This window comes from Dermacentor silvarum, unplaced genomic scaffold, assembly GCF_013339745.2.
Source record: "Dermacentor silvarum isolate Dsil-2018 unplaced genomic scaffold, BIME_Dsil_1.4 Seq478, whole genome shotgun sequence".
NCBI classification, from domain to species: domain Eukaryota; kingdom Metazoa; phylum Arthropoda; class Arachnida; order Ixodida; family Ixodidae; genus Dermacentor; species Dermacentor silvarum.
This window is the reverse complement of record NW_023606298.1, coordinates 710-72,798: the sequence shown is the minus strand read 5'-3', so window position 1 is coordinate 72,798 and position 72,089 is coordinate 710. Positions and strand designations below refer to the sequence as shown.

At 49.3% G+C, this 72,089-nt stretch overlaps 1 protein-coding gene and 1 non-coding gene across 2 annotated transcripts; both read left to right on the top strand.

Annotated features, from left to right (window-relative positions):
• Positions 1-42,088: 42,088 nt before the first annotated feature.
• Positions 42,089-69,744, top strand: LOC125941852 (uncharacterized; the record flags this gene model as incomplete). Its single annotated transcript, XM_049659714.1, has 4 exons — positions 42,089-42,139; positions 45,140-45,271; positions 64,964-65,056; positions 69,368-69,744. Coding segments are annotated over exons 1-4 (605 nt in total), but the record flags the coding sequence as incomplete, so codon positions are not given.
• LOC119435134 (U2 spliceosomal RNA) lies at positions 56,821-57,002 on the top strand. Its single transcript, XR_005188766.1, has one exon. It is a non-coding gene; the product is annotated as a U2 spliceosomal RNA (small nuclear RNA).
• Positions 69,745-72,089: the final 2,345 nt, after the last annotated feature.

Here is a 72,089-nt window from a genome sequence, read left to right as displayed (position 1 = left end):
CCCTGGACTTGTCAGCTTGCGTTAAGCGTAGATATGGCAGAGAATACGTAATTCTGCTCAGCACGAAAGCCTGAACAAGTCTGAGAGTTTCGGCCTCCTTCATGCCCGCGTGCCCGTTAGTAATCCTGTTTATGAGTCTTATTGTTTGTAGTGTCGCCTTCTCCAACCTGTTTAGCGTTTCAGCGTTCCGTCCTTTGTTTTGAATATAAAGCCCCAGGATCCTAATCGTAGGGACTTCTGGGATCGGATTCGCTCCTACTAAGATTGTGATCTTTGATTGGGGGCTGCGAGCACCCCGAGTGCCGCGCTGCTCTCGAAGTAGAAGTAATTCTGATTTCTGTGGCGAGCATTCCAGTCCTCTAGGTCTGGCGTAGTCTTCAACTATTTGCACTGCCTGCTGCAGGGTTTCTTCTATGTGCGCGTCGTTCCCTTTGGATACCCATAGGGTGATGTCATCAGCATAGATGCTGTGTTTGAGATCTGGGATCTGGGACAGTAGAGGAGGTAATCCTCTCATCGCCAGATTAAATAGAAAAGGCGACAAAACCGATACTTGAGGCATCCCTCGACTTCCTAAGTGAATGGTGTTCAAGCGCAGATCATCAAAGTTAATCTCCGCTGTCCTGTTCTGTAAAAAGTCTCTGACATATGAGTAAGTGCGCGGCCCCACGCCTAGCTGATGTAGCGATTGAAGAATAGCTGTATGCGTAATGTTATCGAAGGCTTTTGTCAAGCCTAACCCCAATATCGCCTTAGTGCCCGCCGCAGAAATTCGATCCAGCACGTCATGCCGAATACGCAGCATGGCGTCCTGAGTCGACTACCCCGGGCGGAACCCGATGAGGGTAGGGGGAAGCAGGTTGTTCTCTTCGACAAAGTTGCGGAGTCTATTAAGAACAACATGCTCCATTAGCTTTCCTAAACAGGAGGTAAGCGAAATTGGGCGGAGGTTCTCTAAACATAAGGTTTTGCCTGGTTTGGGTATGAAAATAATCCTTGCATGTTTCCATTGCTGTGGGAGCACGCTCTTCTCCCAACATTTGTTCATGTATTCCGTTATAGCCTTAATGGAGGTATCGTCTAAATATTGAAGAGCTTTATTGGTGATTTGATCTGCTCCTGGAGCAGATTTGGCTTTTAACTGAAGCGCCGCGGCCCTCACTTCCGCCTCAAGGATGGGAGCATCCATGGTGGGGGTTTCGGGACCTGTGTAGTCGGGGTGAACTTTGGACGGGTGGGAAGCTATGTATGTTTTTGGAGGGCTTGTAATAGATCATCATTGCTGCCCTGAAATTGATGAGCTAAGCGAAGGAGCTTTTCTCGTTGAGCCGATTTACATGTGGCCGGTTTTGGAAGGTAGCGTAGGAGCTGCCAGGTACGAGAGAGGCTAAGCTGCCCTCGCATGTCGTCGCAAATTTGATTCCACTGTTGGGAAGTCAGCTTTTGGGCATATGTAGCTATTTGTTGGTCCAACTCTGCTACCCTAATCCTCAGTTTCTTATTTGGTCGCTGATTGCGCCATCTGTTGTGAATGCTGCTGCGAGCCTGCCATAAATGGAGAAGATGGGAATCCACCACCCCCAATCCGGCAGACTCGGGGACCTCCTCCGTGACAGCGGAGATGTCTCCAATTAGTGTCGAGGTCCATTCGTCTAGAATATCTATATGAGCTGGAGCGTTTTGGTCTCTGTATGCACGGAATCTGTCCCAATTAGTGAGGCGGCATTTCTTGCCTACAGGTTTGGCTGGGCCTGCTTGTATCTGTGATTGAATGATGCAATAGTCACTACTTAGGGTTTCATTTAAATTTTGCCATTGCCATTGTGGAATGTTGAGAACAAAGGTCTTTCTGTCTGTAGACACTGCTGCATGAATAATAGGCGTCATTATGAACAAAATGTGCTGACACAACTTATCCTTTCTGTCCTATTAGTCATTCATTCTCTCTCTCTCTCATCTGTGATGTGTGTGGTGGGGTGGGGGGTTGTCGGCGTCTTCATCGTCAATGCACGCAGCGATGTTTCCCTTAGCTTAGCATATCGTAGCCAGACATGTTCCTATTCACTGTTAAGCTATCAGCGTGCTCTTACTGGGTGTTATAATTAGAGAACGCAAAAGGCTTGAGTATACATACCAAAGGGTCTTGGCCTTCCAGAGAAATCGTTAATAATGTCACCGGAACTCGGTTCCGGTTCCGGTGATATAGTGTCGACATCACTGTGACACATAGCGGTCCGCGTATACGCAAAGCTCGATTGGCGGCCCTATACCTTTGGATGTTCCTGTTCAAAAAATGTCGGTGCTACATCGCCGACAGCGCTTCTGACGGCCAAAGCAGCTATTGTAACCGCGGCGACCAACAAAGAGCGAAAATGCGAGGCAGGTGCGTCATTGAAGACGCGCATGATCAGACGTGACCTATCTCAAGCCACGTGTTATCCGTAAATGCCGCCCGTGCAGTCCCGAGCGCGACGTTCCGGCGTTCTTGACAAGCGTGTTGTTCACAAGGCACAAAGATTGGTGGGTACACTATGACATGGACAACGACGTTGTCCAGCCCCTCCAATCGGGAGCGAAGGAGTGCCCCCGGCGCACAGGTGGTATGGGATACGGGGAAATTTTATTTGTCGATGCGACTCGATATACACATGGAAAAATTTGCAGAACCCAGACATATACAGCTTTGGTGTAAAAAAAAAAGTCACAGGCCTGCGCGGCACACGCAGCACAGTCACAGCGTAAGCTGGTGGAGCGGCTCAAGAGTAGCTCCAATTTCGGCACCACGCACACCAGGGTCTTCGCGAGAAAGTCTCTTCGCCTCGTTTTGACGAGAACGATCTGAACTGTCCGGCCGGCGTCAACGGCTAGCTGCGGCTTCTAATGCTCTCTGCACAGCAGTCTGCTGAGTCCGATGATGCCTGGTTGTAGCCGCGCACGTGGCTGTACGATTCGCTTCTGCGGCAGCGGTTCGTACCTTGCGAGGAGACGCCATAACGTGTACCGAAGAGGTAGCCAGAATACGCGGCGCACATCTCACATCGGAATCGCGTTTATTGCTCGCCTCGTCTGAATTGCATCTCGTCGTCTGCGCCTGTGCATGCGGCTTTTGCAGGCGTCTCAACTAGATGGCGCCACCATACTGGCGGAGGCGCCGGATCGCGTTTATCTTTTTTTTATTGCACGCCTTGTCTGAATCACCTCTCGTCGTCTGCGCCTGCCCACGATGCGTTTGCAGGCGCCTTACCTAGATGGCGCCACCATACTGGCGGAGGCTCGGGTCGTCTGCGCCTGTGTGCGTGCTTGGGGAGCATTTATAGAGCATTTTTCCACTGCCCGATAGCGAGCGCTTGCGTGGCTCAGTGGTACAGTATCCGGCTCCCACGCAGCGGGAGCGGGCTCGATCTCGGCGGGAACCGGGTACTTTTTTCGCATTTCCGGCAATAGCGGTTACGGTCCCCAACGGCGGAGGCGGCAGCGGCGGCGGACACCATCGCGAACCGAAGCGGCTATTGGAATGAGCCCATAATAGCTTACGCTGTAAAACAACGCATCAGCAGGCGTATACCACGGTTTCTTTGTTTCTAAGGATTATAACTTTTTCAAGCGAAGCTTGAACTGCCTCACAAGTGTCAGTGCCGTTGAAGATGGGACCGCAAAAAAAAACCGTCTCGCTCAAGCGAAGGAAAACGGTGGGAAAGGCTAAGAATAGACCGCGAGTAAAACGTGTGCTCCCATAACACGTGACGGGAGCATCCAATCAGGAATGGGCGCGCACCGGGGGGAAGGGCAAGGGAAGAAAAGGGCCTCGCGCGCGTTGCGTCGGGTCTCCTTTTCAGTGCATGGCGCTGAGCCGTGCTCCCTCAAGGGCTGCAGAAGATAGCGCCAACATTTCATTTTCCCATAACGAACCACTTAGTAGTTCAGTGCACGCTCGGCAAACGAATGGGAAGGCTTGCGTTGTTGGGTCGGCGGCGGAACAGGCCGCTTCGACGAGAAACGCCGTCAACGTCGCCGGGAGCCGGCTCGCGCTCGCCGTGCGGATACTGCGTTCAAGGCAGCCCAAGCACAGGCTCGGTTACCGCGGCAGGTAGCGGATCCTACGCTAACAGCCCATCTTACCAAAGCAAAGTGTCAATCAATGGCAGTGAACCTCGAGGCCAGGGAACGCTACACCCAAATTTGAAGGTACGACAATCTTCGCGTGCCCCCCACTGGGCCAGTTCCCGGTAGGGGAAGGGCCGACGAATTTTTTCATCCAATACTGAGCTTATATAAAGAACAGTTTCCAACTACTGCGTTAATAAACATCGAACCATTTTTAAGTGGAACGCAGTCACTGCAGAATGCCCCACTACCCTCCAGAGTGTTGCACCTGATGTCCTAAATAGAGCATAGTAGATCCGCATATGTAATAATTTCATGAATGATCTTGAATAAAACGAACACATCGGTACGACTACGTCTGCAGCAAAGTGGCGGAAATGGAGGATAAGTATTCACATTTAAAAACTTGTTAGTACGCGAGGTCTGAAAACGACGTTTATACATAATCACGAACTTTTTGTGCATGCGCTCGATTGGGCGCGAACTGGAGTCACGGCACGCAGCACTCCATATGGTCCTGTGTACCGCGACAATATATTTGAATTTATTGGCAACTTTCATACTGGATATCTCCTTAAATATTTTGATGTCAACGTAAAGAAAGAGACAGGTAGACTCAAGTCCAGCTGACATCTACGTAAAGGGAAGCATTCTTGGTGTGTTTGGCTCATGAAACACGTGTGTGCATCTATAAAGTGTTGTTTTTGAAGTACGTACAAATACTAGTGTTAAAGAGCAGCATGTTATACAAAGAAATGATTTCGTTTTCTGTGAATTATATACAGCCTGGATATTATATACACATTTTACATGCAGTACATCATATATATTATTTGTTTTAAGTTTTCAGTGGTACCCGCCGTGGTGGCTCAGTCGCTATAGCGGTTGCGCTGCTGAGCACGAGATCGCGGGATCGAATCCCGGCCGCGGCGGCCGCATTTGATGGAGGCGAAATGCAAAAACGCCCGTGTGCTAGCGTTGTATAGTGCACGTTAAAGAACCCCAGGTGGTCGAAATTCATCCGGAGCCTTCCACTGCGGCATGCCTCATAATCAGAACTGGTTTTGGCACGTAAAATCCCAGAAAGAAAGAAGAGGGAATAAGTTTTCAGTGGTAATCAATGGTATGGCGTTGCACTCGTGGTGTTTCTGACGCGTCGGTTTCTTGTAGTGCAACTACGATAGAAACGCGCCAAGCCTCTTAACGCCTGGGTTGCCCGCGAGAAAGGCTGTCCTATGCCACTTGTCGACGCATGCTTCCGTGCCGTAATGGCTTCAATATCAGGCTAGAGATCATGTGTTTGAATCCTGCTGTCGGACAATCTTATAATTGTTTATTTATTTAAAACAGCGTGTTTTTTAATGATCAGTTTGCAAAGTCATACAATCATCTGAAGCCACAGAGACACAGTTTAGGCTAATCCGTATACTGTAACCATAATTCCCATGCTGGCTGAATCACCCTGCTTGACGCTCCCGTATACAATAGCGTCAATGTTCTCTTTAGGAATTATTTTATGAAACTCAATGCGTGAAACGGTAAACTACTTCTTAGCTGCACCTTTCCTAGATGGCGCCATCCCGTTGGAGGTAAGATACGTACGAAAAACGTTCGTCACGCTTCGGCAACGCGGGTTGCGCGCAAGCGTACGGACAACATGCACAGCGAGTAGCGCGCAGCGTCAAAGCACGAACGGAAAGGGCGCGAACGCGGGTGACGTCAAGATCACCGCGGCTTACCGACACCTCCTACTTTTGGGCTTACTCGGGAACATCCCCATTAGATTCGATGGCAGTCGGGCAAGGTAGCATGGATCCAACTTGACAGTCCTTGTGCTATCCAGCAGGCATTGACGCGTCGATTCTATTCTCCACATCCAGACGCCTTCCTAATCCGGCGTTCGCTTCCCTCGCGGCGACAAACACAATTTTGCTGATTTGACAGACGGGGCATCTACGCGTGCGCGTAAAAGTGCCTGGAACTCGGCAAAAAAGCTTCACTTTAAAAATAAAGAACTCTGGATTGCTGAAGGAACCTCACTGATGAAGATTAGGAAGAGAAGCGGACCTAACATTAAACCTTTGAGCGCACCACTACATACTATTGACAAGATATTATTGGTCATTCACGCTAGTGATGCAGAAACCATCGAGGAGCTACACATGCAGCTTCCCCGCTGTAGTGGGCAAGCTTCTCGAGTAGTAGGGGTTGATTGATTCTGTCAAAGGTTTTGCTGTGGTTGCCGTACACAGCATCAAGTTGCCCGCTTCGCGCGACGGGCGTGAAAACCTGCATCATAAAGCTGACAAGGCTATATATATAGTGGTAGTTGAACAGCCAGAAAGACCCCAATGCTGATTTGGAAAGGCACCGTCTTTCAGACTGAACAACAATACACTATGAAAAGTTAATTCAAAATGATTGGAAATGGCAGAGAGAAGAAAAATCAGTCGAAAGTTTGCGAAATCCATAGACTTTTGCGCCGGATTTACAGGCTAGAAAATCGCGAGTGGTTATCCAAGCACGCGATAGAGTGGAATTATTCAAATAGGGCTTTGGTAATGGCGTCATGGATGGCATCTGGGGCGCCGGATCACGGCCGGTCTGGAGTGCGTTTCTCGCGTTAGGCGCGTGCCCTAGACCAGCCGTGGCGCAACAAAGATAGCCTCAGACGCCTGAGGCATTCGGTGACGAGATTCTCGTCGAAGAGTATCGAGCTGGAAAGTCCAGCAATAGAGTGCGGCTGTCATGGAACGGTATATTGACTCTTTCCGCGGCTATCCCGTGGGCGCTGTCATGTTTGATCACGTGGTGGCGCGTCCATTGCTTGCCTCAACTAGAGTGTACTAGACAATGGTCAAGTGGGCCGAACGGCGCTCTCCCGCTGAGGCACCACGTGTGGAAAAATTGTGCGAGGGCGCTGCGAGCGAACTGGATTTAGGGTGCCTCGATGCCAGCGCCGCCGTTCAGGGTGGAAACAACCCCGCTGGCGCCGCCATATGTGAATCACACGAGCTCAGACTCAGCTACGCTTGCGTTCATAAATAGTTTTACTCGCGGCGCGCTTCCAAGTGCTTTGCCTTGATGAGGATTTCTTTATCGGTATCGCATCTGCACATCTTTATAACCAATAGTCGTTAACTCGTCGAAGGTCGAAGACGTAAATGTATGGCGCCGGGAACATGCCCCCCCCCCCCCAAAAAAAAATTATGGGGTTTTACGTGCCAAAACCAGTTCTGATTATGAGGCACGCCGTAGTGGGGGACTCCGGAAATTTGGACCACCTGGGGTTCTTTAACGTGCACCTAAATCTAAGTACACGGGTGTTTTCGCATTGAACATGCCCCAAGTTGCCTAATTCAATCACATTTAATATGCCGTGTGTATGTTTGAAATACGCACTATTTTTTTGGCGCTTCGATGCTTGGTATAAAGGTTTTGCGACCCCCTGTGTGTGGAAGTTTTTCTTTTTCGTTGTTGTATTATGGTTTACACGTCACGCCTCCTTTACCGTAGCCAGCGACTCGCGCACGGCGGTTAGTTTCCCTTGCGTTGCGCGTGCTCTTCGCGTTCGTTGCAATTATTTCACAATATCTACGCGCAATTTTGCTTTTTTTGCCCACAAAACTGAGTGCTGACAGGATTAAGCTGGTGTAAAAATAACTGCGATGTGAAAATAAGGTTTAGTTAGTGCTGTAGAGAAACATGTAACGTAACTTGTCTGTGTCAGTCTTGCGTAGTACACATAAGAAACCAAACGATGCACAAAATACATTTACTTAGTAATGTCTAGTACAGTCAATCATGAAAAAGATATCTACATAAAATTGCCGTGTGTTTTTACCAGTGTCTTCTAAATGTAACTGGTATCTCTGTCACATGAAGCTACGTAAGAAAATTTTATTATTTGATATCGTGTCATTTTACGCGCGCTTCTTGTTGGTGTATATTGATCAAGGACAATGACCGAAGAAAACAAAACATTAGAGTGAAATAAACCAGGTTTATTAACTGCATGGCGCGAAGAATGACCAATGCATTTCTAGGTAATTAAATGAAAGGGTACATAGACACATATATTCACGATATATGTGTACTGTGTGGCGCCTGAAGGTTGTGTTGAAAGACGAGATAAAAAAATAGTTCGCAAAGTAGGCTCGACACACACAATGCGGGATAGAGAGAGTTTTTTTTTTTTATTTATTCATTACGTGGGGGGGGGGGGGGGGGGTAGAGCACTGCACGGGCTCGGGCTTTCTGCGAGTTATTCTCGGGCTTCTCAACTCTGGAAAACATGTATTTTTCGGTCTCGGGCCGGGTTCGGGCCGGTTTCGAGTCGGGCTCGGGCCGGGCTCGGGCTTAAGGTAAAGGGGTGGCGGGCCGGGCCGGGCGGGTAACGTAGATTATTTCCGGGCCCGGGCCGGGCCCGGGTCTCGCCATAAAAGTTTTGATCGGGCTCGGGCGGGCCGCCCAATGTAAAAACGGGCCCGGGCCGCGCCCGGGCCGCAGAAATCGGCCCGTGCAGTGCTCTAGGGGGGGGGGGGGGATTTCAAGTGAGTACATCAACCTTATTACACACAATATAAATCAAAAACAAGAATACAAACAAGAAAACGCAACCGCGGGTAATATTAATCAAGATATCCAGCCAGAATACACCAGCTACCATCGAATACGTCGCATCAGCCAAACACATCGATGTCGAGCACAGAACATTTTATAAATAACCATTAGAACACTGATAACTACATTGAAAAAATAAACAACACTGCATACATATCGCGTACAAAAACCGTAAATGAAACTAAGACAGTCAAATACAGATTAGCAATGTTTTTCACTTCGAAAATATAGTCCATGATGATGTAGGGCTGTTGACTTTAACAGACGGCGCCCATCCTGTCGATTTCCCTCGTACTGGTCCTCTTCAAAGTGTTTCTAAGTACAAGTAAAATAACAAAAGTAATTATTAATATGAAAAGTTGCCTTGTAAATACAGAGAACCCATTACAGTGCTTAAAAATAAATTTTCGCAGAAGTAATGCTGTATTACCTCGCTTCACACACTTCACACTTCGCACAGGCTACAACAGACACCATGCCAGAAAGCGCCGAAACATTTTGGTACCATGATGCCCCTTAACTCTACTACACCTGGGCATACCGTGCACAGGCATTTAAAGACCGTCACAGTACCCACTACGATCGGGAATGAGCACGAATGACCATCGGCTTACGAGCACCACGCTACAAATATATTCGTCTAAAAAATCACCTATATAACGTAACAACCTGAGATCCGCAAGATATCTGCTGAGAAATCAGAGAAAATCACAATGCTTCGCTTGCCACGTACACAACAGCCGCTCTCCCCAGAAGAAGCACTGCGTTCTTTAGTCCCAAATAACTAGTAGTGAAAAAAGAAACTGAGAAAAAAAAGAAACAAGACACACACGATGTGTGCTTCCCGTGATAAAGTAAAATAAATGGTTTCCATGACGATTTGTAGCTAATGTAAGACTATTTCGCGGTGAAGCATTTTCGTCAGTCCTTAAAATAAGGGTACTACTGGCATAGACTGCGCCGATCAAAACGGCAAAAGCCTATGCGACGCGCGCTCGCAAACCATAGGCTACTCAGACAGCATCGGTGCAGTGCTTAGTTCGTGAGCGAACGTAGGTACGTGAGCGAGGATCAGAGAATACTTTCTTATTTAAATGAAAAACACGGTGCGATAGTCTAAACTTTCTTGACACTTACCTCGCAAATGTAGGAGCTATCCGTTGCCTTGGAGTGGTACCGCTTTACTTGCGCTTCCCATCTCTTCCTTCGCTCTGGGTCCCGGGGGAAGCGTAAACCAAGACCTTTACGCGTCGATCCGGTGCACTTGGGAACACAACAGCCCGTCATGTCGACTCGATGCACGATTGACAAGCTTGTCATTCATGCGGCTGAACATTGTCCAGCAAGTAGAAGCGTCAGCGAAGCATCCGGGCCCACTGTGTCTCGAACTAAGCACCGGCACCAAGCAATCGCAACCGCTCGCTGTGATTCAAGATGGCGTCGCAGCGAGAAAGTGGTGGCGCGGGGGCGGTCAAAGGTTGGCACCACCCTGAATGGTGGCGCTGGCATCGAGGCACCATAGCTGGATTGGGGCGAAGACGCGCTCCGCGACATATTCAACGCACTTTCGCTGCGGGCGCCGACGCCTATTACGCATAGTACGCGCTTAAAATAGTGCTTTATTCCAACTGCAAATTTATGTTTACACCATTTTGCCAAACATATATATTTGAGGCATGGATTATACAACGCGACGTCTTCAATTTTACTGTCGTTGTCAAGCGCGTCTCGTCTGCTAGCGAGCGCTGGCGGACGCCCAGTTTTTCTCGCAGAACGCCTCTGCAATACATTTTTTTAATGTTTTAGTTACTTCGGTGCGCCCATGACCCTTGACGGCCGGTACCAAATGTAGTTTTAGCTAGGTGAACTGCTGTTTTAACAGTGTCTTCTAAATGTAACTGGTATCTCTGCAACATGAAGCTACGTAAGAAAATTTTATTATTTGATATCGTGTCATTTTACGCGCGCTTCTTGTTGGTGTATATTGATCAAGGACAATGACCGAAGAAAACAACATTAGCGTGAAATAAACCAGGTTTATTAACTGCATGGCGCGAAGAATGACCAATGCATTTCTAGGTAATTAAATGAAAGGGAACATAGACACATATATTCACGATATATATGTAAGGGAAAAAATATCAAATATTCTAAATGCACTTATTGAAAAAGTCAGAGCTCCCGTCCGGAATAAGCGCACATTTAGGCAGTAAAAACACAGTTATTGGTGAATACTGCACATAAAACATAAAACTCTCATTCACAAAAATAATAATCATAGCAAACAAAAACACCGCCTATATATATATATATATATATATATATATATATATATATATGCAAGTGTTATTGATATACTGTACGACGCCGAATAGTCGTTTCCATTCGTATGTAACTCATTACAGCACTATTGAAGTCTCAAAGGTGACTGACCGATGCAAGTGAGGACTATTATTCCGAATGATTGTGCTGCCGGAGAGTCGTGGCTGTTGCGCAAAGGCGCAGTTCCTGAGAGAATTAACGGACGGGTGTTAATAAGTCCTGCTTAACAAGTTCTTAGCCATAATTCAATATAAACGCCCCGTTTTGTGGCATGCTGCAAATCTGCTAACTTGATTCAGACAAGGAAAACTTTTTTTGACAGTCTCATCATGTTTGCAACCCATTAAAACTGCGTGCACCATGTGGTACCACACTTATCTTCTTCAACGAAAGCAACAAATGTGCACATATCTTTACGTGTATGTGAGGCATGCCGTTCCTTTAATTGTTTCATTATGATCGTTATGATAGTGCACCGGGTAACTGAAAGCAGCCGTTTATAACATACAATCTGCTCATTTGGACGGGCATACATTTGGTAACGTCATTACATTTATGTATGAAATATAGAATAAGAGTAACATGTTCTTCTAGGAAATCAGACTCGAGAATAATTTGTTTTGTTTACACCCCTATAAAAAAGCCGAAGAACGCAGCCACCTGCTTTTTTTTTTATTTAACCAAATTCTTGGGTTTTACGTGGCAAAACCACGATATGATTATGAGTCATCCGGTTTAGTTTTCACCACCTGGTGTTTCAACGCGCACCTAAATAGAAGTACACGAGTCTTTTTCCATTTCGTTCCCATCGAATTCCGCGACCGGAATTGAACCCGCGAGCTGCAGTTTAGCAGCGCAACGCCGTATCCACTATATAGGCACTAATTAGGCTACCGCGCAGGCTTTCTTTCTTTTCTTTTTTGAAGTATCGACTGAAAAAAAATTCCGCGTACGGCTTACGGTCAAATATTAGCATATAGAATGACTAACTAAAACCGTTTTTTGCGCTCGAGGTCCGACCGCAATAAATCACCCCGTACCAGTTACTCCACATTCTGTTACGCGAGGAAAGCGGAAACTTGAATGGAATGTTGCGCGGCACCTTACTCTTTTTTTATCTATAACAATGCTTCCCGTAAATCTGATTACAAGGCGCCGGATGGGGCAGATATGCTTTACTTGTTTAAAGCGGCAAGCAGGAAGGTTACATATGCTTCTTCGTTTGCGTTTCGCAAGACCTACTGATGGAAAACTATATGTGCAACAATACACACGAGAGATACATGCTGCTTGAAGAACGAGAAAAACATTTTTTCTCCAAAGGGAACCGTGCATTAATATAGTATAGAATGAAAGCCGACACTAGGCCGCAATGCACGCGCAATCACCGAGCGGAATTCAAAAAATAAAATAAAAAAGAGAAAGAAAGGCATTTACTCTTAAGGCATAAATGCATGCCATATGCAATTATGAACACCATTTGAACGGTCTGAACGCAAATACCAGCGCGCGAAGTAGTACGAATGACACTGCCGAGCAGTATACCGCCAGCAGTTTCCAACGGAGCCACCTTGATGCGGCCCAATCCACTTCGATCGCAGCGCCGCCACAGTATTTTTCCACGTCGGGCGCCTCACTGCAAAGCATGCGCCGCCCCAGCCACTCTCACCACTCAACCGTATTCCAGTATACACTCTACCTCAACTGCCTCCGTGTTTACAATGGATGTATATGACGCCGGTGCGGCTTAGCAAACCTCTGTTTCGGGAGATATCGTAGACGGTGACTGGGTGGACGACACGCAGTTTTGGCCACAGCTTCAGAGAACATGCAAAAGCGCTTTCTGAGCTGATTAAGCTATGTCCAAACGGCGCGAGCACCGCATATGGTTCGTGTTCTAAAAGCTGGGCTAAATATGTATTCCAAGCTATCCAAACTTTCCGCTCATGAATTGAATCAGGATTAGTGTGTTTTCCTGTTCGTTCTTTATTTGGCAAATATTTTGAAGCAGCCGCTTGTCACCGTTTCCGACTCAGTGAAGTTCCTCGGTGCGATCACTATCTGATTATTTTCTGCCTAATAGCTCGCGGGTGTCCTCAGTTCCGATAGATTTGTTCTTACTGCGCACGAAGCTTGAAACGTAGCTGTTTTCTACATGGCAATATCTTGTAGCAAAGATGCATTATCGCTAGTAACTCGTTTACTCTTGCGGACCGTCACGAAACATTCAGCTTCGATCGCCGGTACACTATCGGTGTACTCCGTAATTTATTCTGCGTATATAGTGCGCATATATTCAAGTGTGCGTCCGTTGACACGTTGGTGATAGAGTGGGCGTAATTAGGTTTCTGTACCAGTTGGGTTAGATGTGTGTAGATACTGTGCGCGAAACTCACTATGACAGGAAGCGCTGCTACTCTCTTTGTCATTGTTTAACGAGCGGTACTCACTAATGCCGACGTTCCGGGGCTTTCTTTGAAGGTAAGCGATACAACGCTGGCGCATCAGCAAATTTCTGTATCCTCGAGGAAAGCAGTATTTCTCGAACAGCCGGTAACACGTAAGGGCAGTTGCAGGAGCGGTCCGCGAACTTGGCCACGCATATTCATTCCATTCCTTAATATGCAGGTCACTATTTTTGCAGCCAACTACTGCACACGTCTTCAATCCACATGATTCAATTCAGCATCATTGGAGCACAGTGTATCAGCGAAAACTCAGTTGCATTTCCCACAGCTGATCGCACAGAAGCAAGGTAGAAGCGGTAATGGTTTCGTATTCGTGCGCTGTCTCTGAGGCCACAGGCGGCGCGACGCCGAAACCGCCATCTCGTTTCTCTAGAACTCGTTCTCCGCGAAAAGGGTCAATATGCAGAGGAGAAATGGGCAGTGAAAAATCAGCCTGTGCTTGCACTTCTCTACCACAGGAGTCGAGGGGGCGTATACGCTCTACACGTTTGCTCGAGGGCATACGAAAGTGTCTCGAAAAGCCCACCGGTCGGTTAGAAGCACTGTTTTCCAATGATTCAATGTGAGCCTTGTGATCCCGCTTATACAGGCGATTTCAGAGGGACCACAATAGGCGGAATTCTCCAATCCATTTGTTAGGCTCGAGACTTATAGCTTTTCTGTGGGAACAGTGTTCACGCTTTATAGCATTTTACATTAGAATTTTACATTATCTGGGCTTGCACTGGGGAATGTAGCCATGCATATACCATTCAGAACGATCTCGGTAAACCCATGGACCTGTCCGTCCGCGTCACATGTAATATTCACGAGAGACCAATCAACTCAACAAAAAAAAATTTAGTAGGCCAGCATAGTCACTAGACTTGGAAGCAAAGCGGGGAAATTATTTTTACCGGCTAAACCGCTATGGCGTAAGGCCGTCAACTTCTCAGGGTGAATTAGGTAAATGTCAGAGCGCGATACTGTTGCATTCTGCCCCTTTGACAGGTATACAAGATGAAAACATCACCGAGACAGTTCTCAGTTAAATTATGTTTCTGAAGAGAGGTAAAATCCCGGAAATCCAGCAACGACCAGCATTTGATTGGCTGTGACATTGTATAGCGTGAATACGTGTAGTTGCCCCACTGGATACTAGGTGCGTAAAGTCATCAAGAATGAGTTGTTGGTGCTCGAAATGCATGAATCACAATATGTTCAATAGATGCGATGACGTCATCAAACATGACAGGAGGGTAGTTAGGCTGTACAGAAATTGGAGTACCTAGCGTTCTCTCACTCCGGGCACGTTACCCGCTTACAGCACCAGATACTGGCGCAACGTGACCTATAGATCTAGAGCTGGTTTGCATGTGGTTGCGTCGTGGCTATCTCGGGATCGCTCGGTGACGATAGCAGCTAGTGAGTCATCATTTCTGGCTCCTCGAGTATAGACGTAATAACAGGTGTCAATCTATGGTCGGTATGGTTTTGACGGCAAGGAAAAGAAAACCCAACGACCACAAGCAAGTTACGGAGGAAAAAGTCCACAGTGTTATATTGCATTTCGAATGTGGTACAGCGTTCAAAATATTTAAAGGGGCCCTGAAACAATTTCAAACATAGTAAAAAAACGTTGCTGATCTGTAGAAGAGGCTCCTGTGAATCACATGAGCTATATGTTATTGCACTGTATGCAGCAGGGAATTTGCGATATCGAGTGAAAAAGTTCGCAATTTCGCCCGAAAGGCGAAAGCATCGATTGTGACAGCAAAATTAGTAGGCTGCTATACGAATGTAAGGATAGTAGTTTTATTGGCCGAATAAACTCGGAAACAGCCAGTTTACTACTGAATTAACAAGCATGGTATCAGCGCGCACAAGCAAACATGAGCACATCACACTCGATGACCGCGGACACTCGCTGTCAAAAACGCTGGCGTGAGCAAGCGCGGTTGTAGCAGCAGCGACCGAAAATGACCTTTATGCTGTCTATCGCTTCAACGGAACTGAGTGGCGAATACAGCTAGCGCTCACAAAGGTATGAGCCGTCGGCAGAATCGCTTTCAGGATACGCGCGCGCAAAGTACGCATTGCTGGCGGAGTAGAAACCGCGCCCACTCCTTCCCCCTGCTGTCTCCCCAGCTTTCCTCCTTTCGCGCGCGAGATTGAAGCCGCGATCGCCTGTTCCCGTGGCTCCCGGTTGTGAAATACGCAGTTGCTGCCGTAAGCACCACGCTGCCGTCCCCTCCCATCCTCACGGCCTTTCGCGCGACGAAAGACTTCGCGTTTGCTCTCTGCCTTCCCCCTCACGCGCGCCAGATTACACCAATCGTAGGGCTTCCATTCGCGCGATTTCACTCGCACATGCAGCATACGGCGCGCGGCGAGGACTTTATCGCCGTTGGACTTTATACGGAAACTCACTGGCGACGGCGCCAACAACGGGCAGAAATGCTGCCTGGAGTGCTCCATATAGTTTCTATCGCAACTAAAACTATTCGAAATCCACTTGCCCTTCGCCTTCGCAATGTCGTCATCGCAAGAAGCGAAGCCCACAACAGCTATTGGCTGATTTCGTGACCGCTTAAAATAAAGGAAGCCGTATGTCTGCAATCTCAAAAATAAAAAAAAGCAATTCCTTTTTGCATTACCGGTCTACACACGACACTTGCGCGTAGCTGAGTGTCGTGCAACGAGCCCTCACGCCAGAGAGAAGCTCAACTTTTGGGCGGAGCCTTGCCACCTCCCCTGTGCAGAGTTGCTGTATAGGCTCCGTTTCTGCCTAAAGGGAGCCTGTACAGTAACTCTGCCCCTGTGTAGCTTTCAGCGCGCTGGTGGAGACAACAATTGAAATGAATTGAATTGAATTTACCACATCACGAAAGTGATGTACATAGGGGGTGGGGATGGCACGATAAAAGCTGCATAACGGCAGCTTGACTGGTCCCACCTCCCCGTGAACAACAGGCAACAACATGGCAACATATTTATTATACACACTTCTGGCAATTAAAAAAAATGTACATGCTGCTAGAGCAAAAAAAATGTCACAGTTTCGCCCTAAGGGCGAAGCAATGAATGCGATAGCAACACAGCAATGTCATACGAAGTAAGGTGAGCGGCTTTGGTAGCAATATGAATTGTAGTAAACATGAGCTGATTATGTAAGCAGGTGTGCTACGGCGTAAGTAGACCGACATGAAGAGAGACTCGATGACCACGAGAAGGCACGTGTGAAATGGTGGTGTTGATGAGAAGCGCTTCCCGTGGGCAGCGCGTGTGAAGGGACACACCTGTAGCGCTGCACTGCCGATCCGGGCAGCATTGCATGTGTAGCGTGCGTTGGAAAATGTGGCCCGACTATTACTAACTGAATGAACAAGCGTGGTGTGAGCGCGCACAAACAGACATGAATAGATCACACTGAATGACTGCAGACAACGACTGTCAAAACGCTGGCAGCAAGCGCCTACGCCGCAGCGGCGAAGTTACGTGCGGTCTATCGCTTCAACGGAAACTGAGCGGCGAATGCGCATAAAGGTCAGAGCCGTGGGGAGATAAGAGACGGTGCGGGTGGAGCGACCAGCGCGGTTGTTGGCAGAAGTGCGCCCCCCCCCCCCGCTCCCTCCGGCGCTGGCTTCCCGCTTCCTTGCTTGCGCGTGGGAGATTGAGTGCGTTCGCTCTCCGTGATAGCGCGCGTCCCCGCACGCTTCCGCTCGGGCATACGGCGCGCGGCGAAGATCTTATCTATAGGGTACCTCACGGCGACGGCGACGGCGACGACGACGGCAGAAATCCGGTTGAAGTGTCCATATAATTGCTATCGCAATAAAATGTCACAACTTTGTAAAGGTAAAGAAATTCTCTTCAGGTGCCACACAAGAACAGTTAACATTCACAGAAGTATTTGCAGAAATGTGTATTTGGATACATGACGCATATTTCATCATTTATTTTGTATTTGCTAAGTGTTGAGAGAAAACACCAGTCAGCCTCTAGAGTCTGTAAAGGAGTACGTTTATCTAGGTCAATTAGTCACAGGGGACCCTGATCATGAGAAGGAAATTTACAGAAGAATAAAATTAGGTTGGAGTGCATACGGCAGGCATCGCTAAATCTTCACTGTGAGCTTACACTGTCGTTGAAAAGAAAAGTGTACAATCATGGCTTTCTACCGGTGCTAATTATGGGGCAGAAAACTTGGAGGTTAACAAAGAAGCTCGAGAACAAGTATGACCGCCAAGAGAGCGATGGAACGAAAAATGTTCGGCTAACGTGAAGAGCAGAAGAGAGCGGTGTGGATCAGAGAGCAAACGGGGATAGCCAATATTATAATTGACATTAGGAGAGAAAAAACTGTCAGCCCTTCCACTGGGGTGGAGATGGAAGACCAGCAAAGCTGTACAATGGTGGGAATTATGTATTTCCAATTATGACTATTAAGATGTGATGGTGTAATTGGTTAGTTGAACTATTAAGAATGAGAAATATATATGATCCGCTGTTTTTCATTTATTTAGGTGACCACATGGGACCATGGCCTTATGGTCGTCGCTACTGTACACTGCCATAGGGTTACGGCAAAGGTTGCACGTTCTTCATAAACACGTCACCAACGCCGGGCGCGTTCGGTGCGAACAGCGGGCAAAACGCCGCCGCAGTCGACAACAGTTCTGCGCATTGCTGGTGCGGCTACATGTCCAAGTTATACAGATCCTCAGAATTTTGAAATGACAGCCCATAAACAAATGTCATGAAACAAAACACAGGCAGCGCAGTGCCGTTTATTGTCCAATATCTTCTCAGACTGAAATAATTAAAAGTGCGAAACAAACGCCCGGTCGCAAGATACGCATTTGGTGCCGCAGCTAAACGTTGCCTCCACTCCCTCCATTCCCGTCCCCCCACAGCCTTTTCGCGCGACGGAAGAAGTCGCGTTTGCTCTCCACCGTTCGTTCACTCGCACATACAGCATATGGCCAATGAGAGTTTTTTTTTTCCTACACGCGGAGACGACCATCGGAGACTGAGCCCTTAACAGATTCGCTGTAAAATGGAGCTGGGCAGGCCACGTGATGCGTAGGATTGATAAGCCGTGGACCATTAGAGTTACAGAGTGATACCAAGAGAAGGGAAGCCGACCAGTCGAGGCGACGGCAAAAACCATGTGGGGTGACGAATTTGGGAAATTTGCAAGCGCAAGTTGGAATCAGCTAGAGCAAGAGAAGGGTAATTGGAGATCGCAAAGAGATGCCTTCGTCCTGTAGTGGATATACGAAATTGGAGGGCGCTTAAGCGTTGCCTTTAAGAGTAGAACGCGATAGCGTTATCGGGACCCGTTCGCATCGCATCGTTCGCATACGGCAAGTAGGCTTCATTCACTTCAACACTGAACGTGGGAAAGACAACGTGAGAAAGTCAGAAATCCGGCGTTGGCGGGCGATGTCGGCGAGTGGCGGAGAAAATCATCCCCAACCACGCTGACTGCGCAGGCCCTCCACGTGCTACAAGGTTTTGGTGAATAAAAATTGAATTTCTCACAGTGAAATCCGTCAGAAAAAATGGTAAAGTATGACTTTACCCTTTGGCGTCGGATTCGCTGTTGGATTGTTTACCAATCGGCGCCGGAGTTTAATTTGAATGTATGAGAAAACCTAATTCTGCTACGAGGAAACTCTAACACAAACCCCTTTGCCAGTGTTTCTACCAGGCCTACAGCCACACGTTCGGAATGGAAATGATAACCAGATGGCGCTCGCATCCTAGGCAGGTCCAATTGGGACTTCTCCTGCTAATTCGTTTTGGACACGCGCGCGCGTCGGGGCAATATCAAACAATAAATAAAATAATAAGAAAGGTGCTAGGGCCTGCACATTTCAAATAAGACCATTTATATTTCCCCTGGAAAACGTCTTTCCAGCAATGCACTTCTGTTTAATAGTGAAGCCGACTTTAAGTGGATCGGTGTAAGTTTGGTTTTTGTAAGCTGGCTTTCCCACGTTCAGTGTTGCAGTGAATGAAGCCTACTTGCCGTATGCGAACGATGCGATGCGAACGGGTCTCGATAACGCTATCGCGTTCTACTCTTTCAAAGGCGAAGCTTAAGCGTCCTCCAATTTTCTCCGCCACTCGTCGACATCGCACGCTGACGCCGATTGCCAACGCCGGATTTTCCTCGACACGGGGCCCTTAACGCTATCGCGGTAAAATAGGCTGATGATGAAGCCGGACTCCAGCCGCGTTAGCCGGAATTCCTGGCACCGGCCGGGGAACGAGACCCCCGCTATCTCGTTGATGCGCTCCACCGCGGCGAAAGCGAGTCGGCGTAGCTTGGCGCTCGCGTACGGCGCCACCACGGTGTACGGGGTGGCGCACGGGCAGACGCGGCAGTTTGGACAGTGTCAGCAAGATACCGTGCATGTCGCAGACCGTGATAAGCCGCCGCTGGTTGACCTCGAGGTTGGCCGCAGCGTCCGGAGGATGACGCGGGAAGTGATCGGGGGGCACCTGCAGGCAGAACGGTGTCTTGTCCTCCTCGCAGTCTATCTCGGTCTGACGGCAGGGCCCATAGCGCAGCCAGTGGTCGGCGACCATGAGGAACGCTGTGTCGTCTAAGCAACGCTGTGACGAACGCTGTGTCGTTGTTTAGGCTGCGCAGCATAGAGTCGAGGACCTTGTCCTTGTAACCCACCAAGTTCATGTCGTCGTGAGACATTAGGCCTAGCCAGAGAAAAGCAAAAATCTTCTGCCCCTTAATCGACAGAATCTCCGTGGTGTACCTGCGAGCCAGCGCAAGCTATACCTGCTACAAAAGTTCAGGACAGATGGCGACAGTTCTGGTAGATCTTAACATAGCCCAGGAGGCTCTAAAGCACGACCTGCATGTGAATGAAATAACATCGGGATATTTTATTACGCTATAGCAATTATATAGACACTCCAGGAGCATTTTTGCCGCTGCCGGCGTCGTCGACGTGAGGTTCCGTATGAATTTCAAAGGCGATAACACCGTCGCCGCACACCCTTCGCTGTATGTGCGAGTAGAAAGCGTGCGAGGGAAGCCGACTATCACGACCCATCTCGCCTGCACGAAAGGGAGCACACCTTCTTCCGTCACGCGCGAGCCACCCAACGTTGCGAGGCATCGGGGGGAAGGAGAGCGACATTCTACTCAACGCCTCCTAGATGGCACAAGGCCTGTGCACTTCTAACCATGACGTTATGCTACCTTGGCCGACTGCCATAGAATCTAATGGGGATGCTTCCGAGTAAGTCGCGGTGATTTTGACGTCACTGTTTTCGTCACACCGGGCTTGACAGTGGAAATTGCGGTCCAAGTAGCATGACGTCATAAAGCAGAGTGAACAGGCCTGCTATCTAGGAAGCGTTGTTCTACTCCAGCTGCAACTACGTATGTGGCGGCTGCGCGTGCTCACGCGGCCATATGTTGAGAGCGATCTCCATTGGATGCAGAGTCCAGCTGCGTCGGCGGCTCATAGCTTTGTGCGTGCTGTGTGTTCTCGGCGCTTAGTGAAAAAAACCGAAGCGTGAACAACCCGAAGGTCACTTCGCTCGCTGCTGCTGCACGTTTCCTCACGCCAGCATTTTGACAGCGAGTATCCGCAGTCATTGAGTGTGATGTGGTCATGTTTGCTATCCGCGCTGACCATAGGGTTTTTCACTATATTACCTAGAGGGAAAACTGGCGCTGCTTCGCTGTGGTATCCATGGGAATGCCGGTATATTGTGCCTTCGGATTGGCATCGTTCTTGGAGAGCCAGAACGCCTTGAAGACGCGTTGGCTGGCACCGTTCTGTCTGTCACAATGATTCATTTCCTGCTAAAACAGCACGTAAAAACTGCTTTAGCTTTATTACTACACAAAACATCTTTTGTTTAATTTTGAGGACTTAACTATTGGATGCACAATTATATGAAACGTAAAAAGTATCAGCTGGCCGCTAAAGTTGGAGGGCAGACGACAAGATTATCGCTTGCTTTGGAACAACTTGTCGTCTGTTCTTGCTTTTCTTTGCTTGATCCTGCATTGTAGGTGAGTAAACTTTATTGAGAGATGTAATATGGGTGAATGAAAGCCTTTTATGTAGATTTCACTTTAACAACGCATTATTTGTGTAGCCATGTCCACGTTTTAGACGAAGCCTCGTTCAACACTAGCCAACACAAGCCTCGCAGACACATATCCCATCATTCCCATTAGGGCACGGCGCCCTTTAAAAAACTCGCTTAGACGGTGGCGCCAGTTTACCCTCTAGGTGTTATAGTGAGAAACTCTATGGCGCTGACACCATGCTTATTAATATAGTTAGCAAGCGGATGTTTATCAATTCATACGGGCGATAAAAGTGCTATCCTTACTTCATATGGCTCGCTGCTAGTTTGCTATCTCAATAGATGCTTCATCTTTCGGGCGAAACTGCGACTTTTTTAGTCAATCTTTTTCTTTCACAAAAGTGTTTTATGCCGGGGTCCGCGATGAACTTTCTGTAACGAATGTAACGGATGTGACGTTCGACGCCAATGAGAGAGAGAGAGAAATAAACTTTTATTTTCCGAAACGGTAATCCGAGTCAGGACCCGGTTCACCCTAGGTGGGAGGATTCCTTATTCCAGGAACCCTCTGGCTTGGGCTGCCTCCTTGGCCCGGGCGACAAGACTGCGTTGATCGTCCAGGTCGTCAGAGGAAAGCTTCGCCTCCCACGTTTCAGTGGTGGTAGAGAAGTGCGCTGAGTTGGGTTGCTCCTCGTGTCTTGTGTCGTCTTGTTGAGCTTGTGAGCTGGGGTCTGGGGATGTGTTACGCAGTGGGCAATCCTGGACCATGTGTTGCAGGGTGTCTGGGACGTCACAGTGGGTGCATGTGTATGAGTACTCTGTAGGATATAGTCTGTGCATGATTATTCCGTGTACATAGGTGTTTGTCTGTAGGCGGCGGAGGATGACTTGTTCCTCTTTGCTCAGCTTCTTGTGTGGTGATGGATACGTTCTTCTGCTGAGTCGTTGGTGTTGCAGATCGACAATGAGTAAAATATGTTTTGTTGACAGGGATGGCGCCGCCATCTAGGAGCGGTGAAGCGAAGTACTGCTTCGTGGCACTAACGAGCGCCGACAGGGAGCGCTTCGGCAGTTACAGCTTAGAACAAAGAAAATTCTCTTTGGATGGCGTGAAAGCAAGATGAATCTCATCTACAAAGGCAAAGCAGATAAGGATAAGACGAGCTCGTACAGGCCAGTTACAGTAACGTCGGGGATATATAGAATGGCAATGCAAGCCATAAAATTAGAATTGTCGAAGTGAGTGGAGAAAAACGATGTATTGGGGGAACTACAGAGTGGGTTCAGGCCAGGAAGACGCTTAGATTTATAATAAAATAATCAATTTATAATCGTTTAGATTTACAATTAAAAGATTAGGCCGGTTGCCTAAGGACCAAAACATACCGGAACAAATATTCAGAACTAGATGAGGCATGTGTATGCTGCAGTAAAGATCCTAATGGAATGCCACGGTATACACCCAGCGAGAACCGTAGGTAACGTGCAACTCCCAGAAGCGCTTGGGTTTAAAGTGGAAGGAAACATCAACAGATCAGCCGTGACTTGCATGTGAATATCTGTGGGAATGCAGCCACAAATCTAGGCCAGAGAAATCTAGGCCAGAGGTTTAGCACAGAGAAATCAGGAATTACGATCTTTAATGAAGAGACGAGTAACTTCGTGGTGTCAATTAAACAGCAAGTAATACCCATAGTGAAGCAATATAAGTACCTCAGCGTACAAATAAACGAAGGAAATAATTACTCAAGCAACCACCAAGATAATCTGAAAGTAAAGGGGAAGCGGAATGGCAGCAATAATGAAACACAGAGCACTGTGGGGCCACAATAAGTATGAGGTGGTGCGTGGAATCTGGAAAGGAGTAATGGTGCCAGCGCAAACATTCGCAAATGCCACTCTATGCTTAAAATCGGATATATTGTCGGGTTTGGAAGTTAACCAAAGATCAGTAGGCCGGTTGGCTTTGGGAGCCCACGGTAAAACCACAAATGAGGCAGTGCAGGGTGACATGGGTTGGGCCTCTTTTGAAGTCAGAGAAGCACAGAGAAAAATTAGTTTTGAAGAAAGGCTCAGGAACATGGATGAAAATAAATGGGCGGCTAAAGTGCACAAGCATCTCTACATGAAAAGCGTGGACACAGAATAAAGGGAGGGGTCAAGGAAGTTGGCAACCAAGTACAGGATAATCGAAACTGTAAATAGACAACCAGGAGTCATCAGAAAGAAAGTGAGAGAAATAGAGACCATGAATTGGATGTAAAGAATGGAAACAAAAAGGACAATGGAGATTTACAAGAATGAGAAGAAAGAAATTAGAAGGGACAATTTGTACAATAACACAAAGGGCAGTGCCTTCCTATTTGAGGCTCAAGCCGGTTGCCTAAGGACCAAAACATACCGGAACAAATATTCAGAACTAGATGAGGCATGTGTATGCTGCAGTAAAGATCCAGAGACCGCTCAGCACATCCTAATGGAATGCGACGGGATACACCCAGCGAGAACCGTAGGTAACGTGCAACTCCCAGAAGCGCTTGGGTTTAAAGTGGAAGGAAACATCAACAGATCAGCCGTAGAGATAAGCAAGAGACGATTAGAGTACTGGTGGGAAAAAAGCAGGGAAATGATGGATACGACCTGATCTCTTACAATCATCGGTAGCGGTAGAAGGTAAATTTTTGAAAAAGAAAAATAATGAAAGGTATACAAAAATGCTAGATAAAGAACATGTATAGTATACCTGATTAAATCAAGCAGGCTAGGTGACTATTTGTCGCCGCCCCGTTTCAAAGGGGATGCCAATAAATCATCATCATCATCATCGCACTGGAAGCTTTCCGCACGTGGTTTGTCTTTCGCGTCGGATTAGCCTGTGGCGCCTTGTCGCCTACGGAGTGGAGCTTCAACATGCATCAGCAGTGCTTACACGCCACCCACTGCTTCGCTTGCGATGGCAAGAGCTAAGAACACTGCTGCGCTAAGCGGCGCAGAAAGGCAACGGCGTCGATGGGCGAATCTCGCTTTGGTCCGGTGAGATACAGACAGCGTGAAGCAGAATGCCTTCGCGCGTTCGCGGTGCACGCTGCGAACTCTGCCACTCGCATTTCTAAAGCTGAGCGCGTCGCAGCTCGACTGGCTGCCTAAGACACTACGGAGTCGGACCAAAATGCTCGACCTTCGCCGAAGCGACTCGGCAGCTAGACGCCGCGCGCCAAGCAAACCTGCAACACGGTCACCGACCCGCAAGTTGTGCGCCTTTCGCTGTAGCGGACCGTGAGTTCACGAAGCAAACATGCAACAGCTCCTGTGAAGACGCGTTTCACTTTCGTATTCTACCGATTCCTGTGGAAGAGGGATCAACCATACTTTTAGGGGCGAAGCACCTTAGGGCCGAGTCTTGTCCCTCGTAGTTGTCCGTTGTCCGTAGCTCTGGTTTGCATGTATACTGTGTATACCAGAGCAAGTGCATGTGTACTCGCCTGACCACCACAGCGGCAGGTAAACGTATCCTCGAAGAGCTGGGTTACCCTCCTGTAGTATCTTCGAGGGTCAGTACCCCGATCCCTAGGTGCATTCGAGACAAGTTCAAAGTGGCCCCCGTGCCTCGAAACGTCCATCCCGTCCACAACGAGGGCAGCCGCAAGGCGAGAGCAGTAGCAATTCTCAAACAGATCAAGCAACAAGGCATCAGAGCACGCTTCGTCGACGCCGCGGAGTACAGCGATGGAAACACCATTGCCGTCGTCGTGGTCGACACCAGCGGCAAGCTTTCCAATAGCGCTTCAATTCGCACTTGAGACCCCGAAGTCGCCGAGCAAGCCGCCATCGCCCTCGCCCTTCTAGACGGTCGTGGGTCTGAGATCTATAGCGATTCCAAAACGGCAGTTAGGGCTTTTCAGAAGGGTCACATCACCGAGCAAGCTGCTCGTCTTCTTAGCGTCTCCAATCCGGATGCTCTCACGCATCATTCGATTCACTGATTTCCCGCTCACGTAGGGTCGGACGAGGGTGCTCCCCCGAACCTCAATGAGTCTGCTCACGAGGTTGCGCGCGACCTCACCAACCGCGCTTCCTCTGTAAAGAGAGCCGACACCCCTCCCCTCTACGGCCACAGGGATGCACCCGCTACTCACAACGAGGTTACAAAATTCTTCTACATGTCTAGAAGGGTCTTTCAACCCCCTCGCCCCAAATTGAATAGGGCGCAAGCTGTTTCGCTTAGACTTTTACAGACCGGCACATATCCGTGTCTGGCCGTTCTGCACGAAGTTTACGCTGACGTATATCGCCACGATGAATGCCCGTCCTCCGGGCAGACCTCCACTCTAGCACACATGCTCTGGGAGTGCGGGTCGAGATAACCCAAGTTCAGCAAGGATGAGTGGGACTCGCTTCTGCGTAGCCCCGCTCTAGACAAGCAAATCCTGGCTGTCCGGCGTGCCCGCGACCGGGCCGGTGGGCTAGACCTGCCGGTCCCAACGTGGGACTAGCCGGGTGTGTACTATATATATATATATATATTGTAAAGGAGAAAGACACAGAGACAGCACCCGTTCCTGGGCCGGCTGTTCTCTATTCTGCTTCGTCCTCCTCTTCCCCTTGTTCGCGACCTAGCGCCCGGTGTCGGAGCGCCCGAGCCCAACTGCATGTCTTCATCTTTACACTCGGCCACGCTGCTGAAGATAGCTCTGGTGGTTGTGAATGCGCGCTGATGTTGGAAAATCATTGTATAGTCGTCGTCGGAAGTAGTCGTCGTCAAGACCGTCCAGAGCGCAACCAGCTCCTCGGGAGTTCGGCACTGACTGTTGCGCTCTGGTCGCGGGTCTTGTCGTCGATTGTCCTGCCATTTAGCGTTGTCGGTTTCGGGCAGGGTTGGGGATATTCCCTTGGAGGGTGCTCCTTTGATTTTTGCGGGTGGTGCTGCCGGTCTTCCCCTCTTCTCCTCAGGCTTTCGGGGACTGTCACAGGGGTAGCTTGGGAGGCTGTCCGCGGGTGGTGGTGCTCTGGGTGGCTGGAGGGCATGGTCGGAGCCATTCTGGGGCGGCGCTTCGTTGCGGTGGCCGCTGTGCCTTGGGCGCCGCGCTGACCCTGTGGGACCACCTTGACGCCTGTGTGGATGCTGCGCTTGACGGCGACGGCACCGGCGGGTGCGGCGGAGGCGTTCCTGGAGGTGGGCGACCATGGTAGTGGATGGCTCTGGTCAATGGCCACTGTCGCTTGCCTGAACAACGGGTCGTGATCTCTGGTGGCGGGAGTCGGGGTTGAGGTATTGCCACCGCCACTGTTGCTGGAACCATGGGGTGTTAGGATTGGTTGCTGCTGGGTACTGGAGGATACCGGGGCGCTGCGGCTGCTCCCCTGGTGCGGTGGTGGCTTCGGGCGGCGGGCGTCCTGCGGTGGGGCCTGCCTTGTGGCGCCTCCCTTGTGGCCTGGTGTGGCTGACACTCCCGGGTGCGAGGGCGATGGTGGCACCGGGTGGAGTGGACCTGCGCGCAGCTGCTGCTGCGGCCCGAAGAGGGTGATTGCGGGACTCTGGGCCAGTCGTTTCGGGCCCTGGTCGGGTTCTCGCTGCTTGACTCGTGGGCCTAACGTCGTCTCGTAGACGGGCTGGCGGGCCATCTCGTCGGTGGACGGCACCCCCTTTGCGGCAGGGGTGGCGTGTGCCGGAGTGGGGCTTTTGTTGCGTTGCTCCTCGTCCCTCAGCAGCAGCAGCAGCAGATCCACAGCGGATGGGTCCGTGTCCCAAGGGTCGCAGCACTGCGCATTTCCCGCGTTGTCCCCACATGCTTCTACTTCCGACGCCGCTGCGGATACAGCTTCATCCGCTGTCTTGTAGGCCTCGCCGCCGGGCCCGCCATGGATGGCGGAGGACGCCGACGTGGAGCTGTTCGAACGGGAGGCCTGAGACCGATGCGGTGGCGGCTGAGGTCTCGACCAGCCGCCGCTGCTGCCAAACCATTGGTTCTCGGTCGCGATCTTCGACGACGACGAGCCGCAGCTGATGCTCGGGAATGTAGGGGCAGCACAGGCATAAGGGAGCGGGCGGCCACCAGATGGCTCTATTGGAAGCGGGATACTAGCGGAAACGGTGGTCATCATGCGATTCTCGTCGTCTGGGGGAAAGCAGATGGCGACCCCCGGTGAGCCGGCGTCTGCGGTGAGGCAGCCTGCGGGCCACTCTGTTGACGCGTGGCTGGGCACACCTGCCGCAGCATCGAAGCAGTGGCTCGCCGGAGTACCGTGCGCAGAATTTCGCTGGTCGGACCCACAGCAGGCAGAAGGTAGCTGGCCGAAAGCAGCTATCAGCGCTGCGCTCCATTCAGGCCAGGACCGCTTTTTGATACCTTCGTAGTTTTCCCACGCCTTTGCGGCACCTCGAAGTCACCCCGCGGCAACCAGCCATGTCGTGTTGTCGGGCCAGGCATGGCATGCGCCGAGCGCATTGGCTGCTTGCAGCCACAGAATGGGGTCATTCTCAAATCCATAGAACTCCGGTAGTTCCGAGGCAGCCGGTGATGGAAAGGCTGCTAGACTAAAACCGGAAGTGGCTGAAACGATGTCGTCCAGCTGCACAGCGGCGAGATGGCTCGCATGACGTCGGATAAGCTGCCGGTTGAGCCGTCCACTGAACCAGCGGTGGAAACCGCGCACACTGAAGCGGCGGCAGCGGCCGCAGTACTCGGGCCAGCCGGACCAGTGGCCAAGGGAGCGTGAACAGCATCCGTTGAAGCCAGGACTGGTGGCGGCCGCGGTACTCACTGCAGCCGGAAGCATGGCCAGGGGAGCGCGATCGGCATCCCTTCGCTTAGTTGTCGATGATCTCGTGGGGCAGAGATCCAAGGCATAGGAAGCGTTGACGGCGTTCCCTGGCCGCAGGAGGCACCCACGACGGCGAGGATCCATGTCCAATGCAGCGTGAACGGCATGCCTTGGGGGATTGGAGGTCCGGGTAGTCCCAGATGTGGCATCCATGACAAGGGAAGCGTTGACGGCATTCCCTCGCCAGACGGACCCTGGACGGCGAGATGCCGGAGGACGAAAGGCCTCTGCAGTACGGTGCTGAAGGCTGGAGCGCCTGAAGACGGGGCTTTCGTCGGCGGCGCCATTGTAAAGGAGAGACACAGAGAGAGCACCCGTTCCTGGGCCGGCTGTTGATGATAATGATGATGATACCTCAGCACATGGCTCGTACCCACTCCGGGGGTACGAGCCAACGTTCAGGTGCGCAATTCTTGGACAACCAAGAATTGCGCACCTGAACTTTTAGATATGGTTGTTGAAACTACTGTTACAGTGCAATTTAATAATCAGAACAGACAGAATAATTTTCCTATAATGCACTTTTTATAATATAAATGTCATGCTATATCTCTAATTGTAAAAGTATGGAGTTAAAATTTTATTCGTTTTGTTGATTGAATGAAACCACTGTTCTCTATTCTGCTTGGTCCTCCTCTTCCCCTTGTTCGCGACCTAGCGCCCGGCGTCCGAGCGCCCGAGCCCCACTGCATGTCTTCATCTTTACAATATATATATATATATATATATATATATATATATATATATTATATTGTTACGATGGGGTGCGTTTATTTAACATATGAATTGATGATAAGGGGCCGCGCCGACACCGAGCCGCTACCAAGGCAAGCGCACTTCGTTCTCCTCTTCCTCCGTCCTTGCCGTAGCTTTTGCGTAACACTCCTCCCTTCACAGACGAAGCCCGCGGGCGAGTAACTGTTACGTCCACTCGGAGTCACGTGGATGACAGCGTTTCAGGCGAGCGACATGAACAAGCTGCGTCTTCTTAGACCGGTAGCCATTGGACACGAGACGAGCAATCGAGTAGGTTACATCACTTAGGCGATCGGTGATGACGAAAGGCCCGGTGTAACGAGCCAGAAACTTCTGGCACAGGCCGCGCTTGCAAAGTGGTGTCCAAAGCCATACAATGTCCCCTTTGTCGTATGACACATTCTTATGTCTTGAATCGTACCGGATCTTGGAGTGGTCCTGGGATGCCAACGTACGGAGCTGAGCTATGCGGCGTGCTTCCTCAGCGCGGCAGAGAGTCTGGGCAATAGAAGAGTCCGCATGAGGAGTAAAGGTAGAATGGTGTCAAGGAAGCTGCGGGGTGGTCTAACATAAAGAAGATAGAAAGGGCTGTAGCCTGTAGCTTCATGTTTTGCGGTGTTGTAGACGTATGTGATAAAAGGCAAGATGTCATTCCAATTTTTGTGCCTGGAATCCACGTACATCGAAAGCATGTTGGTCAAAGTTCTGTTAGTGCGCTCGACGAGACCATTTGTCTGTGGGTGATACGGGGTCACCTGTCGAAAGTGGCAAGCACAGAGACGCAACAGCTCTTCGACTACGTCGGCCGCGAACTGGCGACCGCGATCACTCACAATAACACGAGGGGGTCCATGACGGAGTATAACGGAGGATAGGAGGAAGCTCGAAACATCAAGATCCGTGACCGTTGGCATCGCTGCGGTTTCAGCATAACGCGTCAGATGGTCGACGCAGACTATAATCCAACGGTTGTCGAATGTTGAGCACGGGAATGGGCCGAGAAGATCCACTCCAACAATTTCGAAAGGAGATGATGGTGGCGCTACAGGGTGAAGGAGTCCGACCGGAGCAGTATTAGGGCGCTTGAATTGCTGGAACTTGTTACAACTGGCCACATACTTCTCTATATCCCGTCGCATATTGGTCCAGCAGAATCGGTCCTGAATGCGGTGGTATGTTCTGGTGAAACCCAGGTGCCCAGCGGTCGAGTCGTCGTGCATAGCACGGAGCACGTGGGTTCTTAAATTTTTAGGGACCACTAAGAGGAGGCGGGCACCATCAGCCGCATAATTCTTCTTGTAGAGCAGGCCATTTTGGATGACAAAGCCATTGTTACCTGTTGGCTGAGCAGCTGAGGCGAAGAGGGCATCCAGGCTGCGGTCGTCACGCTGCTTTTCCCGGAAGGTGGCCAGGTCAGGAAAAAGAATGTCGTCGATGGCGGCCAGAAACTCATCGAAATTGTCGGCGTCACATTCACTTGTTGGTGGAGGGAGCCTCGAAAGACAATCAGCGCCCGCATGATGTCTGCCACTCTTGTAACGGACTGCAAAGTCATATTCTTGTAAACGTAGCGCCCATCGAGCAAGACGGCCAGACGGGTCGCGGATACCAACCAACCAACATAGTGAATGGTGGTCCGTAACGATCGTGAAGCGGCGCCCGTAGAGATATGGCCGGAACTTCTGGACTGCAAAGACGACGGCGAGACACTTTTGCTCAGTCACGGTGTAATTTTGTTCGGCCTTGCTCAACGAATGGCTGGCGAAGGCAATGGCATGCTCGGCGTCACCAAAGCGCTGCACGAGGACGGCGCCGAGGCCGATTCCACTCGCGTCGGTGTGCAATTCTGTAGCGGCAGAGGGGTCAAAATGACGAAGTATGGGTCCAGAAGAGAGCAGGAACTTCAGTTGACGAAACGAGGAATCGCAATCTGCTGTCCAAGTGAAAGGGTTATCCTTGCGCAGCAATGAAGTCAGGGGGTAGGCAGTATCGGCAAAGTTGGGCACAAAACATCGGAAGTACGAGCAAAGACCCAAGAAGCTCCTCAGCTCGCGTTGTGACTGCGGTTGTTTAAAGCCGCTAACTGCAGCGACCTTCTGTGGGTCTGGTCGTACCCCATGCTTGTCCACCAGATGTCCAAGTACTAGCGCCTCTCGTTGACCAAAGTGACATTTCTTTGAATTGAGTGTAAGGGCAGCTTGTTCAAGGCACGTCAGAACAACGTCCAGTCGATGGTTGTGCTCTGCAAAGGTGCGGCCAAAGTGTTACGCAAAAGCTACGGCAAGGACGGAAGAAGAGGAGAACGAAGTGCGCTTGTCTTGGTAGCGGCTCGGTGTCGGCGCGGCCCCTGTGTCAATCCTGTGGCGCGCCCGCGTAGTTGGAACGCGAACTTTGTTAGCATTCTGCGCGAAATCAAATAATGACACATGTTTGCTAAGGACGCTGACCAGGGCTTGACGCTTCTCTGAAGACAGTGACTTGTTGATCATTTTGAGAAAAGGCAACGAGTCTTCAGGGACACCGGGGCCAGCCCTGTGCTCTGGGGATTCATGTGACGTGTCATCAGTTAAAGCGCCTATGCTGAGACTGGTATCCACTTCAAAAGAGGCGAGTCGCATACCGCTGGGTAGCACAACAGACTGGGAGGCTAAATTTGACACCCACAATGTAGTCGTTCCGCAGGCCACAGAGAGGACGCATCGAGGTACGAGCACACTTTTCTTCACTGCCATCGAAAGCACAGGCTCAACAATTGCATCAAATGTGTCGGCGTCGACACCGCAAGCAGCACCCGAACTCTGGATAAGGAACGTGCCGGTAAGACTGCATCTTCAATGACGGCGAGAGTGCATGAACAGGTAGCAGGTTGGTCGGCAAGAGAAGAGAGGAACAGCTCGCCAGTACCGCAGTCAACAGTGGCACCACACTGTTGTAGGAAATCGAGGCCAAGAATTACGTTGGGTGGATTGAGCAAGTACGGCAAATTCGGCTTGATACACCTTATCGGAGAAATAAACGTTCGCGGTGCACACTCCAATTGGTCGGAGCAACTCTCCACTCACAGCACGAAATGCATTAGCGTTATCCCAGCGGAACATCCACTTTACGGCCTAGTCGGGTTTTGAAAGCCAGACTGATAACGGAGACACTCGCTCCCGTGTCCACTAAGGCCAACGTAGCAACATTGTCCACTAAAACATGAATCTTGTTATGACGCATGGTGACTGGCGGAGGCATAGGGGCGTGTAGCTCATGATGACTGGCGAGCTCACCTCCATTGGTCGCGCCGGCTAGTTTCCCGGCGGCGGTGACGTGAGACGTCGTGGCGGAGATGAAGACCTGCGCTGGCGGCGTGAAGGCGGTGGCGTCAAGCTCCGCACAGAAGCTGGAGAGTCACTACGGTAATTCGCCTGGTGGTTTGTCCTGCTATCGGAGTCAGAAGGCCAGCGTGTGCCGCCGCCGTGCCGATTGCTACGCCGATAAAACGTGCGTGGTCGCTCATACGACGGTGGTGACATGCGTGGGCGATGAGGACAAAATCTGGCGACGTGACCGCGAATACCGCATTGGAAGCAGATGGGACGCTCATGGGACGCACTTAAATTGTCATTAGCAGGATAACTGGCACGGTCATCCCACTCTTGAGAAACTGCAGGTGCTCTGGGTGAGTATCAGTCGTGGAACTTATAACTGGGATACGCGTTCAGAGTAGGGTTTGGCGCTCTTGAACGAGGAGCGAAGTTGTTGGCGTCTATGGAGGCGGCAGTGACGGACGTCTCACCGAAGTCGCAGTGAGAAAGGGGCTCTCGAATCCGCGGAGTAGAGAGGGAAGCCGCCTCACGTCGGTCAAGCTCTTCGCGCGCCACTTGCCGAATAACTGACGCAAGGTCGGATGGAGTTGGGACCAGGTCAACACTGGCGACGTTAGTTACATTGGCCAGGCGGCCGAACTTCGGTGTGATACGCCGAGCTTTGAAGGCTTCAAACGTGCGGCAGTGTCGAATGACGTCGCTTACGGAGTCCAGACTGTCTTTGCCGATGAGGAACTGGTACACGTCCTCGGCGATCCCTTTTAGAAGATGACCAACTTTGTCCTCTTCTGTCATCTGAGGGTCCAGGGCCTTGCACAATTTCAGCACTTCCTCGATGTACGTCGTGCATGTTTCGCCGGGAACTTGGGCTCGCTGCATTAGGGTTTGTTCCGCACGCTTCTTTTTAGCTGCCGGATCTCCGAAGCACTTCTTGATTTCATCTACGAACCGTTCCCACGTCGTCATGCTTTCTTCGTGGTTTTCAAACCAAACTGACGCGGTTCCCTTGAGGAAGAAGGCAACGTTGTTAAGCTGGGCGGTGGCATTCCAGCCATTGAACCGACTTGCGCGTTGGTAAAAGCTGAGCCATCCGTCCACGTCTTCCCTGACTTTTCCGGCGAAGGTTCGTGGTTCGATGTAGGGCTGCCATTGGGAGCTGGAAGACGGCGGCGGGTTTTCGCCGTCGGAAGCCATCTCTGGTGGCAGACAGGCAATTCGGCGACTTCGGCGAAGCTCCACGGATTGCACTTCTGCGGGCGGTTCGTCGTCGTTATTCGCGGACGCCGTTGTTGTACCCAGCACCGTCCACCAAAACTGTTACGATGGGGTGCGTTTATTTAACAGATGAATTGATGATAAGGGGCCGCGCCGACACCGAGCCGCTACCAAGACAAGCGCACTTCGCTCTCCTCTTCCTCCGTCCTTGCCGTAGCTTTTGCGTAACAATATACGTCATTGCCGCGTGTCAAGTGCGGCAATGACGACGACGTAAAAAGACATATCGCTACTTATGAAAAACATAAGCAAGAAGAAGAGAGCAGTGACTAGCGCGCGGTATTAAAAACCGTCCGTTTTGTTACTGCCTCTGCCGACAAGTGCGTTTTCGTTTGTCCCTCGAGCTTCCGACGTCGCTGACACTGGTGGAGGTGCTGGGTACCTGATGCTCGGGACGCCTGCTCGACCCGTACACGCAGTTCCGAGAATCAACCTCTCGTCATTACTCCAGTGCACCGATTCAGCCGCCACCTGTTAGGCCTGACCCTCGAATTCACCAGCGTTCAGCTCCGACCACATGGAAACTCCTACATCGGCGAATCTGCGCCTTCACATATGACGACAAGCCCTTCCCAGGTGACTCTTCAGCATCCTCGCGTTCCGAAGATCTTTCGTGGCGATGCACTTGAAGACGTTGCGGACTGGCTTGCTCAGTATGTGAGAGGTGCTAACGTCAATGAATGGAGCGCAGAACAAACACTTAGGCACGCTTATTTCGCACTAGAAGACAGTGCGCGCACGTGGTTCCAGAACCGGGAAGTGCGCTTCCAAACGTGGAACTACTTTCGACGCCAACTCCCGGATACGTTCTCCTGTTCCGACCGGCGGGATTACGCGCAACAGCTAATCGAAGCGCGCTTTCAGAAATCCAACGAAAGCATCGCTATGTATGCTGAGGATATATGACCCGTCTATTTCGCCGAGCTGACCCCGATATGCCCGAGACTAAGAAAGTGCGCCATCTCATGCGCGGAATTAAGGAACAATTGTTTGCAGGCCTGGTACGAAACCCACTAACCACGGTAGACGAATTCATCAAGGCGGCCACTATAATCGAGCGAGCACTTCAGCAACGATGCCGCCACATTGACCGCCTGTCCAATACCACACCGATGAGCGCCGCCGCTCAGAATGCCGCCATGAGCAAAAGCTCACTGCCAGAGCTGATTTGCAGAATACTGCGTGAGGAACTACAAGCCCTGGTTGCTCCTTCTAACGAGCCAGCAGTTTGCTTCTGTTGCCGAAGTCGTCCGCCAGGAGCTGCGGCAAGCCTTTTCATCGCCCGCGCCGTGCCCCGAATCACGCCCGTTGAGCTATGCCGATGTCGCTCGTCGTCCTCCCCCTCCACCGCCGACCACGCCGTTCCATTCGCGACCTGTTACCACTCCATCGTGGCAGCGGGAGCCTGGGAGACGACCACCAATTCGCCGAACTGACTTGTGGCGTACTGCCGACCGTCGGCCACTCTGCTTCTACTGTGGGGAACTGGGCCACATTGCCCGTTACTGCCCTCATCGAGACGTCGCGTTTGGAGGCTCCCAACCGTCCCCCAACCGTCCCCAACCGTCCCAGTTTCGCAGACGTCGCCAGAGGCCGTTCCCCCAGTCCTCACCGGGGAAACTAACGGCCGCGACCTCCGGGGGGAAGGTTGCCAACTGTCGAGACGCCGAAAAGACCCCCCAACCGCCGCAACAAGACGACATGACGACGACGTGCAATGCCGACGAATGTGTTCGCGCCGACCTCAGCCTTTTTGTTGACGAATATCCCGTAACAGCCCTTGTGGACACCGGTGCTGATTTCTCGATTATGCGTCAAGAGCTGATTGACCGCCTTAAATAGGTGAAAACACCATGGACAAGGCCATACATAAGAAGTGCCGGGGGTCAGCTAATGACGCCAACGGGTAAATGTACCGCCAGACTCCGCATCGGTGATTCCACCTTTGTTGCGACGTTCGTTATTCTCCCCGAGTGCTGCAAAGAACTCATCTTGGGGATGGATTTTCTGCGGGATTATGGAGCTATTATAAACATCCCGGAGCGTTTGGTCATTTTTTCAGTTAACCCAGATGTAGACTGCAACTATATAGACAGCACGGGCGTTTACGGCTAGCTGAGGACGTGACGATGCGCCGCGAACGTGCTGCCCTTGTGTCTGTTTTACCGAGAGTCCTTACCACGTTATGTGATAAGCGGAACAAATCAGCGTATTATGCTCACACAAGGCGTTTCGATTGCAACGGGGCTTCTGGCTTTAATCGTGGGCATTGCAGCAGTGCTCCTTACGAACTTTAGCAACGAACGCCGCCACGTCCCGAAGGCACTGCAGTGCGTTCTGTGATGATATAGTACAAGTAAAGGACTGCTTCGCTGTGTACGACCAAGGCAATGAGTGACAAGACCATCCGGCCCCGACAACATTGATCGGTCGACGTTTGCTCGACCCTGTTGCCCACTGAGAGGGAGCGCCTACTGGAACTAATTCAGCAGTTGTAGGATTGCTTTCGTATACGTCCAAGGTCAAGCAAACACCACTGACCAAAGCATCGGATAATTACGGACGATGCCACGAGACCAATTCGACATAACCCTAACCGTGTGGCCCGAAGGAACGCGAAGGAAATACAAAGCACGTGAAGAAAATGCTCGAGGATGATGTGATACAGGCCTTCGAAGCAGTCCTTGAGCGTCTCCTGTGGGGTTGGTCCAAGAAAAAAGACGGCAGTTTACAGCTTCTGCTATTGACTACCGCAAGTTAAATCATGTAACAAAGAACGACGTGTATCCGTTACCGCGCATCGACGAATTCACTCGACAGGTTACGCCACGCACGTTATTTTTCCTCCATGGACCTACGCAGCGGGTATGGCAAATAGAAGTCGACGAGCGAGATCGAGAGAAAACTGCCTTCGTGACGCCCGACGGTCTCTACGAATTTAAGGTGCTACCTTTCGGTTGTGTACAGCGCCAGCCACTTTTCAGCGTCTAATGGACACCGTACTTTTAGGTCTAAAGTGGCAAACGTGCTTGATATACCTAGACGATGTGATCGTTTTTTTTCGGCTACATTTGAAAGCATCTAAGCCGGCTACAGGCTGTTCTCCAAGCCGTATGCTCTGCTGGCCTCACGTTAAAGCCTGAAAAGTGTCATTTTGGCTTTAACGAACTCCAATTCCTGGGCCACGTTCGTCAGTAGCGAAGGTGTCCGGCATGACCCAGACAAAATAGACGCTGTTACAAGATTCCCCACACAATCTAACAGGAAAGGCAGTGAACGCTTCTTGGGCCTGGGCGCCTATATTATCGCCGGTTTATTGCGGACTTTTCACGTATTGCCTCACCGTTGACGCGTACTAACACGAGAGGATGTTCCCTTTGTTTGGGGCGACCGCGAGCCAAATGGCATTTTAACGAATTACGTCAGCGTCCTGCAAATGGCCCCAGTTCTGGCACACTTTGACCAGGACGCCCCGACAGCACTTCATACCTGACGCGAGCAATGTAGGTCTGGGTGCCGTGCTGCGTGCAATGGCAAGACGGCTCCGAGAAAGCTGATAGCCTACGCCAGCAGAACACTTTCGCGATCAGAAGAAAACTGTCCACTACGGAGAAAGAATGCCTCGCCGTTGTGTGAGCTGTTATTAAATTTCGCCCTTATTTGTACGGTGGCTCATTCACTCGTCGTCATTGACCACCATTCTCTTGGTTGGCTACTAATTTAAAAGACCCCTGTGGTCTATTGGCGCGCCGGAGCCTCAGGCTTCAGGAGTTCAACATGACCGTCGTATACAGGTCAGAGGAAAAAGCATACCGACGCCGACTGCCTCTCTTGGTCACCTATACAGCTTTCTGTCAACGAGGATCAGGACACAGACGCTGCATGCTTGGGAGTCGCCGATACATTTACCATTTCTCAGCAGCAGCGGGACGACCCAGAACGGCTTCCGCTTATTCATTTCTTGGAAGGCCGAGGCAAAGACGTGCCTCGACTGCTTGTACGCAGTCTGGAGTCATTTTGTTTGAAGGACAATGTTCTCTTTAAGAAGAACTTTTCTCCGACGGGCAGCACCTACTTACTGGTCGTGCCTGCTTCGCTTCGCAATCAAGTTCTCACCGCGTGTCATGATGAGGCCACCTCAGGTCATCTGGGCTCCACCCGAACATTGTCCCGACTGCGGCGGAAGTATTATTGGCCGAAGCTCCCCCAGCCGATGTTAAACATCATGTACGCACTTGTCCTGACTGCCAAAGACGCAAAGAACCACCCGACAAGCCAGCTGGTCTCCTACATCCTGTAGAGGTACCGGGAACGCCCTTTTCCAAAATGAGCATGGATTTTCTTGGACCGTTTCCAACTTCAACTACAGGGAACAGGTGGATTATTGTCGCCACTGACTACCTTACCCGTTATGCGGAGACAAAAGCTACCCAGCGCGGAACAGCATCTGAAGCAGCTCGATTTTTCGTCGAAAACGTCGTGCTTATGCACGGTGCCCAAGCGGTTGTAATTACTGACAGAGCAACCGCGTTCACGGCGTACCTTTTAGAAGCAGTTCTCAAACTCAGCGGCACAGCCCACCGGAAAATGACAGCCTATCATCCCCAGACGAATGGACTCACGGAGCGCTTGAACAAGACACTCGCAGACATGCTTTGCATGTATGTCGACGTGGACCATAAGAACTGGGACGAGATTTTGCCTTATGTAACCTTCGCATATAACACAGCTCAACAGGAAACGACTCGTATGACACCATTCAGCTTGGACACGGTCGCGAAGCCACAACAACTTTGGATGCAATGCTGCCCCACGAGTGCGACGATATCCATGCAGATGCTGAAGAATTTGGTCAACGTGCCGAAGAAGCCAGGCAGCTTGCACGTGTACGCATCCACCACCAGCAAGACCAGGACGCAATGCGGTACAATCGTCAGCACAAATTCGTCGCCTACACACCCGGTGAGAGAGTGTGGGTTTGGATACCCATTCGGCGTAGGGGACTTTCTGAAAAACTACTCAGGCGATATTTTGGTCCATACACAGTTATCCGACGACTGAACGACATGAATTACGAGGTCATGCCCGATGGTGAAACTTGTTCGCGGCGCCGCAAGAAACCCCCCGAAGTGGTGCATGTGGTGCGCATGAAGCCGTACTTTTCCAAGTGACTCGCGTTCTAGTGTCTTGTACATGCCTACGCTCAAGTTGCGCATCAGGACGATGCTTCGCTTGGGAGGGAGACAAATGCCGCGTGTCTAGTGCGGCAATGACGACGACGTAAAAAGACATATCGCCACTTATGAAAAACATAAGCAAGAAGAAGAAGAAGGAGTGACTAGCGCGCGGTATTAAAAATCCGTCCGTCATTGTTACTGCCTCTGCCGACAAGTGCGTTTCGTTTGTCCCTTGAGCTTCCGACGTCGCGACAATATTGTAAAGGCGTTTATTGCACGCAGGCGTTAGGGCCAACCGTTGGATCAGTTCAAGGAACCGCGAGCGCGAGCGCGTAGTCGAGCGATGCGCTGGAGAGACTGACCCACTAGACAGCGCTGGTAAGGATGCCCCACTACATCGTCCGTCTTGTTCACTACAATATATATATATATATATATATATATATATATATATATATATATATATATATATATATATACAGTATATGTACGCCAAGCTCCAGCTTCCGGTTCCGCTTCCGCTAGAACGCTTCCGGCATTTTGCCCGAATGATCCCCCGGTGCTTCGCCCACTCATCATCATTCACTTCGTGGATATGCGGTGTTTTTTTTTTATTTAGCCATTCGGTATGTGCCAGTGGGTCTACGCAAAATCTTGGCCAATCCTCCATAATGGGTATGTGCCACGCTGACACAAGAGGTACAGAATAGTTGAATGTAGTAATACGTTTGTCCTCAATTCAATTCAATTCCGGGGTATTACGTGCCAAAACAACGATATGATTACGAGGCACGCCGAGGTGAGGGTCTCCGGAATAATTTTTGACCAGCTGGGATTCTTTAACGTGGACTCTTTGCACGGTACGGGGGTGTTTTTGCATTTCGCCCCATGGAAATGCAGTCGCCGTGGCCCGGATTCGATCTCACTTTCTGGGGCTTAGCAGTGCAGCGCCACCGTCGCTACGCCACCTTACTTCCCCGTGCATGATGATGATGATGATGGCGATGACCTTAACGTCTTTGGCACATAACCCCTCACGGGGATTGGCCAAGAGTCGGGCAGATTTTGCACATATGTGCTAAGTGAATAAATTCATAAATATATAATTTTGATGAATGCCCTTGCCAACGCCATTCTTCCCTCGACAAAACGTAATACGTCACCTTCACCCTCGCTCAATAGCGCCGTAGAGATCTCACACTGTGCGTCAGCCTGATTTCGTGTTTCACGGCCACTTTTTTCTTTTTATCCGTATTATGTTCCAGTGGCCACGGGTGTTTGCAGCCTGCGCTTGTGAAAGGTGTGCTGCCTAAAGAGAAACATTGCATGAGAATGAAGTTGTGGCATTTGTGGTGCATGTACAAAAGATGAAAGAAAACACAGTTGTACGCATCGCCGTTTTGAACCTGTACGTTGGATCTGCCTAATCTATTTATTTATTCTCCTTTGTCTTTCAGTAAAGGGCGTAGCATTTGTCCGCACTCATTTATAGCTTGCTGATTTGATTCACTCGGCCTCTGGCCCACCGCCATTCTGCAGTTGCCGCCCGGAGCCGGGAAAAAGACGAAGATGTTCCTCGCGGCGTGCCAGGCTCGGGGCGCGAGATTTCGGGAACATCACTGCTGCGCTTGGCTCTGCATCCCCGCTGCTGCTGCTGCCGCCGTCTCTGTGAGTGTTTCTCGCCTCGCTGTTGTCTGCGCAGTCGTCGGCGCACGTCGTCGCTGCCCTAGCGGTCTCGTGTCCCTGTGCTGGGCCGAGCCATGCGCGTCTCTTTTACTTCGCTCATAAGCGGACAGCAGTGTGTGCGCGCCGTAAGGGCAAACCAGAGGCCCGTATTCGCGGAGAGCTTCTACGATACAATCGTTTGTGAGAGAAAACTTCAACCGATTCTGATGCAGCACTATGTGAATTCGGCCTCGGTTTCTCAACAGCAGGCACTTGAGCGAAGCGGCAAATCTGCGGAAGGCGAGAGAACAAGACCCTTAGTTCCCCCCAAGTTTCCAGCTTAGCAAATCGCTAGCGACGGTTGCCTTCCGTTACGAGTACCTCAAGATGCACGTTGCTTCTTGAACGAAAGATGTGATCGTAAGTGGCAGCAGTGCTTGCATACTGTACCCAGCCGACCGCATTACGTGTGCCCTCCGAGTTAGTAAATATATTGCACATCCGTCGCTATAGCACTTCGGAATACGAAAGCGTCGCGTTTTATTTCTTATTTATTCCTCCCGTCTCTCGAACAATTATACGATACCCGAACTGCGGCGAAGGAGAGCTGCTGCCGTTTTTTTTTTTTTTTTTTGTATTGAGGCAGTGGGACAGAAAGTAAGAGAGGGATAGACGAGAGATGCCCCGACTTGACCCACTAGTGTGTCGTAGGTAGAACTAGAAAGCCGAACAGAAAACGGAGGATTAAAAAATATATTTTTGAAGGAATAAATAAAGCAATGTTGGAGAAGTAGTGGGAAATGTGGGAAGGGCAGGTAGGATATGACGCTGTCGCATCATTACGCGAATTAAAGTACACGGCCGCGTAGATTGCTCGAAGTGGTTGTTTCAGCATTTTTTCGCCTGAGTTGGTCGCTCTGCGAATTCATTGAGCGCTGGTCCAACGCGCCATGCCACGCGCCTAGGCATTAGTGCAGCCAACACAAGGCACGCTGTTACCGAGCAACATTAAGCAAATATAGGATTTCCCGCTGCTACTTTATAAATAGGTGTAAATATAAAATTTAAAAAATTGAACCGGTGTGCATAAAAACAGAATTGTGCATTCGCTCGTAACGGGGTGTTCTTGTGCATGAAAGTGCCTTACTATATTAACTAACCTCTTACTAGTTCTTGATTTCTTATTACTCATCGGGCGTAATGACATGGTATGCACAATCTGTATGGGCCAGCGCATGGCATATAATGCCGAAATACGTAATTCGCGAGGACAGTCATATAGTGCAGGCGCATTATATCATTCTATCACTTCGTACAAGTATATAAGTGCGTGCATCATTCACAGTACTCTGAGTTGGCTCCTACCTATGGGAGTAAATTGATCACCGTGTGAACGGTGCATGGCAAAACGCGTTGGAGCAGCCATAGTTATTGCTTAAATTCTTGCGACCCGGCCATGTTTATCCCACTCCGACGCCTTATCACCTTTTCCTCCCAACAGCGCTGTGCAGAAAGAAGAAGCCTTCCAAATTCCCCTAAGGCCGGCTTTCAAGCAATGGTAAGTTGAGCACCAAGCCTTTTCCTCGTTTTTTCCCCAGTGTTATCTCTAAATATAGTGGAAATTCGGTAGATACAGAAAATATTTTTCATTGATCATCTGCCTTTCCGCTTAGGATAGTACTGGCTCAATCGTCTAAGCTATTCGCACAAACACGTCATATACGACGTGTTTGTGCGAATAGCTTAGACGATTGAGCCAGTACTACCCTAAGCGGAAAGGATATATATATTAGACATACCCAGACGTGGGTTCGTGTCCCACCTGCGGCCAGTTTTTTCCTCCACCGACATTTTCATATATCTATAGTTTGCACATTTCAATTGAATAAACAATTCACCCTATGCTTTCCTTGTTTTGCTTGTCTGTGGCCCTCATGTGCTTGTGAATTACTAAACAAGCCGGGCCCCTCGGTTCCCCTTCTTCTCGTTCATTATATCATCATTATCATCAGGATCTTATTTTTTGTTTACTGTCCACTGCAAGACGAAAGCCTCTCTCAGCGACCCCCAATTACCCCTGTCTGGCGCCAGCTGATTATAAGCGTCTGCAAATGTCCTAATTTCATCACCTCACCTAATTTTCCGCCATCCTCGACTGCACGTCCCTTCCCTTGGTACCCATCCTACCCTACGCACAAAAGTCAATGGAACGCCTATGTATTTCGTCCCACACTTTGGTAAATATCTCGAAACTGATGTGATCCTGGAAATTCATTTCAAGTGGATGCGTCTTGCAAGCTCACCGGATACAATTCGTAAATTGCAATATGTCGTAATTAACTAAGGAGTTCATTAGTCAATTTTGTTAATTAGTTGAATATGTGATTCGATTTGTCGTGCCGTCATTTGTCGTGCCGTCATATGCCGTCATAATCTGGGATCACGTTACTAAAACTAACACTGCTAAATTAGAGAGAGTTCGAAAGAAAGCGGTACAGTTTATTTATAACTCATATGGCCGTTCATCTATCACTCATCAACTGAATCAAAGTGGTTCGCTTCCAGTCTCTCATAGAAACCGCATCTGTAGTTTAAAGTTCTTTTTTCAATTACTCAAAGGTCAATAGAATCTTAACACATCCAACATTATATCGTACTCCTCTATAAGACAAGACAACGGCACGATTTTACAGTCACACCATTAAACGCTTGAAATAACTCCTATAAGTAGTCTTATTTCCCCAGAACGATTACAGATTGGAATATTCTTACTAATGATGCAGTATCACAAACGTCACTACAAATTTTTGGAAGCTATTTTTAATTTCTTAACATCGTTTGTACTACATTATATCCTTGTGTTGCATTTGTGTCTGATATTTTTTCATTTCTTTTCCTTGATCTTGACTTATGATTTATTTATGAATTTATTTGATTTCTTTTGGAATTATGTTTGCTGTTTCCAACGGCTCTTTACTTTAAGGTCTTTTATAAGATCGCAGTATCAATAAATAAAATAAATAAAAAATAAGAATCCAATAATTACCACAATACTTGTAACTCGTGTATTTGAATGAAGTAACTTTACTTGTAGCACGCGCAAAGCAAAACCCCCAAACTGCACTGACATATATGTTTGCGCGCTGGAGTTTTGTACCGACAGGCAGACGACGCATTAATCACGCCGGACAAGATGCGGACAAAACTCGCCAGCGCACCTCTAGTCGTACATGCATGCGTATTTTTTCTCGCAACAAGTTGCCGCATTTCTTGGTTATTTGGCAGTCGCAAATTAGCACCTCACCGCACGTCCGTCCGTTCGAGGATTCAAACGCGACACTCGGATCTCATCACTTCTTGCGCCATCGGTGGGCGCTAGGCACACCGAGATAATGCATCGTAGTATGCGATGAAAGTGAGAACTTTTGTGACGCATTGTGGCTGCACGTGGTCTCCCGGTGATCGCCGTGCAGCGCTTAGCGGTGGCGCAAAAAAGCGCCGGTCGCTGCGATTGCCGCGTGTGAATCGCCGAGCACTGTACCAGAAGGAAGCCAACACTGCTCGCAATATTTGTTTTTGCACCGACACTACCGATGTCAAACGTATACTTCCAGCTGCATACGCAGTCGAAAGTTATATGGTTCCGGAATCACGGACGGCTTGTTTAGAAAGCCTTCCGCCGTTGCGGGCATTTACCGAAAATCGTGAATAGGAACTGTGTGCATACGCAGCCTGAAGAGTTAGCCGCGAGCAAGAGCCCTTGACGTGCTGACTTCACAACTGTGTATGCCAAGATGCCGCATCAAAAGCAAAAGTAATGATGAAAATTACGAAACCTAAAAGATGTTGCATACATCGTGAAACACGTACGATTGAACTTATTATGCAAGTTTGAATTATAGGCATAAATTGGCTCAGTAAAACGAGTTGTAAAGTTGGTGGCTCGCTGTTTGCTCTCGGTGTCTGTACTCTGTATGTCGTTAGTGGGCTCACTTGTTTCATTGTTGTTGTTGTTTGTTTGCTTGTTTTTGTTTTGTTTCTAATCTGGAATATTTCTTCAGGTGGCTTTCCAAGTATGCTGTACATAAAATAGAGTTGTTTTCGTATGTAACGTTCCTATTATTAAATGTTCCTGTAGATAGTACCGCATCGGGTTCACATTCTGCAAGCTTGGCCAGACTCACTGAATAAATTGAAATTCTTAATGCATTCTACAGCTGTACGCTTTTTCGTGATTCTGAAATGAAAGAAATGTAGTTACACTGAATTTGGTAAGGGCTAGAAATGGCTAGAAACCTCTTGTAAGGGCTAAAAACCACGACATCTGCGATTTTTTTTTCCGGTACAGCCGTGTGAATATTATCTAGCATTGTACTGGTCGAGCAGGCGCAAATAAGCTGCACAACTGAATCTCAGCTTTCATGCCTGCAGGCTGCGAAGAGTTTGTGTTTTTCGCAGTGCCTGTGGTGTCCAGACTTTTGCTCGTGAATGTACACTACGTGTTTAGCGCACAGATGTCGTCAGTGTGCACACGACACAGCGTCGCCCTCACCCGCAGGCCACGCCGCCACCCCTGACGCGCCCGCACGAGTCCGAGCCGAAGCTGGTCAAGACTCCCGACGCGCACATCTCGAACGGGGCCTCCAAGGAGGGCATCCCCGACTACGAGGACTCGCAGCACAGCGCACACGTGAGTCACAGCTGGCCTGCTGCTGTGTGCTTCGAGGATTTACGACGCCCGCGAGCCTTATATAATATTCACTCGTTTAGGCTGACCACGCCGTAGGCTTCATCGGACTTGTACCGCCGATGCGCGCAAACAGAAGCGCTCGAACATTTGCTACCATCGCTGCGCCACATTCGCTGCAGTGCATCCAACGCTATTTGAAGAGTGCCGCGCAGGCATTAGGCCTTTCTGTCGACAGCGCGGAAGGCCTCCTCTGGCCGCGTGGATCCACTCGCGTACCAAATAATGCACGTTGTAGCCTGGGCAACTTCGTTGGTCGCGAAGCTAGGATTGGCGGCGTGTCTAGTGTTCGCGAGGTATGAAGACCGCAAGGAAGCCGGCGAGGCGGTACTTGTTACTTTCCGCATTTCTACTCAGCGCGTCTAGTGTTCGCAGAGCAGCTTGTGCAAGCAGAGCTGTCAGCTCCGAGCAGCCTCTTTCTGCCTGTCTCCCTTCTCCTTCCCACACTGCTGAGCGTTTGTTAGGTGTCAGACATGCGCTATACAATTATACGGTGCGATCAGCAGGCTTTCCTCTTCTATGTCAACCAATCTCTCTCTCCGCAGAGGCTTTCCTAAAAGTATTACGAGGGTGTTGCGATCATTCAGCTGCTACGGGATTGAAGGATGGTGCATGGATTTGTCTAATCCGTGTGCTTGTTGCTCCAAACGTTGTTGTGGTGTTATTTATTTCAATTCACCTCTCAAGCTCGTTTTTCTGAATGCATGAAGTTTCTGTGCAAAATATGTACATGCGAAGTGTTATCTTTGTACCGCAATGTTTGGCTGAAAATATCAATTTGCAATGTCCCAAAGTCATTTGAAGCGAGAGTGACGAAGATTAGGCAAATCTATGTACTTTTCAAGACTTGGGACATTAATGGTGAACTAGCAAAAAAATTCGGCGGGTGAGAATCAAAAGCACGGAAAACACGACGCTAGCGCGAGTACACATCAAGAACGATACTAGTAGTATCGTGTTCTCTTGGCTTCTCGTCCTCGTCCTGGCAAGTGCAATACATCCAGTGCGCGCTAACCGATTGTGTCTGTATTACAACCCTACGCGCCGCAACAAGAGTAACTTTCAAACCGAACGCCGTTTGCCCTTCTCCTCGCGGGCACCGCGCCTCCCAGTCTGAGAGTCAACGCCAGACGCGCAAGAGTGCCTACGTACATGTCCGTGCTGTGACGTCACTCATAGTGACACGTGACTTGGAGAATTATTCCAGGCAACATCAGTTATTTGTCTTAATCTGCCGCTTCTATAGTCGAATAAAGCTTACAGAAATAATAAAACACACAAACTTAATGTCTGCGTGTTTTTCTTTTACATCGTACCGCAGCAAGAGAGGTGTACAGCCGTGGGCAAAATTATGCGGACCAGGGGTTGCGCGATAAAGCCAATTTTTGTGGTGATAGCTAATTTACGCCAGGTTTTCGCCTCTTCGCCGTCGCCGCACTTTGAGCCGTGGCCGCACTGTGACGTCACACCACGGGCCTCAATTCTCCGGCAACTCGCCTCGTCACGGCCACCGCTCCTGCCGTTGGGCGCTCGCTGCGCCCTCTGTATGACGTCACACCCCGCGCTCCGCAGCTGTTGTTTACCACATTCCACTCAAGTGTTGTAAAGCTTATATTGGACAGACCGGCAGGTGTCTCAATATTAGACTAAACGAACGTCAGCATTTGCTTAACAATCCCAATGCTTCTCATCTAGCCTCGCATTGTTTTACGTGCGACTGCAAACTATTGTTTGAGGACACAAAAGTCCTTTCTAGACACAAATGCCAAACTACACGAGAAATAATTCAGGCGTATTTCACATAAAGACTAGGAGAAACTTGTGTTAGCCAGGCATCAATATCATTGTTAGACAGTGAATTTCAATATTTGCTCTGCACGTGCGTCAGTGGGAAGTAGTGCTTTTTCTTGTTTGAATTTTTTCGGCTTCACCATTTTCTTATTTGTTTGATCTGGTAACTGTTATCCTTTAGACCATGTGATTTTCTATGCTATGGCATTTTCAATCACTCATATATGTTGTTCTTTCCAATAAAGATTTAGGTGTGAGCTGGCGCTTGTCCTGTCTTCTTCTGCCACTGTCCGTGTTCTTTCGTTCTTAAACCAAGAATATGTTACCGTACCAACTCGTTCATCCTTTTGAAAATTCCTTGCGGTAGCACACTTCTTAGACGGCACATAACTTCCAGCGTATATCCAAAATTTGCTTTGTGTCCTGGTGAGGGACCCTTTAACAATGTCTAAAATCTGGAAAATACACCAACTAGTCCAACTTCTCTAATTTTGTACTGTCCCTCATACAGCTTTTATCTACCGCTCCTCTGTTTGTTTGTTCAAATAGACGAAAATAAGTAAATTTATTGATTACTTGATTGATTTCCATGATTTCGGAACCGTTATACCTGCACCTCCCATACGCACTATAGACCTACACCAGGACGCTACGTCACAAAAATCTCTTTTCGTATAGACCTATGACACGGCGCTACGTCACGATGATGCGGTGGCGTTGTCGTCGGCAGTGACTTTCGCATGGTAGGCACTCCGCGGCCCAGCCGCCGTTTTACCTCTGCGGCCCAGCCGCTCCTCTGTTTGTTCAAATAGACGAAAATAAATAAAGTGACTGATTGCTAGATTGACTCCCATGATTTCGGAACCCATCATTTCCATGATTTCGGATTGCGGTATTTATTCTATTGTTTTGCAACGAACGAAACGCAGTATACCGACGAGCTGCGTTGCGTCGAAATACGCAAGAGGCTCAAGTTTTGATAGGTTCACTGTTGATGAAAACCATCGCAAGCATGGACTGGCGCGGTAAAAAGCGAAAGTTGGATTCTGATACTAGACCATCCATTATGCGCCAATCATTTCGTAACAGTTAAGATCCTTTGTTATTTCGCGAGGCGTGCATTAGCCAACGTATGATCTTAGGAGCGTTTATAGCGTGTCATTACAATTTCTTGCGCACTGTGGGAAAGCTAGATTAGGATTAGCCTTGAATTTAGCTCGATCGAGCACATGCACCTCAAGGCACGTCACATTCAAGTTTATTGTCATCTCAAAGAATTGAGCCACCTGCATTGTAGACATCCTATCACACGTTCACATACCCAGGCAGCACGATCACAACTGCGCTAATTTACCGTGTGTATGCCAGAAACGCGCCGAAACGTGTTAATAAAATTCTGCGCTCGAAATTAAATGTACAGAGTTGGTACAGAGTCGGAGCGATCGGACGGCCTCGGCCAACAGCTCAGATTGCTCGGGCCTACACAGTCGGCGTCGCAGTAGGGTCGGTACTTCGCTGCACCCATCACATAACCGAGGCGATCTTCTATCGGCGCTCACGCGACATTGAAGTCGGCTACAGTTTGCTTTTCACCTGACATGATACTTAATACAACAAAATTATGTCAAATGTGCGCGAGTTTCGTAAAGAAGCGTCCTGTACTAATCCACTGGCATGATCGCGAGCAAAGATCCGACGGCATTTCGTCTCGCAGAGGCAAAGCAAACACTGACCGGCTCAGCAAGGCGGCTCGGCTGTCTTGCATGTACTACGTTTCTTTTGTTGTTCTCACCGATGATGCCGATAAAACCAATTAATTTAAGCCCACGTTAATCGTGTTGTCAAAAAACTTCGAGTGCGCTTCTGCTTCGCCTTTAAGAGTAGAACGTGATAGCGTTATTGGACGCTGTTGACGCCGACACCGTATTTTCTGCGAGATGGGGCCTGATTAAAATTTTTAAAGGCTCGGTTTTCAACATTTTCATCATTGTTTCCTAGAACTAAAGTACAGCGAAACACCATCAGAATTGGAGGAGGCTTAAGCTTCGCCTTTAAGAGTGGAACGCGATAGCATTCAAAGATCCCTGGCTGCTTATCAGGCTTTTTTCTCGTGTATTCAAATTACACTCGGATGCTATCACGTCTGCAGGTTCTGGTTAAGTCGTACTTAACCGTTTTTCTGACTGATTTTACTTTGAGAAATTCAATTCTTGTTCACTAACACCTTGCACCACGTGAAGGACCCGCCAGGTCGGGGTGGTTCGGGACGATGTGGTTCGGCATGATTATTTCCGCCAGACGCCGGTGCTTAGGCCGACACCGACACCGACGCCGGATTTTCTGCGACACGGGGCCCTTAAGGCTGTCGCGTTCAAATGGCTCGCCCTACTGGCCCTGCGAAAGTGGATGTCCAGCGAAGCTGTTGAAAACCGCCTCTACAACTGCTGAGGGAATATTGTTTATGAATACGAGATCATATATTATATGGCCCAAAAGCGAAAAATTAGGCGTCAACATCCGATGGCACCAAAACACACGTGACCAAGTGGTGACGTCACGGTTGATAAGATGACGAAACGTGATTACGTCATCACCTCAAACATCGCTTGATGACGCCATCATCACACCAAAGGTCTAGGGTTGAAGTCACGTCAAACGTTACGTTACATGATAACGGCATCGTCACGTCACGATATCACATGATGACATCGTTGGATAGCGTCATTGTGCGAAACGTGACGTCAAGCGATGACGTATTCGTCAAGTGATGATTCCACGTGGTGACGTCATCTGATGCCTCTTGGAGAAGTCACTCACTGTGCGCTTCCCGCTTCCTTTGCACTGTCTCCAGGATCGGCCTACATTTTATTGCGATGGCAATTATATGGACACTTCAACCGGATTTCTGCCGTCGCCGTCGTCGTCGCCGTCACCGTGAGGTTCCCTATAGATAAAATCTTCGCCGCGCGCCGTATGCCCGAGCGGAAGCGTGCGGGGACGCGCGTTATCACGGAGAGCGAACGCACTCAATCACCCACGCGCAAGCAAGGAAGCGGGAAGCCAGGGCCGGAGGGAGCGCGGGGGGGCGGCGCACTTCTACGCTGCCAACAACCGCGCTCGTCGCTCGTCCGCACCGTCTCTTATCTCCACACGGCTCTGACCTTTATGCGCCGTGCATTCGCCGCTTAGTTTCCGTTGAAGCGATAGACCGCACGTACCTTCGCCCGCTGCACGGCGTATGCGCTAGCTGCCAGCGTTTTGACAGTCGTTGGCTGCAGTCATTCAGTGTGATCTATTCATGTTTGCTTGTGCGCGCTCACACCATGCTTGTTCATTCAGTTAGGAATAGTCGGGCCACATTTTCCAACGCACGCTACACATGCAACGCTGCCAAGATCGGCAGTGCAGCACTACAGGTGTGTCCCTTCGCACGCGCTGCCCACAGTAAGCGCTTCACATCAACACCACCGTTTCACACGCGCCTTCTCGTGGTCATCGAGTCTCTCTTCATGTCGGTCTACTTACGCCGCAGCACACCTGCTTAGTTAATCAGCTCATGTTTACTACAACTCATATTGCTACCAAAGCCGCTCACCTTACTTCGTATGACATTGCTGTGTTGCCATCGCATTCATTGCTTCGCCCTTAGGGCGAAACTGTGACATTTTTGTGTGTGTGTGTGAGCACCGCGCACGCGGTCACGAAAAATCCGGACCAACTAGAGGCTAACAGCTTCGCTGTATAAGAAAAGGAAAATCATGTGAATCATACGCACTGTGGGAATCTGTGTAAGCGACGCTTTGTATGCTGTCTGCTTTGATTGACGATCATTAGTGGTGATGTTGACGGCAAATGGTTAATTTTTTCAGGATTTAGTGCAATATACGATAGTGGTGAATTCATGTTAAACGTTACCTTGCGTGCACCAATGCTGTTTGTCTGCGTAATACACAGAACACACAGCGAGGCGTGTTTTGTTGACGTGTTGTTCTGCAGAATTATTCATAACCTCCGAGAAGGTTAGCATTGTCATTTCCTCAGACGGCACATCACATCGTGGTAGAAGTGGTAAACTTAATTGAATTATGGGGCTGTACGTGTCAAAACCACAGTCGGATTTAGGGGCACGCAGTAGTGGCGGACTCCGGATTAATTTTGACCCCCTAGGGTTCTTTAACATGCACCTAAAATGAAATGTTTATTAAATGCGAAGCATTTCTTGGCGAACATTTGCTACTTTGACAGTATCTATCTATCTATCTATCTATCTATCTATCTATCTAGCTGCCTACGTCTTAGTGCTCTCATGGTCATTTCGTTACCTTGGTATGTACCAAATTTGGTAGACTATGATAAGAGTATATGACGAACATAAATGACATGTCATGACATGAATGTCATGACATGCGTGTCGTGTAGGTCATGAAACAGTCACCTACGTCTTGGTGCTCTCATGGTCGTCTCGTTAACTTGGTAGGTACCAAAATTGCGCTAGTATGACAGGAGTGTATGGCGAACATAAGTGATGGGTCATGACTTAAATTGCATGACCTGCGTGTGATGTAGGTCATGATAATGACTCAGCGAAAAAAATTCAATGACTCAAAAGCCACTGGAGTGGGGTCGGACGTGGGCACTAAGTGAAGGACACACTAAAGGATGATGGTAGAAATTGTAGTCATGACCATGACTGAGCAAAAATGACAATGACTCAGCCAAAAAAGATTAACACTAAAAAACACGAATGAGTTCGGACATGGGCACTAAGTGAAGGAAACACTAAATGATGATGGTAGAAATCAGTCATGAGCTAGACTAAGCAGAAATGACAATGACTCAGCCAAAAAAGATTAACACTCAGAAACCACTGAAATGTGTGTGGACATAAATGATAGGTCATGGCATGAATGTCGTGACATGCGTGTCATGTAGGTGAAGAAACAGCGGCCTACGCCGCGGTGCTCCCCTGGTCGTTTTAACTTGGTAGGCTCCCCTCCCCGTACACTACTTCGCATAATTTCGATTCCCACAGGGCGTGGGATCTGCCGGCCTTTTTATTGCGATAGCAATTATATGGACACTCCAAAGAAGATTTCTGCCGTCGCCGTCGCCGTGAGGTTCCGTATGACGTCAATGGAGATGAAATCGTCGCCTCACACCGCCGAACGCTGTATGTGCGAGTGAAAGGGCGCGAGGGACGCGCGCTTTCACGGGGAGTGAACCCACGGCGGAGAACAAACGCGCGTCCTGCGCCGTGCTTCCTTAAGGGCTGCAGAAGTAGGTGTCTCTTTCCTCCTTTACAATCACCATATATGTAGAGCAAACGCGCCTTCTTCCGACGCGCGAAAGGCCGTGGGGGGGGGGGGAGAGGGAGGTGACGTTTAGCTGCGGCACCAAGTGCCTATTTCTATCAGAGGCTCCGGCAACAGTCAGCAACGCCGCACGCATTTTGTGCGAACGCGGGCAAAACGTCGACGGCGTCGACCTTAGTTCTGCGTGTTGCCGGTGCTGCTGCATGTCCAAGTTTATACAGCTGATAAAGCTACTATCATTACTACGCCTAGCTCTCTACAAATTTGCTATCGCAATTGATGCTTCGCCTTTCAGGTGAAACTGCGACCACTTTTTCCCCTTACAATTACGTAGTAGCCAGGGAGAGGGGCCGTAGGGCAGAAAGTTGCTTGATCCAGCTTGAATACCGCTCGGCGCCCGCTGATCACATGACAGCAGTTGGTGAACATGGCTGTCACAGTTATACGTTCTACTTCATTTCTAACGCATTTCAGACTACCACAAAATAGCAACGCCTACATAAAAGCGAGTAAACATTCATAACGATATAACAGTACATACATTATCGTTAAGTTATGAGAAAGAGTGCAAGCACTAACACATTTCCTGGCAGCGTTATTAGAAATCTATTTATTAATTGCAGAATAAAAAAGAAATGTCGCAGGAATTAGACAATTATTACTAGTAAAAAACAAATTGTACATATATTTATTATTATTCTAGCACTAAATGGGCTCAAGGAGGCGAAGAAAAAATGTTGCAGTGGCTTAGCTCGGCTATGCCAGGATATACGTAGCGTTAGCAAAGGTTCAGCTGATTATTCTTAGCTTTACTGGTTGTCTAGATTGTCAAGGATTAGCTTGATTGTCATGCTTACTGCTGCTCCAATGACACACACAAACGCCAGTCAGAAGCGCAGCGGCTCCAGCGCAGTGTCAGACGGCGACTGCACAGCGAGCGCGCGCCGGCGCCAGTGCATCTACCACGGCTACGACGTCACTCCTCTGGAATGCGCAGACCGGCGGCGGTGAGTCGCGCGCGGCGGCGGCGGAGTGCGCGAGAGGTGCCGGCTCCGGTAGCTCCGGTGCGCAAGCCGTGTGACATCACTGATCCTTGCGCATGCGCAGCACGGCTCTTGATGTGCCGCGCGAAACGGGCTTGGCTAGGCCAGTGTAGCTAACGCTACAAAAGAAGCAGATCTTTCTGTGATAATCCTTCAAGTAAAACATTATTCTCCTCAAGGATATTAAGACAGAGTGGCAAGGTGATACGTGGTGCGGCAAAAGGGTAAACCAGGAAACATGAGAACAATAAACAGCAGCCTTGTACATGCATAGTATTCTGAAAACGTATAGCGCAGTTATTTTAGGGCTTTAGACTTTGTGAAGTATTCTTCAGTATGTGTGTACCATGAAGAAAAACCCATAATTCTGAGTATTTTATTATTCTGTTTATTAGTTTTTCTCCATACTGACAAGCAGTAAGTGATGACTAGTAAAAAGAATGCATTGTAAATAAAATTTTTCCTTTGTGCTGGTAGCCCATGCCTGCGACGGCATAAATATTTCTTTCAGTTACTTTCTCGCACACATTTTTAATGTGTGCCTCCGAAGTAAGTGCCTCAGAAGAAACAACACCCGAGCACTTTATTGACGGTACAACTTCGATTATGTCGCTACGCATAACAAGTGCAAAATTACTGCGAATGCTTTTGTTTTAGAGCGCTTTCCTGCGTCGGCGTAACCGAGCGTAACCGAGACGCGAGGAGGAAAGCGGAGGAGGGGGTGCAGCGGAACCGTGAGGCGGACAGCGTGGGAAAGGGTATGGCTCAAGTGTGAGAAGAAAAGCGCGGCGATGGTGGCTAGGAGATGGCGCCAGAGTAGGGTGCGTCGTCTGGGAGGCCTGTCTGCGGCGGCTGCTCTGAATCGCGCCCACCCGTCACCCAATCGCTGCCTCTCGCGATCTCCAGATTAGCGAGGCCGTCGCGCCACACTTCGCTCCGCTTGCCACGTGCCGGACGAGACAGACTGTCCGCGCCAGCGGACAATGAAAACTTGTATAGAGCTGCACTCAAATTTCGCATTAGGAAGTATCGTAATCGTCGGTAAACTTTTTTACATTGCTTTTGTGTAAAGGGTTCACTTTTAAGCGATTTTGGTTGTCCACTGACGCTATTTCAGGAATTTATTGCCATGCATTCATAAGCATGACCAGTGCTGCCCGAAGCTAACATAGTTAGGTCATCTGCATACGCGATTAGATTAACTAATACAGGGTTGTAGAATGTCATTGATGTATAACAGGAGCATCAGGGGACCTGGTATGCTGCCTTGTGGTACACCGGATATGAGTGGTTTTATCGATGATGATGGAAAATTGGGAGCCATCATTTGTTCACGATAACTAAAATAGAACTTTATAAGGACCAAACCAGTTCCTCCGATGCCATAATGATTAAGTTTGTGTACTAATAAGTTATGGTTAAGCAGATCGAAAGCTTTGGAAAAGTCTACATAAATGCCAAGAACCAGTTGTTTTTGTTCTAAAGCGCTAATAAATATTTATTTTTGTTTATTGAGCGCCATTGCCATTCTCGGAGATCTTTTTTGCCTGAACCCAAACTGGTCATCGGATAGAAAAGAATGCTTATCAAAAAATCTGCTTTCTGACATAAATTATGTTTTCTATCCCTTTAGCTAAAACCAGAAGGATTGAAATTGGTCTACAATTGGGCATGTCTGACGAAGAGCCTTCATTATGTACAGCAACAGCCTTGGCAATTTGCATTTCGCGCGGCAAGGTACCGGTGCACATTGCGGGGTTATAAATGTGGGTTAACACCGGGGCCAAGATATCAATGACGTATGTAAAATATTTTATTTGAAAACCATTTTTATCCTCAGATTTACTCAGGCGAAGATTTTTACATACATATTGTCATTATGCCTTTTTCAACTGCAAGACAGACACAGGGACTCTAGAACACCTGGTGTCTGATATGCGTAGTCGGAAGGTGAATCAGATGGACAGGAAAGGGTTCTAGTAACATTTGCAGAAAATTGATTGAACTCTTTGGAAAGCTGAGTACTACTTTGAACATGTCCGTCATAACATTGGTGTTATGTTTTCTTTTTTTTTCGAAAATTTAGAAGCTTATTTATTTCAGCCGAATGAACAGTTGATTTTCCAGTGGATGAATTACAGGGAACGTCATTAAAATATTCAAGCACTGCATTCGCAATTCTTGGTTTAATTGGTTCCGTAATACTTTGTTATAGAGCAAATTTTCGGCCGCTTCAGATTTTACAAACTGGGCGTACATTTTTTGTTTTGTCTTTATTTTTAGTAGGTCTTGGGTAAAAAAAAAAGGCCGTAAACCTTGGATTACCAAACAACTCATCAGATTGATCACAAAGAAAAATAACACGGACCAAATGTTCTTACAAAGTCGAGATCCAGATGATTTCACTAAGTTCAAGTCGTTTCGTAATGGACTAATTGCTTTATTGCGAAGAACCACAAACATGTTTAGTGGTGTCACTGACCAAAAAATTGTTTGGAGTGAGTTAAACTCACTATTAGGGCGCTCTTACTCTGCTAACCCTGACAGTATACTTCTAGAAGGCAGTATTGTAGTGGCATTGAACTTGCAGACAAATTGAATGACTATTTAACTAGTATCGTTGGGGACTAGCGCGCATGAGTCGGGCGCACTTGATGCTATGATTAACCACCTAAATAGCATATTTCTCCTTCTTGTAGTAGTGCTGAAGTGCTGTTCATTTTGAACAAATGAAATGAGCGAAAGCGAAGACCCGTTCGGTCTTAAATTGAAACCTATTATCTATGTTATTGATGAAATCAACCTTGTACTAACTGACATATATAATCTATCTTTGAAATCCGCAGCAAATGATTCCGCAGCAAATGAAGAAAGCAAAAGTTATCCTTAGGCATAAAGGAGGCTCCAAAAACGAAAGAATTGAGTGTCATTCCACTCTGCAAAGGTGGATGAGCGGCAAAGCTGTGTATGTCGTGATTGACCGTTGCTCCGGTGAAACGTTCCAAGTTTGCGGAATCGGGGCCACATGGACGGTTCGCATTTCTTTCCGCCTCGCGGTCCTGGCGGGCAGTACGCTTACGCTTGGCGTCCGCTGCCCGCTCATCGTCGGCGGTCTCCTTCCGCCGCCGCCGCGCCCATTCCCTTTTCTGTTCACGCCGTCGTTCTTGTAGGCACAGGCTGTTCTTCTTCAGACCGTACAACACGCGGCCTACCTATTTCACAGTCAGAGCAGAACTGAGGAAAGGAGCCTACGTAGAGCATGACGTCAGGAGACAGAAGACACTCACATTGGTTGGCACTAGTTTGAATACGCGGGATGGCGTATACGTGTATGTTGCGAACGTAGATATGGCCGACGTGGGTCAGAGTGTAGTATCTGTTATGATCAGCTTAATATCTGATACGGGTTGTATTTGAACTCAAAATATTAAACCTATTTTTGCAAATTTGCGTAATGCTTTAAGCCTGCTTCACCTCCGCCGGGGGTCAGCCCGGTATTGCACTATCGTCGGGATCGCCCCAGGGTTTTTGGTCTACAGACATCGATCCGCTTGAAACTAGCCGCATACAGCTTTGCTGTAAAACACGTTCAATGTACCAGAAAAAGTTCGCTAAACTGCCACTCGGAGGACATTGCACCGCCGTGAACATGTCTCGTCCAGATTCAGCTGTTAGCATTTCACAGTCAGGAGAAGACAGCGTGAAATTTTTGTTTTCAGTTACAGCAGTCCCGTTTGGAACTTGTATTTATATCCCACCTCCTCTGCGATTTGACCTATTTAGAGCGAAATTGGAATAATCGCTGAGCACAAAAATAGGGGAAATCATTCTGGTACCATGTTTCACTAAACATTATCAGATCAAAAGACAAGTTGAAAGAATCAAAAAGCATATGCATGTCATCAATATTGCTAGGAACAGAGCGACGACTTATGCGAAGTGTTCGAAGGCAATATTCATTTCAAAATTGATTCAGGTTCACACGGGTAGATAAGGAAGAGCAAGCCATAATGGCAGCAAACACCTTACGTTAGCTTATATAACCACGTCACTGCCCGCAGAAGTATTGATGACAGGACTACCTTCACACTTTCGCGAGAACACGTGACCCCCTCGAACCCACAAAAATATAGTCTACTGAAATTTCCACTGAGCATCACGTTGTTCTTTTTTTATTTTTTTTGCTCTTTTTTCTGACAGCCTGTGCCAGCAAGCGCTTTCGATCCGGGCATACGTGGTAGTTTATATACATGGGTGTCGATGCTTCAAAACCAAGTTTATCACAAGACAGCTTCTTTCTTCTGGCCTTTTGCAAAACATGGCCTCGCTTTCGACGATGAATGAGCTGCGCTATGTTTTTGCTGGATATATAGATTGCCCGGCAAAGCTACTAGGTGGCACACGCTAATGTCAGACGGGTTAGATACTTTCAGCGATGTTTTTCCCTATTTTTTCCATAATTTTTGCCAAATCTTCGTTCGTGTTTACTGACATTCCCTTGGTTTTGAGGTTCATGTTACGGGAATACAGTTCACACTCTACCAGGAGAGCGTCATTCATCTTCATCTGAGCATCCAAAAGATTGCACCGTTCTTTAGCCTCTCATTCTCTACCCTTCTGGAATTATTTTAACTCAGCAATTTCTTCCCACCATTCAGCGTTTCTTCGTATCTGTCTCTAATAACTGACAGACTGGGGTTTAAATCCCTGAGCTCGTTGCGGATGTCCCGGTCCAAGCATTCCCTAAAATACCTTAGTTCCATTTCAATTTCCGTCTTAAGCTCTTCAATAGCAGAGGCCAGCACTTTGCTCATCTTTGACATAACGAATGACGTTCACTATACAGAGGTATCACAACTACACTAGTACAGTAATACAGTAATGGCAACAGCGACGTGGAAGACTTCCATTACGGCTGCCATGCAAACACAACCACTGCTGCCGTGCAAACACCGTATTCTGAAGTGTCCGAGTATTTATAGTCGCATCTGAATCAGAGTACACGAGCGTTTCTTATTTAGCCCCGGCCGAAATGTGGCTGCCACGGTCGTGATTGAACCCGCGACCTCGAGTAACGGTATAACCGAAAAGCTACCGCAGCGGGCACAGGAGTGTTGATTTGACGTGCAGACGTTTCCGTAGTGACGCCTAGGCGCTACGGTGCTTTAGGGCGGATTTGCATCTGCACGCCCTACGTCAGGTTGTCAGCTCGGCAAGTTTGCATGGTGTTTATTTTATTGCGATAGCAATTATATGGACACTCAAAAGCAGATTTCTGCCGTCGGCGTCGCCGTCGCCGTGAGGTTCCGTATGACGTCAATGGAGATGAAATAGTCGCCGATGATGATGATGATGATAAGTGGTTCTTGAGGGAAAGGGAAAGGTTGGCGCTATCTTCTGCAGCCCTTGAGGGAGCACGGCTCAGCGCCAAGTCGCCGAGCGCCGAACGCTGTATGTGCGAGTGAAAGGGCGCGAGGGGCGCGCGCTTTCACGGGGAGTGAACGCACGGCGGAGAATAAACGCGCGTTCTGCGCCGTGCTCGCTTAAGGGCTGCAGAAGTAGGCGTCTCTTTCCCCCTTTACAATCACCATATATGTAGAGCAAACGCGCCTTCTTCCGACGCGCGAGAGGCCGTGGTGGAGTGGGGGGAGAGGGAAGGGATGCGACGTTTAGCTGCGGCACCAAGTGCCTATTTATATCAGAGGCTCCGGCAACAGTCACCAACGCCGCACGCATTTTGAGCGAACGCGGGCAAAACGCCGACGGCGTCGACAACAGTTCTGCGTGTAGCCGGTGCTGCTGCATGTCCAAGTTTATACAGCTGATAAAGCTAATATCATTACTACGTATAGCTCTCTACAAATTTGCTATCGCAATTGATGCTTCGCCTTTCAGGTGAAACTGCGACAACATTTATTGCGATAGCAATTATGTGGACACTTCAACCGGATTTCTGCCGTCGTCGTCGCCGTCGCCGTGAGGTTCCCTATAGATAAAATCTTCGCCGCGCGCCGTATGCCCGAGCGGAAGCGTGCGGGGACGCGCGCTATCACGGAGACCGAACGCACTAAATCTCCCACGCGCAAGCAAGAAAGCGGGAAGCCACCGTAGGAGGGAGCGGGGGGGGGGCGCATTTCTACTCTGCCAACAACCGCGCTCGTCGCTCGCCCCGCACCGTCTCTTATCTCCCCACGGATATGACCTTTATGCGCCGTGCATTCGCCGCTCAGTTTCCGTTGAACAGATAGACCGCACGTACCTTCGCCGCCGCAGCTTGCTGCCAGCGTTTTGACAGTCGTTGTCTGCAGTCATTCAGTGTGATCTATTCATGTTTGTTTGTGCGCGCTCACACCACGCTTGTTCATTCAGTTAGTAATAGTCGGGCCACATTTTCCAACGCACGCTACACATGCAATGCTGCCCGGATCGGCAGTGCAGCGCTACAGGTGTGTCCCTTCGCACGCGCTGCCCACGGGCAGCGCTTCTCATCAACACCACCGTTTCACACGCGCCTTCTCGTGGTCATCGAGTCTCTCTTCATGTCGGTCTACTTACGCCGCAGCACACCTGCTTACTTAATCAGCTCATGTTTACTACAATTCATATTGCTACCAAAGCCGCTCACCTTACTTCGTATGACATTGCTGTGTTGCTATCGCATTCATTGCTTCGCCCTTAGGGCGAAACTGTGACATTTTTTTCAGAAATAGCAGAAACGTACCGTGCCGTAAACTTCCAGTTTGTCCTCAACTGCTGTGGTGTCTACGGGTAACGTTTCTTTGCCTTCGTTCGTCGACTTTTCCCTCTGTTGGCAGAGTAGACGCCACCCCAACCCCTCCCTCCCGCGCTGCCTTCCCGCTTTGCTCCTTTCGCGTGGGAGATTGCGTCGCCAGTTCCCCTTGTGCTCGGTTCCAAGATACGCATTTGGTGCCGCAGCACAGCGTCGCCCCTCTCCCTCCCTCCCATACCCCCATAGCCTTTCGCGCGACGGAAGTCGTGTTTGCTCTCCGCCGTGCGTTCGCTCTCCGTGATAGCGCGCGTCCCCCGCGCGCCTTCACTCGCACATACGGCGCGCGGCGACGATTTTATCGTCCTCGGTCTTTAATGGAAACCTCACGGCGACGGCAGAAATCCGCTTGAAGTGTCCATATAATTGCTATCGCAATAAAATAGGCAACGGTTGAACATAGTGCATGCTAAAAATTAAATTATGCGGTTTTACGTGCCAAAACCACCATCTGAGTATGAGGCACGCCGTAGTGGGGGACTCCGGAATAATTTGGACCACCTGGGATTCTTTAACGTGCACATAAATCTAAGTACACGGGTGTCTTCTGCATTTCGCTGCCATCAAAATGCGGCTGCCGTGGCGGGGATTCTATCCCGCGACCTCGTGCTCAGTATCCCAGCGTTGAAACCTATAGCTTTATATAAAGATGAGAGAGAGAGAGAATGCATAGAAAGGCAGGGAGGTTAATCAGGTGTAGTTCCGGTTGGGTACCCTGCACGGGAGTAGCAAAATATTCCGCAACTGCTTTGACTTCTACTCTGCTAGAGTCGAGCAGGCGAAAACACTCTGCACTTTTACGAGAGCGCTTGCGGATATATTTCCAAAACTCCGCCGGCCTGTCGGAGGCGCTCTTACCGAGAATAAAATATGTGAGTCGTGATCCCACTTATAGAGGTGTTTGCAGAGAGCTTCTCTGTGCACGCAATCTTTATGATTTAGGGCCGTGATAATTTCAGAGAACCAGTGGGGATATTTAGAGTGTTTAGGTCTGTAATGGGGATTTATTTGCGCGCACTGCTCAAAACAAGCTCTTTAAACTGGTCTACTTGCCTATAACATTGGTTTTGACTATAACCAGTGAGAGTGACAGTCCAACAGGCTGCATTTGTTCTGTATATAATGATTCTAATGTGTGTATGTAATTGTGTTCCAATCAACTCCGGATGTATTAAAATTACCAAGAAGGATTACTCTGTGCTTGCTACGGGAAGATACTACCTTTTCAATACGAGAGATGACGTCGAATTTCTCATGTATGTTCGTGTAAACAAAGTAAGTTGTTGACTTTAAAAAACAATTGGTACATTTCGACTGGGGTGGGAATCGCACCCCGGCCTCCAGTGTGCGTGACGAGCACGGTTCGCCGACGCACAGGCGGCTCTGGCTTTAAAGGTGTGCCTAGTGCGTGCGTCATTGGCCACGTGACGGCGCAGCAAATGGGGAGTAGATGACGCCACGTCATGAGTGTATAGGCGTACACCGTGTTTGCAAACAACGGTAGGCACCGTCGATATATTGTAGGTCTTATAGCGCTGTCGCGTAGGCTCCGCCCACATTCGCCGCCACCGCTGGCACGCGTAGGATGGCGCACTTTTCTTTGGGGGAGGGAGGGGGGTGCCGATATCTTTATTTAAGTATGGGGCACACGGTAGGGGAGGGGGGGACTCCTGAACAATTGTGACTACCCGGGCTTCTTTAACGTGCACTCAATGCACGTTCTTTCATTTCGCCCGCATCGAAATACGGCCAAACGAGATGGTAGGCCTAGCTCGCTGACCGCCGCAATGACGGCCACCTGCCATCTGGCCGCAGCTCGTCATAGCACGCTCATTTTATTGCGATAGCTATTATATGGACACTTAAACCGGATTTCTGCCGTCGGCGTCGTCGTCGCCGCCGTCGCCGTGAGGTTCCCTATAGATAAAGTCTTCGCCGCGTGCCGTATGCCCGAGCGGAAGCGTGCGGGGACGCGCGCTATCACGGAGAGCGAACGCACTCAATCTCCCACGCGCAAGCAAGGAAGCGGGAAGCCAGCGCCGGAGGGAGCGGGGGGGGGGGGGGGGGGGCGCACTTCCACTTCGCCAACAACCGCGCTCGTCGCTCGCTCGCACCGTTTCTTATCTCCACACGGCTCTGACCTTTGTGCGCCGTGCATTCGCCGCTCAGTTTCCGTTGAAGCGATAGACCGCACGTACCTTCGCCCGCTTCTGCGGCGTATGCACTTGCTGCCATCGTTTTGACGGTCGTTGTCTGCAGTCATTCAGTGTGATCTATTCATGTTTGTTTGTGCGCGCTCACTCCACGCTTGTTCATTCAGTTAGTAATAGTCGGGCCACATTTTCCAACGCACGCTACACATGCAATGCTGCCCGGATCGGCAGTGCAGCGCTACAGGTGTGTCCCTTCGCACGCGCTGCCCACGGGAAGCGCTTCTCATCAACACCACCGTTTCACACGCGCCTTCTCGTGGTCATCGAGTCTCTCTTCATGTCGGTCTACTTACGCCGCAGCACACCTGCTTACTTATCAGCCCATGTTTACTACAATTCATATTGCTACCAAAGCCGCTCACCTTACTTCGTATGACATTGCTGTGTTGCTATCGCATTCATTGCTTCGCCCTTAGGGCGAAACTGTGCCATTTTTTTTGACAACACCTTTACTGTGGGTTTAAATGAATTGGTTTTCTCGGTTTCGCTGGTGCGAATAGTAAACAAAAAGTAACGCATGCAAGACAGCCGAGCCGCCTCGCTGAGATGGTCAGTGTTTGCTTTGCATCTGCGAGACGAAATGCCATCGGATCTTTGCTCGCGATCATGCCAGTGGATTAGTACAGGACGCTTCTTTACAAAACTCGCGCAAATTCGACAAAATTTTGTTGTATTAAGTATCATGTCAGGTGAAAAGCAAACTAGCCGATTTCAATGTCGCGTGAGCCGCGATAGAAGCGATCGCCTCGGTTGTGTGATGGGTGAAGCGAAGTACCGACCCTACTGCGACGCCGACTGTGTAGGCCCGAGCAATCTGAGCTGTTGGCCGAGGCCGTCCCATCGCTCCGACTCTGTATCGACTTTGTACATTTTATTTCGAGCTCGGAATTTCATTAACGCGTTTCGGCGCGTTTCTGACGTCCACACGGCAATTAACGCAGTTGTGACCGTGCTGCCTGGGTATGTGAACGTGTGACAGGATGTCTACAATGCAGGTGGCTCAATTCTTTGAGGTGACAATAAACTTGAATGTGACGTGCTTTGAGGTGCATGTGCTCGATCGAGCTAAATTCAAGGCTAATCCTGATCTAGCTTTCCCACAGTGCGACAAGAAATTGTAATGACACGCTATAAACGCCCCTAAGATCATACGTTGGCTAATGCACGGCTCGCGAAATAACAAAGAATCTTAACTATTACGAAATGTTTGGCGCATACTGGATGATCTGGTATGAGAATCCAACTTTCGGTTTTTTACCACGCCAAGCCCGTGCTTGCGACAGTTTTCATCAACAGTGAACCTATGAAAACTTGTGCCTCTTGCGTATTTCGACGCAACGCAGCTCGTCGCCATACTGCGTTTCCTTCGTTGGAAAACGATATAATAAAAACCGCACACGTAGAACCCGCACACACACCCGCGAAACCCAGCGGCTACTGAGGTATAACGGTGGCTCAGCCGCCGGAGTGCCTACCATACGAAAGTCACTACCGACGACAGCGCCACTGCATCTTCGTAACGCAGCGCGGTGTCGTAGGCCTATACAGAAAGATATATCAAACTCTATGGGACGCCCTGGTAAACACCCGACCATTGAGGACGGAAGCTGACTAAAGGGTACTGAAAACGAGAGGATGCGCCACTCATGCATTAATTACGTATGCACGCGCAGACGCCCCCCCCCCTCCCCTCTGCTATGATGGAATTAACGCGTTCGTTATGCCGTACCGTGCATCGCACAAACATATTCAGCGAAATCTTCATGAACGGGAACTGTCGAAGACATGTGCAGCATTATATTTCGGTCCGCGTGGTGCGGAATGTGTATGTTCGGCAATGTGAATATGTACGCCTCCCTGCTCGTATTCCGCACGCATATATAAATAAATCGCGCATACTACATCAGCATAACCCCCACATACATTATTACCACGCATAACAGATTCCGCACCATGTCAACCGCCATATATCATGCTATAGCATTATATGGCGGTCCAAGAATTCGCGTATACTTATATCTTGTTCAGTTCCCGCTCAGAGAGATGTCGTTTAATTTTTATATCTCTATTCTAGAGGCTTGTCTCTCGACTAGACACTTAGGTACTTGTTCTTGTGTCCTTGCTTGCGGTCTAGAAGAGTATTGTACGTACTTGCCGCGATAGCGCAGTCGCTATGGCGCTGAGCTGCAGAGCTCGAGATCGCGGGTTCCATCCCGGCCGCGGTGGCTGCATTTCGATGGAGGCGAAATGTGAAAACACTTGTGTGCTCAGATTTTCGTGCAAGTTAAAAAAAAGCCAGGTGGTAAAAGTTATTCCGGAGTCTCCCACCACGGCGTGCCTCATAATCAGATCGTTGTTTTGCACGCAAAAACCCAGAATTACTTATTATTTGCGCGAGTTTCTCAAACAATACAATTCAGTCCATTGGAGACCACCTTCCTGATGGGAGGCAATCACTTTCCCCATTTTCCCCCTCGTGGACAGAGCAGGCGCAAGGTTACGACTCTCTGGAAGAGTACGAGAGTTACTTCTCCAAAATCGTCATCTCCAACAGCGAAGAGACCAGGGCGTCGGCCAGCGAGGTAAGCGGCGCGGGAACACCGCCGTACCATTATTCAATGGCGGCAGTGCGCCAGACAACGTAGCTCGGAAAAGTGCATTGAGTGTGTTCGCAGCAACTTATAGCCCTTAGCACCGACGCGCCCCCCCGACGCGCTCCCCGGGATCAGCCCACCCCTGCTCTTGACACGGCCTGCAGCTTTTTGCGTACGTTTACGCAAACGGTTGAAATGCTGGGCGGAAACTGTGCGCGGTAGTTCAGCGGCTAAACAGCGGATAGCAAGGCAAACACTATTACTCTATAAACACTAAACACTATCAGGTTACAAATAATATGTGACGCCTCGCCGGCTCAGCAGTTAGTTGAGGAAATCGATTTCTGTCGTAAAACAAGTATTGACAAATTGCCCTATGTGAACTACATGAACGAGATAATTGAAATAATGTTGTCGTAATACTACACTATACAAAAATGTGCACAGATAAATTTAGGACTGCACTAAAACCAAATCAGAAAACTTTAGAAAAGGGCATTCAACAATCGATTGCATCTATGTCACTGATGCCGTAGTTGACAAGTATGGAGAATCCAGCCCCCTCTATGAGCTCCAATTGTTACGGAAAGACGTGTGATCCACCAGAAATGACAGTTGTCGTTGGAACATTAAGGTAAGGCGGAAGGCATTTCGATACAGTCGAACCCGGATATATCGAATCTGAAGGGAATCACAAAAAAAAGTTGATATAGGTCATCCGATATATGAAATAATAGGCCCTGAGGCAAACAGCAGCTTACCGATTGGTGCGTTCGAGGGCCGCTAACTTACGGCACGCCACTCGAAAGAGAAAAGTAAGCACACTTTATTTACATGCAAAAAAATTCAGATTTTTTTTTCTTCTTCGAAATGAAGTTGAAGATGCTCGTCTCGATCTTGTCAAGACTGTCGACGTGCGAAAGCCCTGTGCCTTCCATATCAACTCAACCCACACGAGGACGCGATAAAAGACGCAGTTTCTCCCGAAAGGCGAAGCATCGATTGCGATAGCAAATTATTAGAGAGTAAAACAACAGCAGTGGGCAAATTGACCTTCGCGCTGTCTCTCGTGTCGCTTCAACGCGAACTCAACGTCGAAAGCAAAGCGCATACGAAGCTACCTGCACTCGGCGCATGCACTTTGTACCCGTCGCAGATCGCTTTGAAGATGAGGGCCGTGAGGGCGCGCACTTCGCCCACATCGTAGATCGCTTTCAAGATACGACGCGCGCGCGGCCGCGCTGTGAGCAACAGCCGACGAAGCAGAACGCACCCCCTCCGTCTCTCTCTCATCGTCACCTCGCCCCCGTGCCTCGCGCGCGAAGGAAGACCGCGCGTTTCCTTCCTGCCTTCCTGCCTCGTGTTCGCTACATTGAGCCGCGACTGTTGGCTCACCCTCGTACGCTTTCATTTGCACACACTGCGTACGGCGCGCGGCGACGATTTTATCGCCGTTCGTCTTTATACGGAACCTCACGGCGACGACGACAGGTGAAATGCGCTTGGAGTGTCCATATAATTACTATCGCAATAAAACCGGAAAGAAGGAATGTTGACGTTTGATGTAGCACACGGGCTAGCCGAACAGCTCGACGGCGCTCAACTGACGGCACACACGAGACGCGCAAGAAGCGCAAAAAAAAAGTCACAGGCCTGCGCGGCGCACGCAGCGCAGTCAAAGCGTAAGCTGCTGGAACGTAAAGCCCCTCAAGAGTAGCTCCAATTTGGGTGCCACGCACAAGGTCTTCGCGGCAGTCTGTTCGCCTCGTTTTGACGAGAACGATCTGAACTGTCCGCCCGGCGTCGACGGCGAGCTGCGGTTGTAATGCTCTCTGCACAGCAGTTTGCTGATTAAGGCCTTACAACTACAACTTACATGTCGGGCGCGCCGCGTTTGTAGGCACCTTAACTAGATGGCACCACCATACTGGCGGAGGCTCGGCAGCTCGGGAGCGCGTTGATTGCGCGCCTCGTCTGAATCCCATATCGTCGTCTGCCCCTGCGGGCGCCTTGTTTGCAGGCATCTTACTTAGAACGCGCCACCACACTCGCGGAGGCTCGAGTCGTCTCCCCCTGCGTTTGCCTTGGGGTATTTTCCGCGGCCCGATAGCAAGCGCTTGCGTGGCTCAGTGTGAGAGTATCCGGCTTCCACGCAACGGGTGCGGGCTGGATCCCGGCGGGAATAGGGTACTTTTTTTGCGTTTCCGGCGATAGCGGTTACGCGGCGGACGCCGGCGGTGGCATCATCGCGAACCGAAACGGCTATTGGAATGAGCCCATAACAGCTTACGCTGTAAAATAGTTAGTGACGTTTCACTTCGTGAACGCGCGGGACGCACAAGTATGTGGATCTCCGCGATGCATCGCCGCTTTTCTCTTTCCCCCTTCGCTCAACGCCATCTAGACTTTCCTCTTGATTTTCCATGCGCTCAGTGCGCTCCTGTGTCCTTTCCCGGGTGCGCGATTCTTTTCTCCACCTCCAGGCGCCAGAATACCTCAAAGTGCACATAGTAGTACGCTTTGAGGTCTTCGGTGTGGCGCCGCTTTCGCTATAACGAATGTGCTGGTGAACGGGCGTTCTATATGCGCGTGCAACGCCATGCAACATTTGCATGGGATTTTCAAGGGGATTTTACAGCTGTTCGATCGATATACTCAATACTTCGATATATGTGTGTTCGATATATTCGGGTTCTACTTATTTACATCTGCAGAAATTCCTCAGCTACTCTAAATCTTGACAAGAAATGGAAAAATACCTGGTAAAAAAAGGGTGTTAAGCTAGCAAATACAATCTAACCATTGTTTTCCGCAAAAATATTTGGTGCTAGACTACAAATGTTCAAAGGTACTGAAGAAGGAATATATCTCTGCAAGTCGTATTTTGCAGGTGATATCTTCTGAAATGAGTGAACAACTGGTAAAGCCTAGTACTACATCCCAAAAACAGTTTGCAATCTTTGTGGTGTATCATCGTCCTACAACAGTAAACGTCATCTGTCATGCGTGCCTTCATTTTTTTTAACTCTGCGTTTCTGGTACTTGCAGTTCACGGATGGCACATGCGTTGTCTTCGCGACACAACATTCTTGGCAGGGCAGTAGCGAGAACGCAGAGTTTTCAAGAAAAAGGAAGCGGAAGCAGGATAGATCCAAAATATTGTCGTGGGACAAAGATACGGCCCAATATGTTTAAACTGTTTTTAGTGCGCAGATTCTCGCGAGAATGCATACGTATCGACGAATACGCAAAACGTTCGCGCAAGACCAAGACAAAAAAGAACAGTTTGGAGACTTAAATTTAAATTTACGTTAAATGTATTCCAAGATTACTATCAAAAAATAATGTTCAATGGGGAGCAGGAGTTCTTTGGTAAAGCCAATATGCCGAAGAGTTAGTGAGCAAGTATACCTGGTCCAAATAGCCACTCGGGTAATGCGAAGAAGGTCTACAGAATAATTTAAAATATGCTGCAATCCCCGGCACCTCCACCAAATGTAGTGTGACGATTCATTACAATACACTAATGTCTCACGCAATCGAGGTCGCACCGGTAGTCCACGAACACTGATCGCGCACACAGCGACAGATAGATGCAAGAGCGTTTCTTCGTCCTAGTCTTGACTACGTTTAGAATGCATGTGATGGGCACCCTTAAGTCATGAAAGGCTTGAATGTATAGTGCTATTACTAACCTACGCTGCCGAACTTGGAGGTCAACGAAAGAACTTCAAGAAACGCGCAGAACGTGCCATATGCGCTAGAATAGATAATGGTGGCCGTATAGTTCGGCGACAAGACGACGTCAGTACGCATTGGAGAGCTAACATTGGTAGATATTTTAGTTGATAATATTAAAGCGATAAAGAGGAGCTAGGCAATTACGCGTCATTTTGGTTCAATAGATAATCGCATATTTATTAAAGTAAGAGTGTATATTTGTTAACTTAAGTAGGTGCCAACAAAAGAGAAAAGCATTTGCGAGTGGCAGGGGATAGAGTGTGTGATGATATTAAAAAGGTTGCAGGCATAGGTTACGTTCTATTCATATAAAACAGGAGCATTTGCGGCTCTCTTCTCCTGCGTCGTTCTGTGGATTCAGGGCGGCCGATGTTATGACCTCTAGATGTAAAGTGTGCTCAGGGAATATTTGAGCACGTCCCGTAAATGAAATAGAACGGAAATCGCCCATTCTTGCTCTGCAATGTCGAACACAGCCCAGCGGAAGTTCTTTGTGCGCACAGCGCTGCCATTGCAGGGACAGAATCCATCCTCAAATACGCATTCAATCGCGCGCAGGACAACAAAGGTGGCGACGAGGACGAAGAGGCCGAGCGGCTGGTGCCTATCGACCGCCTGCGCGAGCTGCTGGACCCGGCCGTGCTGACAGGCTCGGTGTACCCGTCTCACGTGCGCGAACTGCGCCTGCTCAGCGAAGAGGCGCACCGCTGGCTGTCGCGACGCACCATCGGGGGACCACTGGGCCTGGACCTTGGCTGCGGACCCATGGTGCAGTTCCCGCTGCTGCTCGCCAACGGATACGTCGACACCCTGGTGGTCGCCCACTTCCTGGACCAGACGCGCTCCTTGCTCCAGACTTGGCTGCGGGACGACCGCGACAACGCGCTCAACCTGAACGGCATGCTCGGCGCCACCGCGCAGCTCACCGGCAAGACGTAAGGGCCTCCTCGTCTGTCCTGCGCCTCGCGACCGGTACTCGCTCCGCGGTGGCCTATAGACCAGCGCCCGTATTCACAAAAAGCTCTTACGATAGAATCGTTTGTAAGAGAGAATGCGAGCCAATGCCGTTGCTGGACATATCATTAGCGAGGGCGGATGACAAATGGTCTATAGACCAGCGCCCGTATTCGCAAAAAGCTCTTACGATAGAATCGTTCGTAAGAGAGAATGCGAGCCAATGCCGTTGCTGGATATATCGTTAGCGAGGGCGGATGACAAATGGTCTATAGACCCCCGTCCGTATTCACAAAAAGCTGTTACGATAGAATTGTTCGTAAGAGAGAATACGAGCCAATCCCGTTGCACAAAAAAAAACGTATATTTAGAAATATTTACAAGTAAAGCGTGTAGACAGGCGACCTCCTCGTCTAGCCATGGCTTGAATCAATAAAACCATAGGCTGGTTGGCAGTCGAGACATCGGGCGCAAGAGGGTCTGGTGACATTGCTTCTAGTTACGATGAACGATGCGTGGGAGTGTTCGAAGCCGGCGATTGTAAAGTCGGTGGTGGTTCTTCCCATGTTGATGATGCGGCAGTATTGTTCCCGCCTGGTGAATTTCCGGATGATACGGCGGGATTTTAGAGCGATATCTCTACTACTCCAGCTACAAACCGTAAATCTGACCTTCAAGTTCAGCGAATGTCAAACTGGGACTTAAGCCTGCCACTACCCGCGGAACGCTCGCTCAGCAATTCTGATGGTGCGCAGGGCGCGTTCGAAAAGCCGACCTCCGGTTTGTTCTCACGCGATTGCCAAGGCGCGTCGATATCGAGGCCTAGACCAATCTAGGCCGATGTCGTGAGTCGAAACCGAACGTCGTCTTTTCGAACGCGTAAAAGATGGCGGCCCAGGTCACCGTCGTCATCGTGTTAAGAGTTAATTCAGGCACTCCAAAGCACGACCTTCAATGCAAGTCGAACCCTCGAGCTTATGTGGGAGTCGAACCCACCACCTTTGGCGTTAAGGCAAACTGATTAAGGCAGAGTTAATTAATGCACTTGAACCCACGACCTTTGGTCGAAGTGCTCCGAGTGCTGGTAGTTTCTTATGCGCTGTGCTTTCGATCCGCGTTGAAGCGAGACGCATCATGAAGGTGAATTCGCTCGCTGCTGCTGTCCCCAGCCATGGTGACGACTTCACCCTGTCCCCTTTCTCTCCCACTTTCCCCTCCCTGTTGGCGCTGAGCCGTGCTCCCTCAAGGGCTGCAGAAGATAGCGTCAACCTTTCCCTTTCCACTCGAACCACTTACTACCGCGCCAAGTAGCGTCTGTGTCTTGTGGTGCATTTGTAGATGCGGTAGCTGCTGACGGCGCCGAGCAGCGTCCGTTCCTTTTCCCAAAGCAAGCACACTGTGCTATCGCTCCACAAACTTGGTTTAACCGCGTTCAACCACGGCAAATTTTGCTTGTTCTAATCGCACCTCTGGACTCCTTGAAGCCCTTGGATGCTGCGAGAGCAGCGGTTATGGAAACAAGTCCACAATAGAGATTAGCGAGAGGCGATTGGAAGATTGGTGGAAGAAAAGTAGGGAAACGACAAACAACGTACAATAACAAAGTTCCCAATGGGGGTTCAGAAAGTTCGGTGATAAAAATCCTTCGTGTTTTTTGGTGACAGGTAGGACATTAGGCAATACAGGGTGTTTCAGCTAACTTGGGTCAAGCATTAAAAAAAACACGGGCGCTACGCGTGTCGAATTGGCTCAGTATTGTTCTGAGCCATATGGGGCACGTCGTGATATTTTTTTAATCCGCTAGCCTGGGTAATTAAGAGAGATTGTTTAATTAACTTTTTAAATAGTAATTCTAGCGAAAATCGTCAATGCAAAAGTTGTAGCGCTTCTTCAGAAATTGTAGCACTTCTTGTGCGCATTGCTTGTCCTTCCACCTGTTGCGGCAGATTTTCACAGCCCAATTTCTCAGCCCTGCCTCGAACGTATTGCTCTCTCTCAATCGTTTAGTCCTTTCGTGCCTTTATTTTCTCTTGTACCTTCCTACATACATATGCATTGATATTGTAGTATCTATAGTCGGTATCTATGTTATGTTTGCTCATTTGTTTTTAAACAAATCATTTGTTGCTTAGCACACCCTGCTTTGGCTGTGTATTTGTAGCTCACCGTAGATGGCACAGTTTAATTGTTGTCTACGTAGATTTTTTATTACATTTGGCATTGCGGTGATTAGGCTTTTCATATGGCATTTTTTGCGTTTGTATGCCTACTCTAAGGACCATGATGTTCGGGTAATATTTACTAGTATCATCTCGTGCGTACTTCT